Genomic DNA, 72,089 nt, shown 5'->3' with positions numbered 1-72,089 from the left:
GGGTCCTTGCGGATGTGCATTGACTACAGGCAACTAAATAAAGTCACTATCAAGAATAAGTATCCTCTTCCACGGATTGATGACTTGTTCGACCAGTTACAAGGTGCCAAATGCTTTTCGAAGATCGACTTGCGATCCGGTTATCATCAGCTACGAGTCAGGGATATTGATATCCCAAAAACAGCATTTAGGACGAGGTATGGCCATTTTGAATTCCTTGTCATGTCTTTCGGGCTTACAAATGCCCCAGCAGCCTTTATGGATCTAATGAACCGGGTATTCAAACCATTATTGGATGAATTTATGATTGTGTTTATTGACGACATCCTTATATATTCATGATCGAAAGCCGAGCATGCGGACCACTTGCGAGCTGTATTCCAGACTCTCCGGGACTACAGGTTATATGCTAAATTCTCTAAATGTAAATTTTGGCTAATTTCTGTAGCTTTTCTTGGTCATGTTATTACCGGCGATGGTATCAAGGTTGATGGACAAAAGATTGAAGCTGTGATAACTTGGCCGAGGCCCTTGAATCCGACAGAGGTTCGTAGCTTTTTAGGCTTGGCAGGGTATTACCGAAGGTTTGTGGAGGGATTTTCCTCTATCTCTGCACCATTGACGAAACTGACACATAAGGGAGCTAAGTTTCAGTGGACTGAGGCATGTGAACAAAGTTTTCAAGAAATAAAGAAAAGGCTTACTACGGTACCTGTCTTGACTCTTCCGGATGGCACTGAGGGTTATGTTGTATATTGTGATGCCACGAGAATTGGCCTAGGTTGTGTTCTTATGCAGCATGGTAAGGTTATCGCGTACGCCTCCAGACAGTTGCGAAAACATGAATAGAACTATCCTACGCACGATCTTGAGTTAGCCGCAGTTGTATTTGCCCTAAAGATTTGGCAGCATTATCTATATGGGGTTCATATTAATGTTTTCACCGACCACCAGAGCCTTCAGTATTTATTTAAACAGAGGGAGATGAACCTACGACAAAGAAGATGGCTAGAATTACTAAAGGACTATGATGTTGATATTTTATATCATCCCGGCAAAGCTAATGTTGTTGTTGATGCCCTTAGCCGGAAGTCCATGGGCAGTCTAAGCCATGTTGAAGCTGATAAGGTCAAGATGACCAAATATCTATGCCAGCTAGCTAGTTTGCATGTGCGTTTGGTAGATGCAGAGGGTGGACGCATTCTCGTTCAGAATACGGCAAAATCTTCTTTTGTTACTGAAGTGAAAGAGCGACAACACGAGGATCCTGAGCTTATAAAACTGAGGGAAAGTATTCCACAGCAGCGACAACCTTTATTTGAGCTAACTGGAGATGGAGTCCTTAGATACCAGTGCCGCTTATGTGTACCGTCAGTAGGAGAGCTCCTTGCCAAGATTCTTTTGGAGGCCCATTATTCTAGATATGTAGTTCATCCCGGAGCGACAAAGATGTATCGGGACCTTTGACAGATCTATTGGTGGAATGGAATGAAAAATGATATCGTGAAGATGGTAGCCCAATATCCCAACTGCCAGTAAGTTAAAGCCGAACATCAGAGGCCTGGAGGCCTAACTCAGTGTATTGAGCTTCCATTATGGAAATGGGACATGATAAATATGGACTTCATCATTGGTTTGCCTCGCACTCCACGGAGGTATGATTCTATTTGGGTAATTATTGATAGGCTTACAAAATCTGCTCATTTCCTGCCAGTCAGGACGACATATTCAGCCGAGGATTATGCCAAGCTTTACATTCGAGAGATTATTCGCCTTCACGGAGTGCCATTATCTATTATCTCTGATCGAGGGGCTCAATTTAAAGCATATTTTTGGAAATCTTTCCAGAAGTGTCTAGGCACGCAGATAAATCTTAGCACCGCTTTTCATCCGCAAACTGATGGACAGGCAGAGCGTACAATTCAGACAGTTGAGGATATGTTACGTGCTTGCGTGCTAGATTTTAAAGGAAGTTGGGATGATCATCTACCTCTTATTGAGTTTGCTTATAATAACAACTTCCAAGCTAGTATTCAGATGGCTCCCTACGAAGCACTATACGGGCGGAAGTGTAGGTCGCCGATCGGTTGGTTGGAGGTCGGGGAAGCAGAGTTGCTAGGTCCTAACTTAGTCCAGCAAGCAAAGGAAAAGGTAAAACTTATTAGAGACCGGCTGCGTACAACACAAAATCGGCAAAAGTCTTATGCAGATGTTCGACGATGAGACTTAGAGTTTGATGTAGAAGATTGGGTTTTCCTGAAAGTATCGTCTATGAAGGGCGTCATGCGATTTGGAAAGAAGGGGAAGCTCATCCCCAGGTATGTTGGACTGTGTAAGATTATTCGGAGGATTGGTAGGGTGGCGTACGAGCTTGATTTGCCTTTAGAATTGGACGCAGTCCATCCTGTGTTTCATGTATCTATGTTGCGGAAGTGCATTGAAGATCCTTCACGTATTACGCCCATTGAGGATATTCACATTCCTGAAGACTTATCTTATGCAGAGGTACCAGTAGTTATTTTAGATCGGCAGGTAAGGAAGCTTCGAACTAAAGAAGTGGCTTCCGTGAAAGTGTTATGGCGAAATAACAACATCGAGGAAATGACCTGGGAAGCTGAGGAGGAAGTGAGGAAGAAGTACCCCCACCTATTTACGACTCAAGGTGAGTCTCATTTAAATAATTGCCAATTATTTCTTTATAGCAACTTAATTGGATTTTAAATGACTTGAAAGTGCAATTTAAATTTCTTATTGCGAGATAGCTATACGAAGCCTAGTAGTTGGAATCTTCAGAATTTGATTTATGCTTTGCAAATGTAACAAATATAGCCTCGCAAATAACGTATTAGCGGACAAGAAATGAAACCAAAGAATTGACTTGACCCATTCGCGGACGAATGTTCTTAAGGGGGGGAGACTGTGAGACCCCAGGTGTTTCTCTCTTCTCTTACGTAATATACGTAACGTGGCGTGGTTATATTAGGTATATATGATTGGGTATAGCACATTGGGAGAATAAGACTGAAAATGTGTTGTAATATCAAGGAACTAAACTAAAGCTTTAAGTCAAAGGAATCCCTTAAACAAAGGTTCATGGTTAAAGAAATGACTCGGGTAGCACCCCGCGCGTTCGGAAGGTTTAAGTTAACTTGCACCTGTGGGATAAGACTAAGAGTGTATAATATGCTAAGAATAATATGTTATGAGGTATTATAATATCACACTGGTCACATGTTAAGTTTTGGAGTCAAGCAAGTTGCGAAATAAAGGTCGGCAAAAGTTATCGTAAATTTCTCTAATAAATTTTCTAAACTTTGGGTCAAATATATCAGATCATTTCTCCCAATATATAAAGAGTTATGGGACCCACAACCTACCAAATCGAAGGTCTACGAGTCTAGTTTGCAACCAAAGTAATTTCACATGAAACCGACATTGGAGTAAACCGTTATGACTGTTTTACCGCGGACTGTCCAGGATGAAATCTGGTCGCGAACCGGGTCGGGTCAAACAAGTGTTATAAGTCGGAAAATCCGACTTTTAAGACCCCAAAACATTTCATCTTCGTCCCAAAACAATGAGAAAGCTTACGAGAGGGTTTCATGGTGTTCTTGAGTGATTAAGGTGCATTTTTAACAATTTCTATCGTTAAAGTTTGCCCCCGTGCCTAGAAGCGCAATCTCTACGCTTTGCAATCGTTTTCCCCTTCTATTAGCTGTGTTTGGAGCTATTTTTGGAAGATAGAAAATTGTTGTTCTTGCTGGTTCTTCAGGATTTATACTTGGTTTGCCAAGGTAATCATCTTGGGACTCTTTTATGATCGTTTTTACAAAGTTCTACGGGCGTTTCGTCAAGTTAGGGTCATATGGCAAATCTGCCGATTTAAACTCATTTATGAACTGTTTATAGGTGCGTATAAGCTGCATATATATAGTGGTTTCGAAGCTTAGGATATAAGGAACAACCTTTGTGAAGGAACTACAGGCATTCGGACTTTCGTTGGAGAGGTATGTTAAGGCTAAGTTTCGTCCTTCCTTTTAGCACGAATTTTGGGAAATTTCTAAGACGCCAAATGTGATATTTTACTATTCTGTTGCCAGAAAGACCTTTTGTGAAAGGCATTGGTATAGTAGCTGAAGTATTTTTATGATGCTATTAGGTTGATATTCCACTCGTTCGGTTAAAAAGGGTATTCGACATCTATATATGTCATTTTGTCGGCTTTCTTAAATATATGTCCATATATATGAATTCTTATTCGTCTTTGGGTTGTGTGACATAAAAATAAAGGCATTTAGTATTTGCGATCAGTCCTTCTTCCTTGTTAAAGTATATTTTAAATTCTCTAAAGTGACACGCGATTTCAAAATTCTCAAATATAATTTTTATGTTTAAACTACTAAAACATTTGATTTTTTTTGAAATACTTTCTTTTACTAATTATCAAAAAATCAGGTATAAGGACTAAGTGAAGCACCTTAAGCTTTTTATGAACATATTCAGAGTTAAGTTATCTTTCTAAAAGTCGAGTTAAGTTTTCAAACTTATTCAAAAAAGAGATATGAGGTTCCACGAGACATTTGTATGCGATACAAAGGTGCTTATGAGATTATGAGAATAAGATTACCAATGAGACAAGGTTGGCTAAGTTCTTGTTATGGCCTATTATGTGCATTCAAAGTTTATATCATACATGACATATTATGCATGGACTTCGAGCTATAATCGGAGGTAAGGGGCCTATTTGCCCGAAAGACTATATATATTGTATAGATGGCCACGGGTTGGCAATATGATACCGGTTAGCTACCGGGAGAGACTGCCACTGCTAGCATTTGGTTGGGTATGTAATGCATTTACATCAATATATATGTATTCACGACATACGATTACACGAGCATACCATGCATATTTTATTACTATGAGGTCGGATGTCGGCCATGGAGGCTATCAGAGTTTCAGTGTCAGGTGGTATCTTTATTACCTTTTTACATCAGCTATGTATGATTCTACTTTCTGCCTTACATACCAGTATATTTTTATTCGTACTGATGTCCCGTTGCCTAGGGACACTGCATTTTTGTTTTGTGCGTGCAGGTCTAGGTAGGGACTCTGATCGACCCCTCCGCTAGGATTTTAGGGTTCAGCTGTGAGTTGGTAAGCTCCACCTCTTCCTGGAGCTTTCATAGGATGGTTACTTTTGTTGTACAGTTTGGGTATAGTTGGGGCCCTATCCCGACAGTGCTTATGACACTCTTAGAGGCTATTGTGGACACAATATTCTGGGTTTCTTTTTGCTGCTTTCAGTCTCCAGCCCATAGGCTTGGCATGTATATATAGGTGTGTAGGCATGTATGTCTTCAGTCGCGGCCTCGTCAGCCAGCTAGTATTTTATTATTTTGGCTTGTCTACCTATGTTTATATGGATTATTATTATTCATGTCATAACCATACGGTCCAGGCTTAGTATTTCAGATGTTGTGCTGCCCGATCTGTTGGGCCCCCAGTCTAGTTAGCTAGTATGTTTAGTGGCTAACTCGATCGAATACAATATCGAGTGCCAGTCGTGCCTCCCCTATTTTGGGGCGTGACAAAAAACCGTTCCACGGAAAGAAGTCGTTTCCTCGTCTCGGCTGGCCGGCGAGAAAACAATGGCGGAACCACGTCCTGAGGAGTTCGTTTCGGGGGGGAGGGGGGAGGGTGTGTGTGTTATTAGATCCTATTTCAATGTCGAGAAAACATCATCGGACCCTGGTCGATATGAACCGGTATCGATATGCATATGCTCGATATCCAAAAGCTTCCTTGATCAAGTGAAGAAGGACTGCAACTAAGGAAACAAAGAAGTCATGATACCGGCCCCAAAAGAAGCGATCATGACCCACGTGGAAGAGTTCTTGAGTGTTTACACTTACCTTTTCACGTTGTGTCCCCTCGATCCGGTCATCATAGACTTCTGCAAGAAGTATCAGGTGACCCCCGGCCAAATTCACCCTTCTTTTTGGAGGATTGTGATACTACTTCGATTCTTTGTGAGCAAAATCGACGGGCTTCCTTTCACCCTCGCTCATCTGATAAGATTGTATAGACCTCGACTTTATCGAGGTGGGCTAATAAAACTCCAACGCCGGGCTACCAAGGCACTCGTCTCGAGCATAGACGGAGATAAAGACCGGGGTTGGATGGGTCGGTTCGTCCGACTGAGGACCACAGACCTGATTCCGGTTGAAAGCATGCCATTTTTTGAGAGATGGAATATGAAACGTAAGTATGACTCTGTTTTTAATTTTGTTTGTTATATTTACTTCTTCGTCTTCACTTATCAGTGTTTTTTCCCGGTGTAGCGCGCATGGCGTGATTAATGTCTTATTCATTAATAATAAGAATGTTTTAATAATTTCCCTTATATTTACTTCTTCGGAAGAGCCTGGTCTCGACGTCAACACATGTTGAGCGCGCATGACGCGATTAATCAAAGGGCCGGTGGGAGGCCAAGAATCATGGTAAGCCTTATTCATGTCTTTAACGATTTGGTCATTATTAAAACACTCTTCCGAGCTTACTCGGTTTCCTTTTTTGCAGGTCTCGGAAAAGATGCGACGATGAGGCCCACGCCTGGTGATGAAGAAGCCTCACTCCCTATCTCAAAGCAGGCAAAGGATAGAAAGAGGAAGAGGACCTCGACCTCCGAGGGGCAAGATTCCAAAAAGAGAGCGGCTCATAAACCTAAGAAGAGTGTTATCTCCCTGTATATGGAGTCAGCCCAACTTCTAAGAGGGGAAGAAAAAGAAGAAGAAGAAGAAGAAGAAGAAGAAGATGATGATGATGATTCCAGGCTGGTGGCTCGAGCACGAGCTAATATCGAGGCTCAAAAGGCCACTGGACCGGTACAAGTTGAAAATATTCTACCCCAACCTGATAGAGTCAAAGAGGGGGATTTAGTCGATGTCACCCGAGCCGACTGAAACCGAAGGTGCCTCACCTCACAGTGAGAAGGCGACGTAAGTAGCTCTGGAGGCCGGGCTCGAGGCTCCTCGAGACAGAGAGAATGTCCCAAAAGATCCACTTGGGGCAATAGAAATCGGAGACTCCCCATCGTTTCCTTCATTCTCCGAGGAAATGATTGTCACGACCCCAAATTCCCTCTGTAGGATGTCGTGATGGCACCTAGTCTCTAAGACGAGGTAAGCCTATCAATGCGAAAAAATAATAAATATCTGGAATAAATAAAATACAATTATAATAATTTCAACTCCCAAAACCTGGTAGAAATAAGTCACAAGCTTCTAAGAATTTTATCCTCAATGTCTCTATATATAAAGGTCTATAGAAAAATAAGGAAGAAACATAATAATGATAGAAGGGGACTACGGAGTCAGCGGACAGTGGTAGATATACCTCGAAGTCTCCGTGCACAGGTAACTTACTGAAGACGGGGCTGGTAAAGAGTACCTGGATCTGCACAAAAAGATGTGCAGAAGCGTAGTATGAGTACACCACAATGGTACCCAGTAAGTGCCAAGCCTAACCTCGGTAGAGTAGTGACGAGGTCAGGTCAGGCCCTACTGGAGAATAAATAATGACATGGTAAAATATTTAAATAATATAATAAGATAAGATGACAATGGAAATGAATCAAGTAGTATGTCATATTTAATTACACCAAATAATTGCAAATAAATACCTCGTGGAAACAAAACAGAATTTATTTTCAACTTTAAGAAAAAAATCACAACAAAAATCAAAGGCAACTACGGCCATAAATCAATATCAACAAGGGCACTACCGAGGTACCGCCTAGTAGTCCCAAATCATAATATAAATTCTCAATATCTCATTTTCTTATCTCACCGCGGGAGCCTTCACAATTTATTTTAAAGAAAATATTTTTCCCGAAATAGCATCCCGTGTTTTAGCCATCCTTATCACACCGCATGACTTCTAGTAGTTCCCCATACTAGCCACGCATATCAAGCCACCCTTATCTCACCTCATGCGTTTCAATACCCAGACCTTATACCACCGCATGCTTATTAATATCACAATATATCACAAATTGTACCTCAAGTGCTCAAATAATTTAACTTGCCCAAATAATTCAACAACAATATTTTTCCACAATAAAGAGCTCACGGCTCATGCCAAAATAAATCATCAATAATAATTTTCGACAATAAAGAGCTCACGGCTCATGCCAAAATAAATCATCAATAATATTCAGGAATATATAATTCAGCAAAATAATATTTTAAAATCTTTAATACTACTTCAATAGTCATTTTAAAAATGTCAAATACTTCATATTAATAATATTTAATTTTAAAAAACCAACCAACAAATAATGCAGAGAATAAAAAAAAACAAGTTCCATCTAAATAAGTAAAACAATTAGCAGGAAAAAGGTCAAACAAATTTAAAGTATAAAAATTAAATCAATGATGGAGAATATAACAAGATTTAATAATTTAATTAATATGCAACAGTGATCTACAAGATTTAAAACATAATCCTTCATATTTAGCCCATGCACACGCTCGTCACCTAGTGTACATGACTTTCATCACATTACAGTTAATACCAATCCTAGGAAAAATTTTCCTCACACAAGGTTAGACAAGTCACTTACCTAGACTTGCTCTAATTTAACCAAGTAGTACACCTTTTCCTTAATTTTTCGATTCCGGTCGACTCGTATCTAGTCATAATTAATTCGATAGAGTCAACAAAAATTATAGAATCAATTCCATAAGAAAATACTATATTTTTCAATAAAATTCGAAATTAACTCAAAAATGGCCCATGAGGCCCACGTCTTGGAATCCGAAAAATGTTACGAAATATGAACGCCCATTCAACAACGAGTCTACCCATACAAAGTTTATCAAAATCCGACCTCAACTTGACCTCCATATCTCAATTTCTCATTTTGAATTCCCTAGGCCTAAATCCTCTAATTTCACCTCAAAAACATGTAATCTATTCGAAATATTCAATGATAACCCAATATTATGGAGTAGGAAGACTCATAAGGGACTTACCTCAAAATTTCCCGTATGTTCGCACTCAAAATATCGCCTTACCCGATTTTGGAATTGTCAAATATGACAAAATCTATGACTTCTCTGTTTTTAACATTCTGCCCAGGAGTCTCGCACCTGCGGGACATGGTCCGCTTCTACGCAACCGCAGGTGCGACCATGCCTTTCGCTTCTGTGCATCCTTCGCTGTTGCGGTGGGTTCAATCGCAGAAGCGGCTTCACTTCTGCGGAGCTCTTTCTGCTTCTGCAGCTCCAACTGGGCAGCCCTTTGTCCGCTTCTGCGAGCCACAACTCGCTTGTGCGAGTCCACACCTGCGGTCAGTCCCTCCGCTGGTGCGAAGACACCAGAAGGTGCAAATTTTAGAATTTGCCTAAGTCTAAAATTGATCCAATTTTGATCCGGATCACACTCGGGGTACTCGGGACCCCGTCCAAATATACAAACAAGTTCTAAAATATCATATGAACTTAGTCGAAACTTTAAATCACATCAAACAACGCTAAAATCATCAATCATACCCCAATTAAAGCTTAATGAAACTTAAGAATTTCCAACTTCTACATTCGATGTCGAAACCTAACAAATTAAGTCCGATTGACCTCAAATTTTGCACACAAGTCATAAATGACAGAAGCTGTGAAAAGTTTTAGAACTGTATTCCGACCCCAATATCAAAAATTCAACTCCCCGGTCAAACTTCCAAACATAAATTCCTATTTTAGCCATTTCAAACCTAATTTCACTATGGACTTCAAATAAAAATTCCGATCACACTCCTAAGTCCAAAATCACCATACAGAGCTGTTGGAATCGTCAAAATTCTATTCCGGGGTCATTTTTACGTAATTCGACATCCGATCACATAAAAACTTTCTAAAAAATTTTACGGATTACGCACGCAAGTCGAGAAATGATAAATAGTGCTTTTCTAGGTCTTAGAACCCAGAATTAATTATAAAATTAAAAGATGACATTTTAGGTCACCACATTCTCCACCTCTAAAACAAACATTCATCCTCGAACGGAGTTAGAAAAAGTACATGAGTTGGTGAATAAGCGTGGATAACTACTGCGCATATCATGCTCGGTCTCCCAAGTCGCCTCTTCGACGGATGACCCCTCCACTGAACCTTCACGGAAGCAATGTACTTTGACCTCAGCTTTCGAACCTGTCTATCCAAAATAGCCACTAGTTCCTCAACTTAAGATAGATCCTTGTCCAATTGAATCAAACTGAAGTCTAATAGATGAGATGGAATGCCGTGATATTTCCGAAGCATAGAAACATGGAATACCGGTTGAACCGCAAAAAGACTAGGTGGTAGTACAAGTCTGTAAGCTATCTCTCCAACTCTTTCAAGAATCTCAAAAGGCCCAATATACCTAGGGCTCAACTTTCCCTTCTTCCCGAACCTCATCACACCCTTCATAGGCGAAACCTGGAGCAAGACCCGCTCACCAACTATGAATGCAAGTTGATCCTAAATCAATTTAACCTTTTACAAGGCATCCTGACCAAAGTCTGTACCCAATAGCCTAGTCTCGCCCGGTCCGAACCAACCCACTGGAGACCGGCACTGCCTACCATACAAAGCGTCATACAGAGCCATCTGAATGCTTGACTGGTAACTGTTGTTGTAAGAAAACTCCGCAAGTGGTAAGAACTGATCCCAAGAACCCCCAAAATCTATCACACACACACGAAGCATATCTTCCAGTATCTGAATAGTGCGTTCAGACTGCCCGTCTGTCTGAGGGTGAAATGTTGTACTCAACTCCACATGAGTACCCAACTCTCGCTGTACAGTCCTCCAGAATGGTGATGTAAACTGCGTACCCCGGTCAAAGATGATAGATACTGGTACGCCGTGAAGTCTGACAATCTTGCGAATATAGATTCGAGCCAACTGCTCGAAAGAGTAGGTAGTCATCACCGGAATGAAATGAGCTAACTTGGTCAATCTATCCACAATCACCCAAGCTGCATCGAACTTCCTCTGAGTCCATAGGAGCCCAACAACGAAATCCATAGTGATCCTCTCCCATTTCCATTCTGGAATCTCTAACTTCTGAAGCAATCCACTCGGTTACTGATGCTCATATTTCACCCGTTGACAATTTAGACACCGAGCTACATACTCCACTATGTCTTTCTTCATCTGCCTCCACCAAAAATGCTATCTCAAGTCCTGATACATCTTTGTAGCACCCGGATGAATGGAGTACCGTGAACTGTGAGCCTCATGGAGAATCAACTCACGCAAGCCATCTACATTGGGTACACATAGTCTGCCCTGTATCCGTAGTACACCATCATCTCCAATAGTGACTTCCTTGGCATCACCATGTTGAATTGTATCCTTAAGGACAAGCAAATGGGGATCATCATAGTGACGCTCCCTGATACGATCATAAATAAAGGACTAAGAAACCACACAAGACAAAACTCGACTCGTCTCGGAAACATCCAATCTAACAAACTGGTTGGCCAAGGCCTGAACATCCAAGGCTCAAGGCATCTCTGCTACCAGTAAATACGCTAAGCTGCCCGAACTCTCCGCCTTACGACTCAAAGCACCGGCCACTACATTGGCCTTCCCATGATGATAGAGAATTATGATATCATAATCCTTAAGCAACTCCAACCATCTCCGCTGCCGCAAATTAAGATCCTTCTGTTTAAACAGATGTTGTATACTTCGGTGATCGGTGTAGACCTTACAATGGATACCGTATAAGTAATGCCGTCAAATCTTCAAGGCAAGAACAATAGCTACTAACTCAAGGCCGTGGACCAGATAATTCTTCTCAAGTACCTTTAACTGACTGGACGTGTAGGCAATCACCCTACCGTCTTGCATCAATACTACGCTGAGACCAATACGCGATGCATCATAATACACAGTATAAGACCCTGAACCTTTAGGTAATACCAATATTGGGGATGTAGTCAAAGCTGTCTTGAGCTTTTGAAAGCTCTCCTCACATTCCTCGGTCCACCTGAACGGAGCACCCTTCTGGGTTAATTTGATCATAGATGCAGCAATAGAAGAGAAACCCTTTACAAATCGACGATAATACCCTGCCAAACCAAGGAAACTCCGGATTTCCGTAACTTAGGACCGTCTGGACCAACTCTGCACTGCTTCAATTTTCTTTGGCTCTACCTTGATCCCCTCGTATGGAACTATATGACCCAAAAATCCCACTAAATCAAGCCAGAATTCACATCTTGAAAATTTTGCATATAACTTTTTTTTTTCTCAAAGTCTGAAGCACAATCCTCAGGTGATGTTCATAATCTTCCCGACTCCGAGAATACACCAGAATGTAGTCAATAAACACAATTATGAAAGAATCAAGATAGGGTTGAAATACACTATTCATTATGTGTATAAATGTTGTTGGGGGCATTGGTCAGCCCAAAAGACATCACATGGAACTTGGTACCGAGTCCTGAAAGCAATCTTCGGGATATATGGCTCCTGAATCTTCAACTGATGATAGCTTGAACACAAGCCGATCTTAGAAAATACTCTGGCACCCTGAAGCTGATCAAATAGGTCGTCAATACATGGCAATGGATACCTGTTCTTCACTGTAACCTTGTTCTTCACATAGAACCATCTTTCTTCTTTACAAATAAGACAGGAGCACCTCAAGGCGATACACTGGGCCGAATGAAGCCCTTATCAAGAAATTCCTGTAACTGTTCTTCTAATTATTTCAACTCTGCCGGGTCCATACGATATGGTGGAATAGAAATGGGCTGAGTGCCCGATAACAAATCAATGCCAAAGTCAATATCGATATCGGGTGGCATACCCGGAAGATCCGCTGGAAATACATCAGGAAAATCCCTTACTACAAGAACTGACTCCACAGTAGGAGTATCAAAACTAACATCTCTCACATAGGCCAGATACGCATCACACCCCTTCTTAACCATTCGTTGAGCTTTAAGAAATAAAACAACCCTACTAGGAACATGATCCGAGGTACCTCTCCACTCTAGCCGCGGTATACCTGGCATAGCCAACATCACCATCTTGGCATAACAATCAAGAATAACGTGATAGTGCGACAATCAGTCCATGCCTAAAATAATATCAGAATCCATCATACTGACCAATAATAAATCAGCTCTAGTTTCAAAACTACGGATAACAATTACACATGATCGATACACGTGGTCCACAATAATAGATGCACCCATGGGTGTAGATACATAAATAGAAGAACTCAAGGAATCGCGTGATACGCCCAAATACGGGGAAAATAAGATGACACATAAGAATAAGTGGAGCCTGGATCAAATAAGACTGATGCATCTTTATGACAGCCTGAAATAACATCTGTGATAACAGAATCGGATGCAATGGCATCTGTCATAGCAGGAAGGGCATAATATCTGTCCTGGACTCCCCCTCTAGGGTGACCTATACCTGTCCGACCTCTACCTCTAGCTGGCTGTGCAGGTGGAGTGGCAACTGGTGTAGTAATCATGGCCTGAGAAGCCTGAGGGTCCTATGGAATAGGTGGGGCCTGAGAAATCCGTGGAGGTGTACCCCTCCTAAGTTTGGGGCAATCCCTTATGATATGACGAGTGTCACCACACTCAAAACAAGCCCTCAAAGTATGTGGCTGCTGGGGCTAGCTCGGGCCAAATTGACTAGATTGCGCACCCCGTAAAGGAGATACAGAAGACACTGGCGGTGCATAATATGGAACCTGGGGTCTGAGAGTAGCCGGAATACCACTGGAAGTTGAAAATGCTGAATGAATAGGACGACTCACATAACCTCTACCATGACGGGTTGCAATTAGGGCATGAGAATTATTATATATGCCAAAATCTCGGGGTCACTTAGCTTCCCTCTCTTCCCTCTCCCGAGTTCGCATACCTTCCAATATCCTAGCAATTGACACCGCATATTGGTATGTGATGTCCATCTCTAGCTCTCGGGCCATACTGTATCTGATACTAGGGGGAGACCCTCAATAAATCTGCGAACCTGCTCTCGAACAGTAAAAACTAAGGCTGGTGCATGCCTAGCCAAATCACTGAATCGGACCGCATATTCTAACACGGTCATAGAACCCTGGCACAACTGCTCAAACTCTGTGCGCCATGTATCTCTAAGACTCTGAGGAACATACTCCCTTAAGAACATATCTGAAAATTGAGTCCAAGTAAGTGAAGATGCCTCAACCGGACTATCCAACTCATCTGCCCACCACCACTGGTAGGCTACTCCTCTAAACTGGAATTCCGTGAAAGAAACCCTTACTGGAATCCACAATACCCATAGTATGAAGGATACAGTGACATTCCTCCAGAAAACCTTGAGCATCCTCTGAAGCTAAACCGCTGAAAGTGGGAGGTGGTACTTCTTATATCTCTCGAGCCTGAGCTGCTCCCCCTCTGAAACTGTTGTCCCAATCTCAGGTCGAACTGGGACAACTGGCTGCACTGGTATAACCTCTGGGCCATGGTCAACTTGGGCCCGTGGCTCTGGAGTACGGGCGGCGGGAGTCTGTGCTCCTCCCCCAGCCTGAGATGTGGCAGGAGCAACTAGAATTAACCCTGCTCTCCAATTGGAGCTACTGGTGGATCTGGTGCAGCAGCTCGTGCAGGTGCTCTAGCTGCATCACGTGGTCTTCCTCGACCTCTGCCCTGACCCCGACCTATTGCAACTCCAACAGGGGGTGCGGGTGTCTGATCATCGAATCCAGTTATGCGTGTCCTCACCATCTGTGAGAGAATAGAAAGATAATGGTTTAGAATTTTGAATTCAACAATTGCTCACGATAAGGAATCAAAGAAGTGAATATTTTCCTAATAGTTCCACAACCTCCTGAAGATAAGTACAGACGTCTACGTACCGATCCGCAAGACTCTATTAAACCTGCTTGTGACTCATGACACCTATGAACCTAAAGCTCTGATACCAACTTGTCAACACCCCAAATTCCCTCTGTAGGATGTCGTGATGGCACCTAGTCTCTAGGACTAGGTAAGCCTATCAATGCGGAATAATAATAAATATCTGAAATAAATAAACTACAATTCAAATAATTTCAACTCCCAAAATCCGGTAGAAATAAGTCACAAACTTCTAAGAATTTATCTTCAATGTCTCTATATAACAGAGTCTAAAGAAATTAAGGAAGCAACATAACAAGAATAGAAGGGGACTACGGAGTCTGCGGACGCTAGCAGATATATCTCAACGTCTCCATGCACAGGTAGCTCACTGAAGACGAGGCTGGTAAAAGGTACTTGAATCTACACAAAAAGATGTGCAGAAGCGTAGTATGAGTACACCACAGCGGTACCCAGTACGTGCCAAGCCTAACCTCGGTAGAGTAGTGACGAGATCAGGTCAGGCCCTACTGGAGAATAAATAATGGCATGGTAAAATATTTAAATAATATTAATAAGATAAAATAATAATGAAAATGAATCAAGTAGTATGTCACATTTAATTACACCAAAAATGGAAAATAAATACCTCATGGAAACAAAACAGAATTTCTTTCCAACTTTAAGAAACAAATCACAACAAAAATCGAAGGCAACTACGACCATAAATCAATATCAACAAGGGCACTACCGAAGTACCGCCTCGTAGTCCCAAATCATAATATAAATTCAGAATATCTCATTTTCTTATCTCACCTCAGGAGCCTTCACAATTTATTTTAAAGAAAATATTTTTTCCGAAATAGCATCCCGCGTTTTAGCCATCCATATAACACCGCATGACTTCTAGTAGTTTCCCCTACTAGCCACGCGTATCAAGCCACCCTTACCTCACCGTATGCATTTCAATACCCAGACCTTATACCACCGCATGCGTATCAATATCACAATATATCACAATTTGTACCTCAAGTGCTCAAATAATTTAACTTGCCCAAATAATTCAACAATACTTTTCCACAATAAAGAGCTCACGGCTTATGCCAAAATAAATCATCAATAATATTTTTCGACAATAAAGAGCTCACGGCTCATGCAAAAATAAATCATCAATAATATTCAGGAATATATAATTCAGCAAAATAATATTTCAAAATCTTTAATACTACTTCAATATTAATTTTAAAAATGTCAAATACTTCATATTAATAATTTTTAATTTAAAAAAAAACCAACCTGCAAATAATAAAAGAAACCAAGTTCTAACTAAACAGGTAAAACAATTAGCAGGAAAAAGGTCAAGCAAATTTAAAGTATATAAATCAAATCAATGATGGAGAATATAACAAGATTTAATAATTTAATTAATATGCAACAGTGATCTACACAATTTAAAAACATAATCCTTCACATTTAGCCCGTGTACACACTCGTCACCTCGTGTACACGACTTTCATCACATTACAGTTAATACCAATCCTAGAGGAAATTTCCCCCACACAAGGTTAGACAAGTCACTTACCTCGACTTGCTCCAATTTAACCAAGTAGTACGCCTTTTCCTCAATTTTCTGATTCCGGTCGACTCGTATCTAGTCATAATTAATTCGATACAGTCAACAAAAATTATAGAATCAATTCCATAAGAAAATATTACATTTTTCAATAAAATCCGAAATTAACTAAAAAATGGCCTGTGGGGCCCACGTCTCGGAATCCAGCAAAAGTTATAAAAATATGAACTCCCATTCAACCACGAGTCTACCCATATCAATTTTACCAAAATCCGACCTCAACTTGACCTCCAAATCTCAATTTCTTATTTTGAAATCCCTAGGCTCTAAATCCTCTAATTGCACCTCAAAAACATGTAATCTATTCGAAATATTCAATGATAATCCAATATTATGGAGTAGGAAGGCTCACAAGGGACTTACCTCAAAATTTCCCGCGAGTTCTCGCTCAAACAATCGCCTTACCCGCTTTTGGAAATGTCAAAAATGACAAAATCTCTGACTCCTCTGTTTTTAACATTCTACCCAGGAGTCTCGCACCCGCGGGACATGGCCCGCTTCTGCGCAACCGCAGGTGCGACCATGCCTTTCACTTCTGCGCATCCTTCGCTTCTGCGGTGGGTTCAATCGCAGAAGCGGCTTCACTTCTGCGGAGCTCTTTCTTCTTCTGCAGCTCCAACTGGGCAGCCCTTTGTCCGCTTCTGCGAGCCACAACTCGCTTGTGCGAGTCCGCACCTGCGGTCAGTCCCTCCGCAGGTGGGAAGACACCAGAAGCTGCAAATTTCAGAATTTGCCTAAGTCCAAAAATTGATCCGATTTCGATCCGGATCGCACTCGGGGTACTCGGGACCCGTCCAAAAATACCATCAAGTTCTAAAACATCATATGAACTTAGTCAAAACTTTAAATCATATCAAACAATTCTAAAATCACAAATCACAAATCATACCCCTATTCAAGTTTAATGAAACTTAAAATTTTCCAACTTCTAGATTCGATGTCGAAACCTATCAAATCAAGTCTGATTGACCTCAAATTTTGCACACAAGTCATATATGACATAACAGAGCTGTGAATATTTTCAGAATTGGATTCCGACCATGATATCAAAAAGTCAACTCCCCGGTCAAACTTCCAAACTTAAATTCTTATTTTAGCCATTTCAAGCCTAATTTTACTACGGACTTCCAATAAAAATTCTGATCACACTTCTAAGTCCAAAATCACCATACGGAGCTGTTGGAGTCGTCAAAATTCTATTCCGGGGTTATTTGTATGTAATTCGATATTTGGTCACTATTTGTACTTAAACTTTTGATTTTGTTTCATAAAAATTCTATATCTCGGGCTAAGGACCTCAGAATTTGATTCTGGGCATACTCTCAAGTCCCAAATCACGATTCAGAACTACCGGAACTATTAAAGTACTGATCCAAATCCGTTTGCTCAAAATATTGACCAAAGTCAACTCAGTTGAGTTTTAAAGCTCTAATTCATACTTTAATTTATTTTTCACATAAAAACTTTCCGGAAAATTTTACGGACTGCGCACGCAAGTCGAGGAATGATAAATAGTTCTTTTCAAGGTCTTAGAACACAAAATTAATTATAAAATTTAAATATGACATTTTGGGTCATCACAATGATTTAGTATGCTCGGGCCGTAAAGACTTCTCACGTAGAAGGAATCCATGGAGAGGAGGACCCTTTCCGTGGATTTTGCTGGGGTTGACGATGTTGCTTGTCTGAGCTACTTAGAGGTACCGAGGAATAGTTCGGGCGAAGCTTCCTCTAGTTTTAGAGTGACTAACCAATTTTTGGCCCCTAGTGACGATCCCGAGTGCAAACGAACGATCATCATCACGTTCTTTGAGGATTCACGATTTCTTGCATCCCCCGTAGGGGTGGTTAGTTACCTTCGGATTTTGGTTAAGGAGGAAGACCTAGCTCTGATGGACTAGGTGGGAGCGCCTTGTCTTTTTAATGAGGCCCAACAGGATCTGAACCGGGTAACCCCCTACTCCATTTGTCAATATCCCTTTTTATACTTATATTTTTATCTTCTTGTCTAATTCTTTCTTTTCTATTTTTGTAAGCCTCGGTGCTTCATCACAAAGCTTTCTTTCGATCTCGAGGGGAGCTAAGCCGATATTAGGCCGAAATCTGAGAGCTTACTGAGGAGAAAGATGCCCTCAAGCTTCTCAGTGAGCAAAGAGAAGAGGAAGCAAAGGGCCTTCGAGCTGAGCAAGTTGTGGCTCATAAAGAACAAACGGATCTGGTCGAGCAGGTAAGAAGAATCTCAGAAGTTAATGACACTGATTCTGGCGTGATGACTAACAGTTCGATCCCACAGGTCCAGCAAAAGCTCGATATAATCGGGCAACTTCATGAGAAAGTGGATGCGGTGAAGGCGGAGACCATAACATGGAAGAAAAACATGGACCGACTTGCCTCAGAAAATGAGGCTGCCCGAGCTCAACTATCCTCGGCTGAAAGCCAGCTCCAAAGCACGAAAGAGAAGAACTTAGTGCAAGCCAAGAAAATTGAGGAGTTCCAGTTTCGGTTGGGTTCAGCAACTTCCGATCAAGAGAAGCTGGTCACAGAACTTGCAGCGGCCAAATATGAGGCTGAAACGGCCAAGGCTGACGTTGAGGTAATTATGGTCATCTACCGATCCGACATCAAAGCCTCTTAATATCTAGAAACGGAGGTTGCAAAAGTTGCTCAGGTTCGAGCACATTGGGTTGCCGAGCATGCCAAATGCCAGTCTCAAAGAGAGACTCTCGAGGAGATCCACACTCATGGCTTCGATCTTACTGCCAAGATCGAGAATGCAAAAGAGCTTGAAGTTGAAGCCAAAGTGTTGACCTCTCCCGATGATGACGATTCCGGGAGCACGAGCGGTTCCGAGAGTGGAAAAGACCCCGATGGTGAAGATGTTGCTCCTGGAGGAGACTAGGCCTTTAGGATCTGTACCTTTCCTTTATGCTTCTTTTTGGACTTTTGTATAGAATTCTTATTGGGCCATGATGCCCTTGTAAATAACTGTTTGACATATATATAAAATATTTCTTCCTTTCTGCCTTGTGAAATTCTGCCTTATGAATTTTATTCTAAGGTCCGGGGTTTAGGAAATTCGATTGAAACCAAACTAGCGTATCTTTTTCCAATCGAGTGAGAGCTTGCTCGAACTTGAGGTGAGGTAACCCTTAGGTTTTTGTTTGAGCGAGGACGGTCTCTCGAACTTAAAGCAAAAAATAGCCTTAGGCTTTTGTAATAGGCCTATATGGATTTTGTAAAAAGAAATATTTATGGATTTCTCCCCCTTTTCGGCTTGGAAAAGTTTTTCATCATTTCTACTTGTAAAATTTGTAATTCTTTAGCATGAAATAAGGAATTTTTCGAGAGTTCGAACAATTTCATACTCATTAGAGTTTTCAAGGCTTGATATTATTGAAGCCCTTTATGACTCTGCCGAGGGTAGCCTTTTTAACCGGTTTATGAAAAAATTTGAAGGCCTGTTTTATTATGGAATTCAGAAGTCTCTGAACCATGTTAATTTGGCCATAGCCTCTTTAATTTGGGATTTGCCTCTTGCGCTTATTTTTCTATTTTACTTCGAGCTTGTCTGAAGTGTCAGTCCCCGAGTGGGGTGGCCGCGGCCAATAAAAATCGAGGGTTGCCTTTAAGGTCTTATGATCTCGAAGTTTTAATAATTCTATCTCGTCTATTTTTCGGACGGCATTCCCCGAGCATGGAGGTAATTATCCGAACTCCAGTTATGATCGGCCCTTAGACCTTTTTACATAACATATCGAGAATAAAAAATTATAAAGTAGAAAATCTTTCTAAGGCATGAGATATCGGCAAGGAAAAATACTTCTCTTTATAAATGATCATACATGCATAAATGTTTGGTGTCAGGGCTTGAGCAACCTATACGGGCACGGTTCACTTGACCGTTTGGCCCTTACAAAATTTACCTATCGAGACCCTGCTGCCATAAAGTAATTTTCTCTCAACGAAGTTGACATTCGAGGGAAATGCCCCCCAATATTCAAGGTCGATTGTAAAGAAGCCTCGGATACTGTTGAATTGTTCTAAGTTAGCATGATCAATGAATTCCTCGTTAAAAACCTCGCCGTAAAAACCATTTGGGAAAAAAACGATCTAAGGTAAAAAGAGTGAAACACGTGCTTTCAAACCTAACAACTTCATTAAGATTCCATCACCATTCCCGATCGAATACCTGTAATGGTTAGTTTGAAATATAAATGAAAATGAAAGGGTAGTACCTTAGCAATACTATCATTTTAGGAGCGATACGTTCCAATTGCTCGGAAATTATTCGTCGTTCATCGTGCCGAGCTAGTAGGATCCTTTTTTGATGATTCAGAGGACCTGATACGGTCCCTCCCAGTTTGAAGCCAGTTTTCCTTCATTCAGATTTCGGATGTTGTGGGTGACTTTTCTTAGAAACAAGTCCCTTTATGTTAAAATGTCGAATACTGACTCTTCGATTATAGTACCTTTCGATCCGGTGTTTTGGTGCGGCCAATCGAACAAGGTCGGCTTCGCGTATTTCGTCCAATAATTCTAGACTAATATTCATGGCCTCGTGATTCGATTCATCTGTTGCATATCGAAATCTCAGGCTAGGCTCTCCAACCTCGACCAGGATAAGAGCTTTGATGCCATAGACTAATGAGAACAGGGTTGCTCCCATACTAGACTTCGACGTTGTGCGGTATGCCCAAAGAACCTCGGAGGGTATCTCTCTCCACTTTACTTTGGCGTCGAACAACCTCTTCTTATGATTTTAAATAATGATTTTGTTGGTCGATTCGGCTTGTCTGTTCCAGCTAGGATGATAAGGTGTCAATAAAAATTTTTTGATCTTGTGATCCTCGAGAAATTTAGTTACATTGTTGCTGATGAATTGCTTTCAATTGTCGCATATGATCTCGGCAGGCATCCCGAATCGACATATAATGTGGTCCTAAATAAAGACTATGACATCCTTTTCTCTGACTTTCTCGAAAGCATGTGCTTCATCCCACTTAGAAAATAATCAGTCATAAATAAAAAAAACTGAGCTTTAACTAGGGCAGATGGGAGAGGGCCGACGATGTCCATCCCCCGTTTCATGAACGGCCATAGGGATAAGACCGAGTGGAGCTGCTCTCCGGGCTGGTGAATCATTGGTTCATACCTTTGACATTTGTCACACTTTCGAACGAACTTCTTTGCATCCTTCTCCATATCGATCCAGTAGTACCCTGCTCTGATAACTGTGTGGACCAATGATTCGGCAGCGGAATGATTTCCACAAGTGCCTTCATGACCTTCCCGTAGGACGTAGTCGGTATCTCCCGGTCCCAAACATATTGTCAATGGTCCTCGAACATTATTCTAAACAACGTTATGTCTTCGGACAAAGTGAACTGCGCTGCCTTTGTACGTAGAGCTTTCAACTCCTTTGGATCTGATGGAAGCTTCCCGTTCTTTAGGTATTATATGTAATTATTTCTCCAATCCCAGGTCAGACTTGTAGAGTTTATTTCGGTGTGACCTTCTTCGATCACTGATCTCGTGAGTTGTGTGACAGTCCCTGAGTTAAGTTCGTCGTCTTCGACTGATGACCCTAAGTTTGCAGAGTGTCGGCCTCGTTGTTCTGTTCTCAAGGTACATATTGTAAGGTCCACTCTTTAAATCGATGTAGAGTTACCTGTAGCTTATCCAGGTACCTCTGTATTCAGGCTTCTCGGACTTCGAAAGTCCTGTTGACTTGGTTTACCACGAGGAGGGAATCACATTTGGCCTCAATGACCTCTGCTCCCAAGCTTTTAGCCAACTTGAGACCTGCAATCATGGCCTCATACTCTGCCTCATTGTTAGTTAATTTCAAAGTCCTGATAGATTGTCTAATACTATTACCCATGGGTGGTTTCAGAACGATACCCAGCTCGGACCCCTTCGCGCTCGAAGCACCGTCTGTGAAGAAGATCCACACCCCCGAAGATGTACCCAATTTTATTAACAACTCCCTTTCAAACTCGGGTACGAGGCTGGCGTGAAGTCGGCCACAAAGTCTGCCAAGATTTGAGACTTGATGGCCGTTCGAGGTCGATACTCGATATCATACCCACTGATCTCAACGGTCCATTTAGGCAATCGACCCGAAAGCTTGGGTTTGCGCAAAATATTACGAAGAGGATATAATTACAACACATATTGGATGACATTGGAAATACAGTTTTAATTTCCTAGAGGCGCTTATTAAAGGAAGCGCTAATTTTTCTAAGTGTGGATATCTGGTTTTGGCCTCACCTAAGGTTCGACTAACATAATAAACAGGGAATTGCGTACCTTGTTACTCTTAGACTAGGACTCTACTTACCGCTATTTCCGAGACTGCCAAGTATAAGTAGAGTTGCTTGTCCGCTTTTGGGGTGTGAAGCAGTGGCGGGCTCAATAAAAATCATTTTAGTTCCTCCAAGGCATGTTGGCATTCTGGAGTCCATGTAAAGCTATTCTTCTTATTAAGCACCGAGAAGAATCGGTGGCTCCTATCCGAGGACCTCAAAATGAAATGCCCTAGGACGGATATGTGCCCCATTAGCCTTTGCACGGCCTTGACATTATCTACGTCCGTAATATCCTCGATACCTTTGATTTTATCGGGATTGATCTCGATCCCCCGATAAGATACCATGAAGCTAAGGAACTTGCCCGAGCCGTCCCCGAACGCACACTTTTACGGGTTGATCTTCATATTGTACTTTCTCAATATATCGAAAGTCTCCGGAAAATGTTTCAAATGGTCCTCTGCTCGCAGGGACTTAACTAACATGTCATCAATATAAACTTCCATTGATTTTCCTATTTGTTCTTCGAACATTCTGTTGACTAGGCGTTGATAAGTTGCACCAGCATTGTTTAGTCCAAACGGCATTACTTTATAACAGTAGGTGTCATATTTAGTGATACACGAAGTCATTTCATGATCCTCCGGGTTCATCTATATCTGGTTATACCCAGAGTAGGCATCGAGAAAGCTGAGAATCTCATGGCCGGACGTGGCATCGATCATATGATCGATATTCGGCTAAGGAAAAGAATCCTTAGGGCACGCCTTGTTCAAGTCTTTATAATCTACGCACATTCTTAAGTTTGTTTCCCTTCTTAGGGACTACAACTATGTTTGCTAACCAATCGGGATATTTTACTTCCCGAATGGATCCTATTTTGGCTAGTTTGGTTTTCTCATCCTTGATGAATGCATTCTTAACCTCGGACTGGGGCCTTCTTTTTTGCTTTACTAGACGAAACTTCGGGCCCAGGCTTAATCGATGGGTAGTGATGTCCGGTGGGATCCATGTCATATCGAGATGGGACCAAGCAAAACAATCCATGTTATCTAAAAGGAATTGAATAAGTTTTTTCCTGAGCTCGGGAGTTAACCCTGTGCCTAGGTATACCTTTCATTCGGGGAGATACTCAATCAGTATGACTTGTTCCAGCTCTTTGATAGTTGATTTTATGGCGCTGGAATCATCGGTAATTATGAAAGACCGGGCTATCCAATAGTCTCCATCCTCGTCTATCCCCCGCTCTTCCAATTGGGTCGAGGTTGGTACCTGTGGTTGCTATTTGGCCTCTTGTTTTTCCTTCGAATCCGATCCCTTTGTGATGAGAGTTCCGAGACTGGTATCACTTCGTCGACTGCAAACATCTCCTTGGAGGCAGGTTGTTCTCTGTACACCATTCTGACTCCCTCTGGTGTCGGGAACTTCAGGACTTGGTGAAGGGTCGAGGGTACTGCCCTCATATTATGGATCCAAGGACTTCCGAGCAGGGCGTTGTACCTCATGTCACTCTCGATCAAATGGAACTTTTTTTCTTGGATGGTTCCGACCACGTTCACTGGCAAGATAATTTCACCTTTGGTGGTTTCACTCACCATGTTGAAACCATTAAGAACCCGGGTTGCGGGCATAATTTGATCATGTAGGCCAAGCTGCTCTACAACCCTTGATCGAATGATGTTGGCCGAGCTACCTGGACTAATCAAAACACATTTAACTTGAATTTTATTCATAAGAACAGATATTACCAGTGCATCATTGTGGGGTTGTGAGATCCCCTCTGCATCCTCATTATTGAAAGACAAGATCCCTTCCGGTACATAATACCGAGTTCATTTTTCCCTCGTGATCGACACCTTGGTTAACTTGAATACGGGTCCCTATGGAATGTCGACCCCACCAACGATCATGTGAATCACGTATTGTGGTTCTTCCTGTTCATTCTTCCTGTTTGCATCATTGTCTCTGAATTGGTTCTTAGCTCGGTCGCTCAAGAATTCTCGAAGATGACCATCGTTAAACAAACGGGCTACCTCATCCCTCAGTTGACTGCAGTCCTCTGTTCTATGACCACGAGTACCATGATATTTGTATATTTGATTAGGATTTCTCTGGGCCAGATCGGTCTGTAGGGGTCGGGGCCACCTGGTGTCTTTTATCCGATCGATGGCCGATACAATAGTTGATGCATCAACATTGAAGTTGTATTCCGATAGTCATGGTGCTTCTATGGGATCAACATTTCTATCGAAACCACCCTTACTCATGAGCCCTCGGGAGCTCTGTCCTCGATCATTTCTTCGATCAGTTCGAACAGGGTTGTGTCCAGGACCGCTGTTTCTCCGATCTCCACCGTATAGTTGATACCGATCTCTATTTGATCGTGGTTCTCTGTCGATATCCCTTTGAATTCTACCGATGGGCCTGTTTGGATAAACGGACACGGAAGGAGTTCCTAACTGATCATACTTGACCCTGATTTTTGATCGGTATCGATTGTGCACGTCGGCCCAGGTTACAGCTGGTTATTCGATCAAATTCTATATTAACTGTCATGAGGCCACCAAACTTTGTATGTTCAGCCCTTGAGTAAAAGCCTGGACGGCCTAGTCATCTACGACTGGGGTAGGATCATACGTTCCATCTGGAACCTAGATACAAAATCTCTGAGCATCTCGTTGTCTTTCTGCTTCAATTTGAAGAGGTCTGACTTCCTAGTCTCAACCTTTATGGCTCTGGAGTGTTCTTTGACGAAGGAATCTGCGAGAATGGCAAAGGAATCAATGGAGTTAGGCGGCAAATTATGGTACCATATCATTGCCCCCTTCGATAAAGTTTCTCTGAATTTCTTCAGCAGAACGGATTCAATCTCATCATCTTCTAAATCGTTCCCTTTTATTGCGCATGTGTAAGAAGTGACATGCTCATTGGGGTCAGTAGTTCCATTATACTTGGGAATTTCTCGCATGCGAAATTTCTTTGGGATGGGCTTAGGAGCCGCGCTCTGGGTGAAAGGCTTTTATACAAACTTCTTTGAATCCAAACCCTTCAGAATCGGTGGTGCCCCCAGAATTTGATCAACTCGGGAGTTATACGTTTCTACTTTTTTGTCATTTGCTTCAATCTTCTTCTCCCCTGATTCAATTTGCCTCGTGAGCTCCTCTAGCATTTTTATAATAGCGGGGTCAGTCCCCGATTCATTCACGTTTGGCCTCTTCGATACTGGTCCGACCCTGGGAACAACATCCAGTGAGGGCTCGGGCTCAGCCCTACTCGGTGCGGGATTCTGATTTTGGAGTTGCACTATGGCAGCTTGTTAAGCCTGCAACATTTCAAATATTAATTGAAGGCTGACTCCATCATCTTCGCCGCCCTGTGTATTCTGACCGGCTAATCAAACGTCTCTACAGACTCTATTTTTGGGGTCGACGCCCAGATTCACATTCAGGGCAACATGAGAACTGATGTAGATGGGGTCTGCAGCCGGTACTCCCTCGAGGTCAGTCTGAGGTACTTCGATCCCTAGGATGGCTATGTTGTCGTTTTGCCCATGAAAACCAAGGCCATTGCCGGCGTGTGTGGGTACTGTTTGAGAGTTCGACATGCTAATCCTGAAATCAAAAACACTTACGAGAACAAGCGTAAAGCAATGTATGTTATAAGAATTAGTACTAGACAATCACTATTATCCTCAACCCAACGGTGGGCGCCAAACTGTTTACCCTTAAAATCGAATAAAAATTAAATTTATAAGTATTTTTAAGGATACGTGATTTCACTTGGCAACAATTGAGAAATATGATAATTAATGTTAGAAATCGACTGGAAAATAAAGCAAACCAGTACAAAGTAAAACTTGACCCTCGAGCTAGATTGCACTCGGACTGGCTGAGTGTATAATTAAGAAATATGAAACGAACATAATAACAAGAGATCGTAAGAGAAAAAAATATATTATATTGCTTTGTTATGCGAGAATTAGATGATTACAAATGATTAGAACCCCCCCTTTATATAGTAGAGGAATTCTACTTATGGTACAATTCTAAATACAGAAGAAAATCTCATGGTTGGCTAAATAACCGTTCTTGATTTGATTCGTGCCAAGATTTCTGCCATGATCCATGCCCGGTCACGGATATCTCGGCTTTATGTAGTAGGCTTTCTTCGGTCTCGCTCAATGTCTTTCCCGTTTGGTCTCGTTCCCGGCTGGTCTCGATCTCGATTGGTACTTCGAATCCCGAGCTTGATACCGCACATTCATGTCCCGGTCTGATATAACACGGGACCGATCCTCGGCCTACCATCATGATCTTGATTAATAAACCAAAATCGGGTTAGCCCGATTTCGACCGCATACAATTACGCAGGGTTAGTTTTTAATGCAGTTTTGTTGTATTCCTTTTTAATGATTGTTAACTCAAAATTGATAGTGTTTGAATTGGAGCATTATTTATCCTTCAATCCATTGTGTATTTCCCATTTTCTCTTTGTGCCTTTATATAATTAGTTAATGCAAAAATATGTTCCAACCAAACTAATTTTGCTACTCCATTTTCTTTTCAATTTTATGCAATCAAACTTAGCATCTTCACTCGGATTTCATAAGTTTTCATTTACGCAAAAATCTGAGTCGTGCCACGTAACCAGATAAATTTTTCGAAGAATCCAAATAAATTGCGAGTATTGTGGTGTGAGGAGTAAATAGCACGAGTTAGCCAGTTTTTGGACTGATAATTGAAAAATAGCTAGTGTTTGCAAAGTCATTGAAAAATAACCACTATTTTGCTGCAACACGAAAAGTTTTAGCATAGTATACTGGAGATTGGTACACATGTGTATGAACTTCCAGCATATTATGCTGGAACTCCAACACATGGAAAGTTTCAGTATAATATACTCGAGATTGGAGCACCTGTGTATGAACTTCCAGCATATTATGCTGGAAGTCCAGTATATTATGCTGGAATATTTTTCGGATTTTGAACGGTGCTTTCGTTCAGATTTATCTTTACATGAAAAGTGGCTAAATTTCGATTACTTTAGAAATTGTGGCTATTTTTCAATTACCACTTGTAAATCTGGCTATTGTTTTAATTTTACCACGTTAGAGTCTAGGGGTGGCATGTGGGCCGGGCCCGGTCCTAAGTGGTCCGGTCCTAAGTAGGCCGGTCCTAGGCGGGCCAGTCCTAAGCGGACACGGGCTTCGCGGGCTTCTTGTTAGAACCGGTCCGGGACCGGGATCACGAACTAGCAGTCCCGTATTAAGTGGGCCGGTCCCGAGCCTAAGCGGGCCCAACGGAAACTTTCTATTTTTTAATTTTTTTTTATACAAGTTAGAGAAAAAAAAATAGTAATAAAAATATCTAAGGCAATTCCTAATAAATTATATTATAGAATTGTCAATTAAATTTTTTAATTCAAATTTAAAGACAAAAATATTGTAAAAGGATATTCAAAGCAATGTGTTATATATATATATATATATATATATATATATATATATATATATATATATATATATATATATATATATATATATATATATATATATATTATATATTATATATATTTATATACTATCGAATATGGCTTAAGATCTCTCTCTCTCTCTCTCTCTCTCTCTCTCTCTCTATATATATATATATATATATATATATCTTTCTCGCATCTAAATCTTACGATATACTATATATACATCTTAATATAGTAAGATGTATATATATATATATATATATATATATATATATATATATATATATATAGAGAGAGAGAGAGAGAGAGAGAGAGAGTATAGTATATACTATATGTATAGCTTAAGGTATATAAAAAGACAAAAATATTGTAAAGAGATATTCAAAGTAATGCATTATATTTTTATTATAGCATTAAAAAATCACGGCAATATCTTTCTTAGTCTTCCTCCCCCTATGAAATGAGCACAACAAGGTGCTAATATCACCATTGAGAAGAAAATGAAATTAATCAACATGTGCCAAAATACAAGTTACATATTAATTTACATGGTATCTCTTATAAATTTCATAAATCCTTCAAGGTCCGGAGGAATTTTCGTTGGTGGTGGCGGAAATGAAGCTTGGTCATCACCGCTTCCAGGCGAAGCATCATCCTCCGCAAGTTCAGCTAGCATTTCTTCATAAGCTTCGTCTACATCTGGTTGTGATTCAGCAAGTCTAAAATTTCTTCTTTCCAAACGGATCCAATCTCTGAAAAGTACTAATTTTTCCAAGCTCTCCCTCATAGACGCTCTATAATCACCGAGTTGAAGTCTTGCTTGACTGAAAGCACTCTCTGATGCCACTGTTGAAGCTTGAATAGTTAAAATGTCTCGGGCCATCCTTGAAAGAATCAAAAAGTATTTTTCTTTGTCCTTCCACCATTCCAAAATATTAAAGGAGCCGTCGGGATTCACTTCCTCAATTCCCTGTGACAAATAAACTTCAAGCTCATTTAGTTGTGAAAAATCACTAGTACTAGAACCTTGAGAACCCCTGAACCCTGCCCAAGCACTAAGTGCTCTTACTCCCGTAGTTCTTTTAGATGATTGAGAACTAGAAGTAGAAGGAGTTGGAACATTTGGTCTAGCATGATCTAATGCAACTAGATAAGCATTATAAATAGTTTGAATATTTATTTTAATTGAGGCTATTGCATCCGCAAGTGTAGACAACTCTTCATTTTCAAGTTCTAAACCATTATAAACAGTTCATACCAAAATTGAGAACCTCCTAATTTCATAGTAGGATTTAACAATGCAGCAACACCATAAATAGGGGGAATAGGGAAAAAATATTTTTAAATTTTTTTTCTCATGGAATCAATAGCAAGTTGATAAATTTCCCCACCATCTGAAAAATGATCAAACAAATTTGCAAGTTCTGCAATATAAACTAAACAGTTAGAAATAGTAGGATAATATTGCCCAGAAAATTCATTTGTAAAAATATGAATTTTTAAAAAAAAGATCTACAAGCATTTTAACATTAGCCCAATCCGCATTTGTAAGGTGCTCATCATCATCACTTACATGAGCATTAAACGTTGAGTTTATGGGGTTTCTATATTCATATGCAACAACTAAACTTTCATACATGTAATTCCATCTAGTTGGACAAGGTTTAGGAACCTTTCTTTCTCTTAGGCCAAATTCATCGCATCTTTTAAAATATTCTCTAAGTCTACTTCTACGGTTTGAATAAAAAAGCCAATTAAGAGCCATTTTAACCTTTTCAATTTCAACATTTAAAATTCGCATACCATCACCCACAATTAAATGATAAATATGACAAATACATCTAACATGAAAAATATTACTAAATGCAGGACTTAGTGGAGTGGTAAGTAAGGCTACAATATTTGTGTTACTAGTAGCATTATCCATTAACACTGACATTATTTTATCACTAATGTAAAAATATCTACAAATATCCGTAATCGTGTTAGAAAAAAACTGCCCTGTGTGACGTAAATTAATTATTCTATAAGCAATAATGCACTTTTGCATTATCCAATCCTCATCAATCCAATGACTGGTAACAGTAAGGTAATCACAGTCATTACCACTTCTACCAATATCAGTTGTAATAGCAACATGACAATTTATATGAGTAAATAAATAGCGCAAATATTGTTCATATTCATGTTTATATTTATAAATATCACTCTTTACGGTTGTGCGAGGAAAACCTTTATAAGTAGGATTATAAATTTTTCTAATATAATGCACAAAGTGAGGGTTAGAAGAAAAACTATAGGGTAAGCACATAACAGTAACCATTTTTGCCAATCCTTCCCAATCCTTTTTTGGATCATAATATAAAATACCACCGGTAACAGTGTTGGACAAGGTTTAGGAACCTTTCTTTCTCTTAGGCCAAATTCATCGCATCTTTTAAAATATTCTCTAAGTCTACTTCTACGGTTTGAATAAAAAAGCCAATTAAGAGCCATTTTAACCTTTTCAATTTCAACATTTAAAATTCGCATACCATCACCCACAATTAAATGGTAAATATGACAAATACATCTAACATGAAAAATATTACTAAATGCAGGACTTAGTGGAGTGGTAAGTAAGGCTACAGCATTTGTGTTACTAGTAGCATTATCCATTAAAACTGACATTATTTTATCACTAATGCAAAAATATCTACAAATATCCGTAATCGTGCTAGAAAAACACTGCCCTGTGTGACGTAAATTAATTATTCTATAAGCAATAATGCACTTTTGCATTATCCAATGCTCATCAATCCAATGACTGGTAACAGTAAGGTAATCACAGTCATTACCACTTCTACCAATATCAGTTGTAATAGCAAGACGATAATTTATATGAGTAAATAAATAGCGCAAATATTGTTCATATTCATGTTTATATTTATAAATATCACTCTTTACGGTTGTGCGAGGAAAACCTTTATAAGTAGGATTATAAATTTTTCTAATATAATGCACAAAGTGAGGGTTAGAAGGAAAACTATAGGGTAAGCACATAACAGTAACCATTTTTGCCAATTCTTCCCAATCCTTTTTTGGATCATAATATAAAATACCACCGGTAACAGTGTTAATTCCCGGTTAAAATTGATTTACCCCGGTACTAATGTCAGCCTGACTAGGTGCACTTGTCCCCTCGGCCAAAGCTTTTATACGATAATATCTAGGTTTATCTTGAGGATGTAGCAATATGTGTCTAGTCAAACTTCCCCCCTCCCCCCGACTTCCAACATATTTAAAAACTAACTCTTTGCACAAGTTTTACACTTAGCCCTATTTTTTTCTCTTAGTTGAGTAAAAAATGGCCAAACATGTCACGACCCAATTTCACCTGTAGGTCGTGATGGCGCCCAACACTACAGCTAGGCAAGCCAACTAATAAATTAAGCATACATCGATAAAATTTAAAACAAAGAAAATATAAACCCAAGCTCTACCAATGTGTGTGCCAAGACTTGGTGTCACAAGTGAATGAGCATCTAGTAGATTATACAATACTCCAAATATTGTCTGAAATGAAATAGACAGAATGTATATATAAGAAGAGACACTGGTAGCTGCAGAACGGCTCAGAAAGGCAGCTCACCGTTATGTCTCGGGATGACGTGGGTATGCGATGATAGGTCCTCCACTAGAACCTGCCTCAGGTCCTGCACAAAAAGTGCAGCAAGTGTAGTATGAGTACGTAAACAACGTGTACCCAATAAGTATCAAGCCTAATCTCGAAGTGGTAGAGACGAGATGACCGACTTTGACACTCACTATGGGTCAATAATAATAACTTAAATAAAACTAGGATATTTAAATCAGTATAAATAATCAAATTCCTTCAAATGTAACAATTCTCAATATATCGATTAATTTCCTTCAATTCAAATAATTTTCAATTTATCAATTAATTCCTTAACAAGCAAGAATAATAATTCATTAAATTTCAAGGATTTTCCAAATATACTTATTAACTTCACGAGTTGAAATAAATTATTAAAGTATCGTGTAATTATTATTATTAAGCACGATTTCTACCGAGGACGTACGTCCCGATCCAGAAAGTCGTGTACACTGCCGAGGGACGTGCGGCGCGATCCATAGATGCATCTATCATGCCGAGGCGTTCGGCCCGCTCCACAAGAAAGGAAGACATTTTCTTATGTGCCTCCGGAAGGACAGTATGTTTATTATAAGATAAATTTTGGAGGAGAATAATTTCTTTTAACAATTAATTAATTTAAATAGAAAATCAAGCCTATGAGATTTCCATCCTATAATATCTTTATCAAACAATTCACAATATATTCATATATATATATATATATATATCAATTAATATTAATTAATCAAAGAATACAATTTACACAAGGCATGCTTTGAGTTCTAAACTACCCGGACTTTAGCATTAATAGTAGCTATGCACGGACTCTCGTCACCACGTGCGTACGTAGCCCCCCACAATTAGCAACAATTATTTAATTTTAATCACCTATGAGGTAATTTCCCCTCACAAGATTAGACAAGAGACTTACCTCGTCTTGCTCCAATTTAATCCACAAATTTTCCTTTTCCATGATTATCCAACTCTATCTGGCTCGAATCTAGCCAAAATAATTCGATACAATCACTAAAAATTATAGGAAATAAATTCTATAAGGAAATACTACATTATTAATAAAAATCCCGAAATTAATTAAAACTTCGCCCACAGGGCCCACATCTCAGAATCCGACAAAAGTTATGAAATCCGACAACCCATTCAATTACGAGTCCAACCATACCAGTTTCACTCAATTCCGACTCCGAATCAATACCGAAATCTCAAAATTTCATTTCTATGAGATTTTTAAACTTTTCCAAATCTCAAATCTCAAAACACTAATTAAATTGTGAAAAAAATGATACACTTGTATATGTAGACCAAATCCGAGTTAGAATCACTTACCCCAATATTTTTTCCTTGAAAATCTGCCAAAAGTCGTCTCTGCTCATGCTCAAGTTCGTAAAAAATGGCAAATGGGACGAATGCCCTCTTTTTATAAAACTGCCCAGCAGCCTTCGGAACTGGTCCCCGAATTGGGCCTCGATCGCGGCATCTAACATGTGCCCACGATCAAGGCATCGAGGTTGTACCTTCGATCAGGGCATCGAGCTTGGGTCTCGATCCTAGCCCTCGAGCCATACCTTCGATCGCGGCTTCGATCACAGGCTTGAGCCTGGACCTCGGTCATGGCCTCGATCAGGGTATCGAGGTTGGGCATTCGATCATAGCCTCAATCATGGCATCGATCTTTAGCCTTCGATTGTGACCCCTCGATCTTGGGTCTCGATCTTGGCCCTCGAGCCTTGCCTTCGATCATGGCCCTCGAGCTGGACCTTCGATCATGGCCCTCGAGTTGGACCTTCGATCATGGCTTCGATACACTAGCTCGAGCATGTACCTTGTAAACCCTGGGCTCGATATCTGGGCTCGATCACAACCCAGAATGTCCAACAGAAGAGGAAAATTTGTAGCAGCTTTTTAACTCCAATCTTTGATCTGTTAACTATCCGAAACTCACCCGAGGCCTTCAGAACCTCAACCAAATATACCAACAAGTCCTAAAACATCATACGAACTTAGTCGAACCTCTAAATCACATCAAACAACGCTAAAAACATGAATCATACCCCAATTCAAGCTTAATGAAACTAAGAGTTTTCAACTTCTACATTCAATGCCGGAACCTATCAAATCAACTCCGATTGACCTCAAATTTTATACACAAGTCATAAATTACATAACGGAGCTATGAAAATTTTCGGAACTGGATTCCGACTCCGGTATCAAAAAGTCAACTCCCCAGTCAAACTTTCAAACGTTAAATTCCTATTTTAGCCATTTCAAGCCTAATTTCACTACGGACTTCCAAATAAACTTCCGATCACGCTCCTAAGTCCAAAATCACCATAAAGAACTGTTGGAATTATCAAAATTCTATTTCGGGGTCATTTTCTCAAAATGTTGACAGAAGTCAAACTTAGCACTTTAAGGCCAACTTAAGGAACCAAGTGTTCCGATTTCACCTCAAACACTTCCAGATCCCGAACCAACCATCCCCGCAAGTCATAAATCATTACAAGTACATACGGAAAGTTTTATTTTAGGGAACGGGGTTTTAAAAGTTAAAATGACCGGTTGGTTCATTACATTCTCCACCTCTTAAACAAATGTTCATCCTCGAACGGGTTTAGAATTATACCTGAAGCGCTGAATAAGTCTGGATATCTGCTCCGCATATTTTCCTCGGTCTCCCAAGTCGCTTCCTCGACTGGTTGGCCCCTCCACTGGACTTTTACTGCAGAAATCCTCTTGGATCTCAACTGGCGAACCTGTTTATCAACAATGGCAATTGGCTCCTCTTCATAACCCAAGCTATTATCTAGCTGAACTGTGCTGAAGTCTAACACATGTGATAGGTCGGCATGATACTTCCGGAGCATAGATACGTGAAAAACCGGATGAACTCCCGATAGGCTGGGAGGCAAGGCAAGCTCATAAGCAACCTCCCCAACTCGTTTCAACACCTCAAATGGGCCTATAAACCTTGGGTTCAACTTGCCCTTCTTCCCGAATCTCATAATTCCCTTCATCGGCGAAACCTTCAAGAGAACTTTTTCACCTACCATAAATGATATATCACGCGCTTTCTGATCCGCGTAACTCTTTTGTCGGGACTGTGCTATACGAAGTCGCTCCTGAATCAACTTTACCTTTTCCAAGGCATCCCTTACCAAATCAGTACCATATAACTTAGCCTCACCTGGCTCAAACCATCCGATAGGTGAACGACATCGCCGATCATATAAAGCCTCAAATGGAGCCATCTCGATGCTGGATTGGTAACTGTTATTATAAGCAAACTCGTCCAAAGGCAGGAAACGATCCCACTGACCTCCAAAGTCAATCACACATGCCCAGAGCATATCCTCCAAAATCTGAATTGTCTTCTCTGACTGTCCATCGATCTGCGGATGAAAGGCTGTGCTGAGCTCTACACGGGTCCCCAACTCACTCTGTACTGCTATCCAGAAATGTGAAGTAAACTGAGGGCCTCTATCTGATATGATAGAAATTGGCACACCGTGCAACCGAACTATCTCCTGATATAAATCTGGGCCAACCTCAATGAAGAATACGTAGTCACAATAGGAATAAAATGTGTCGACTTGGTCAACCTGTCAACAATCACCCAAACTGCATCAAACTTCCTCAAGGTCCGCAGCAACCCAACTACAAAATCCATAGTAATTCGTTCCTATTTCCACTCTGGTATAGTCATCTGCTGGAGTACGCCACCTGACCTCTGGTGCTCATATTTAACTTGCTGGCAATTTAGACACCGAGCTACATACTCAACTATGTCCTTTTTCATTCGTCGCCACCAATAATGTTGCCTCAAGTCACGATACATCTTATTAGCACCTGGATGAATAGAATATCGAGAATTGTGTCCCTCTTCCAGGATCTTTTTCCTCAGCCCATCTACATTAGGAACACATAGACGATCCTGGAGTCGCAGAACACCATCCGCTCTAATAGTAACTTCCTTGGTATCACCTCGTAGTAACATTTCACGCAGAACCACCAGGTGTGGGTCATCATACTAGCGAGCCTTGATCTGCTCCAATAGTGAATATTGGGCCACAACACATGCAAGAACTCGACTGGGCTCTGAAATGTCCAGCCTCACAAGTCTGTTAGCCAAGGACTTAATATCTGAGGCTAATGGCCTTTCCTCTGCTGAAATGAAAGCCAAACTACCCATACTCTCCGCCTTTCTGCTCAAGGCATCTGCAACCACATTTGCTTTTCCCGGATGATACAAGATAGTAATATCATAATCTTTTAGTAACTCCAGTCATTTGCGCTGTCTCAAATTTAGGTCCCTCTGCTTGAACAAATGCTGCAAACTAGGATGATCAGTGTAAACTTCACAAAATACCCCATAAAGATAATGCCTCCAAATCTTAAGAGCCTCCCCAACTCGTTTCAACACCTCAAATGGGCCTATAAACCTTGGGCTCAACTTGCCCTTCTTCCCGAATCTCATAATTCCCTTCATTGGCGAAACCATCAAGAGAACTTTTTTGCACCTACCATAAATGATATATCACGCGCTTTCTGATCCGCGTAACTCTTTTGTCTGGACTGTGCTGTACGAAGTCGCTCCTGAATCAACTTTACCATCGGAATGGGGTACCCTTCTGGGTTAATTTGGTCAAAGGTGCTGCAATAGATGAAAAACCTTCCACGAACCGACGATAATAACCTGCCAAACCCAGAAAACTCCTGATCTCAGTCGCCGAAGTGGGACGATGCCAATTCTGAACTGCCTCAATCTTTTTGGGATCAACTTTAATACCTTCGCCCGATACAATATGTCTCAAAAATGCTACAGACTCAAGCCAAAACTCACATTTAGAGAACTTAGCATATAGCTTTTGTTCCCGTAATGTCTGAAGCACTACTCTCATGTGCTGCTCATGCTCCTCCTTACTACGTGAGTAGATCAAAATGTCATCAATGAAGACAATAACAAATGAGTCAATATATGGCCTGAATACCCTGTTCATCAAATCTATAAACGCTGCCGGGGCATTAGTTAAACCAAAAGACATTACCAGAAACTCATAATGACCATATCTAGTACGGAAAGCAGTCTTCGGAATATCCGAATCCCGAATCTTCAACTGATGGTACCCCGACCTCAAGTCGATCTTAGAGAATACCCTAGCACCCTGCAACTGGTCAAATAGGTCATCAATACGCGACAACGGGTACTTGTTCTTAATAGTGACTTTATTCAATTAGCGATAATAAATACACATCCGCATTGTTCCATCCTTCTTTTTTACAAATAATACTGGTGCACCCCAAGGCGATACACTCGATCTGACAAACCCTTTGGCTAGTAACTCTTCAAGTTGTTCTTTCAATTCTTTCGGAGCCATGCGATACGGTGGGATAGATATAGGCTGGGTATCTGAAGCCAAGTCAATACAGAAATCAATATCACGATCAGGTGGCATACCTGGAAGATCTGACGGAAATACATCGGGGAACTCCCAAACTACAGGCACTGAATCAATAGCCGGAGTCTCTGCAGTAGTATCCCAAACATAGGAAAGATAGGCCAAACAACCCTTCTCAACCATGTGTTGAGCCTTTATAAAATAAATAACTCGATTAAATGAACAAATAGGCGAACCTTTCCACTCCAGCTTAGGCAATGCTGGAATAGCCAAGGCAACAGTCTTGGCATGACAATCTAGAATAGCATGATATGGAGATAACTAGTCCATGCCCAGAATAATTTCAAAATCGGTCATCTCAAGCAATAGGATATCTGCTCTAGTTTCATAACCACAGAATGTAATAATACAGGACCGGTAGATCCGGTTCAAAACAACAGAATCGCCCACAGGAATGGACACATATACAGGAGCACTCAAGGACTCACGAGAAACATCCAGCAATGGAGCAAATAGAGATGACACATATGAATACGTAGATCCTGGATCAAATAATACCGAGGCATCTTTGCCACAAACAGAAATAATACCTGTAATCACAGCATCTGAGGCCTCTGCATCTGGTCTAGCCGGAAAAGCATAGAACCGAGCTGGAGCGCCAACTGTCTGGCCTCCGCCTGGCTGACCTCCACTTCTAGGACGGCCTCTACCCACCTGTCCTTCACCTCTGGGTGGTCGGACTACTGGTGGAGCAACTGGTCCGGTAAGCATAGGCTACTGACCCTGCTGTACTGGTCTACCTCGAAGCCTGGGGCAAAATCTCCGCATGTGACTGGGATCCCCGCACTCGTAACAACTCTTCGGTGCGATGGGCTGCTGACTAAGTGACTGGCCCTGGGGACCTGAATACCCACTAAGAGGAACCTGAATAGCTGGTGGGCGGTAAGAACTCTCTGGGATAGCACTGAGATAAGGTCTCACTGGAGCACCTCGAGGAGGTGGTGGTGCTGGATATGGGGGTCTGCTGGACTGTGCCCCTCACGATCTGACCTCTGCCTCCGGACGGTGCACCTCTGAACTCTCCAGAGTACCTGAACCGCTTATCTCTCATAATCTGCTCTCGGCTTCGCTGACGTACACCCTCAATCCTCCGGGCTATCTACACAACTCGCTCATAAGAAGTACCCATCTCAACCTCTCGAGCCATAGTGGCCTGAATACCAGTATGTAAACCGGCTACAAACCTTCACACTCTCTCCGCCTCAGTAGGGAGTATCATTAGTGCATGGCAAGATAATTTAGAAAACCTCGCCTCATAATCAGTCACTGACATCTGACCCTGCTGGAGCTGCTCAAACGGAAACCGCAACTCTTCCCTCTGGGAGGGTGGAATATACCTGTCCAAGAATATACGGGTGAACCTGTCCCAAGTCATGAGAGGAGAATCTGCTGGTCTGCCAAGAGCATAAGACTGCCACCATCTACGGGCTCTACCCTCTAGCTGAAAAGTAGCAAAATCAACCCCATGGGATTCTAATATCCTCATGTTGTACAGTCTATCTTTGCAACGATCAATGAAATCCTGTGGATCCTCATGTCGCTCACCCCCGAAGACAGGAGGATGTAGTCTAGTCCATCTTTCCAATAGTTTCTGAGGATCGGCGGCTACAGCGGGCCTGGGCTCAGGTGTAGCTGCTGCCACTGGCTGGACTCCATCCACGGGTAGTGCACCCTGTGTATGATATACAGCAGCTGCTTGTCCATGAGCCTACGCGGTAGGGGTCTGTGCTCCCCCGCCCGCCTGAGATGTGGATGGGTCTGCCAGAAATAAACCGGCCTGAGTCATATTATCCATGAATCGCAGTATACGACCCATGACATCCTGAAATCCCGGTGCAAATGCGAAGTCCACTGGAGCTGACTCTGCCACAGGCAGCTCACCCTGCTCTTCATTAATGGGATTCTCTGTTGGATCCACTGGCGGCATAACCGGAATAGTCCTGGGACGTCCTCGCCCTCTACCACGGGCTGGAGCCCTCCCTCGGCCTCTAGCAACTGGGGGAGTAGCGCTTCCCTGGTCTGGAATCTCATTAGAGCGTGTTCTCACCATCTGTGAGAGAATAAGAGAAGGATATTTAGTACTACATCAATTGCACGATAGAATATGAAGAAAGGTAGTTTCCTAACACCATATAGCCTCTCGAAGATAAGTACAGACGTCTCTGTACCGATCTGCATTACTCTATTAGGTCTGCTCATAACTTGTGAGACCTACGTGAACCTAGTGCTATGATACCATGTTGTCACGACCCAATTTCACCTATAGGTCGTGATGTCTCCCAACACTACAGCTAGGCAAGCCAACTTATAAATTAAGCATACATTGATAAAATTTAAAACAAAGAAAATATAAAACCCAAGCTCTACCAATTTATGTGCCAAGACCTGGTGTCACAAGTGAATGAGCATCTAGTAGATTATACAATACTCCAAATACTGTCTGAAATGAAATAGACAGAATGTATATATAAGAAGAGACACTGGTAGCTGCAGAACGGCTCAGAAAGGCAAATCACCGCTTTGCCTCGGGATGACGTAGGTATGCGATGATAGGTCCTCCACTAGAACCTGCCTCAGGTCCTGCACAAAAAGTGCAGCAAGTGTAGTATGAGTATGTAAACAACGTGTACCCAGTAAGTATCAAGCCTAATCTCGAAGTGGTAGAGACGAGATGGCCGACTTTGACACTCACTATGGGTCAATAATAATAACTTAAATAAAACTAGGATATTTAAATCAGCATAAATAATCAAATTCCTTCAAATGTAACAATTCTCAATATATCGATTAATTTCCTTCAATTCAAATAATTTTTAATTTATCAATTAATTCCTTAACAAGCAAGAATAATAATTCATTAAATTCCAAGGATTTTCCAAATATACTTATTAACTTCACGAGTTGAAATAAATTATTAAAGTATCGTGTAATTATTATTATTAAGCACGATTTATACCGAGGACGTACGGCCCGATCCAGAGTATCGTGTACACTGCCGAGGGACGTGCGGCGCGATCCATAGATACATCAATCCTGCCGAGGCATTCGGCCCGCTCCACAAGAAAGGAAGACATTTTCTTATGTCCCTCCGGAAGGACAATATGTTTATTATAAGATAAATTTGGGAGGAGAACAATTTCTTTTAACAATTAATTGATTTAAATAGAAAATCAAGCCTATGAGAGTTCCATCCTATAATATCTTTTTCGACATGCTTATATATGCATATATATATATATATATATATATATATATATATATATATATCAATTAATATTAATTAATCAAAGAATACAATTTACACAAGGCATGCTTTGAGTTCTAAACTACCCGGACTTTAGCATTAATAGTAGCTATGCACGGACTCTCGTCACCTCGTGTGTACATAGCCCCCCACAATTAGCAATAATTATTTAATTTTAATCACCTATGAGGTAATTTCCCCCTCACAAGATTAGACAAGAGACTTACCTCGTCTTGCTCCAATTTAATCCACAAATTTGCCTTTTCCACGATTATCCAACTCTGTCTGGCTCGAATCTAGCCGAAATAATTCGATACAATCACTAAATATTATAGGAAATAAATTCTATAAGAAAATACTACATTTTTAATAAAAATCCCGAAATTAATTAAAACTTCGCTCGCAGGGCTCACATCTCGGAATACGACAAAAGTTATGAAATCCGACAACCCATTCAATTACGAGTCCAACCATAACAGTTTCACTCAATTCTGACTCCGAATCGATACCGAAATCTCAAAATTTCATTTCTATGAGATTTCTAAACTTTTCCAAATCTCAAATCTCAAAACACTAATTAAATTGTGAAAAACAATGATACACTTGTATATGTAGACCAAATCCGAGTTAGAATCACTTACCCCAATGTTTTTCCCTTGAAAATCTGCCAAAAGTCGTCTCTGCTCAAGCTCAAGTTCGTCAAAATGGCAAATGGGACGAATGCCCTCTTTTTATAAAACTGCCCAGCAGCCTTCGGAACTGGTCCTCGAATTGGGCCTCGATCGCGGCATCGAACATGTGCCCTCGATCAGGGCATCGAGGTTGTACCTTCGATCAGGGCATCGAGCTTGGGTCTCGATCCTAGCCCTCGAGCCATACCTTCGATCATAGGCTTGAGCCTGAACCTCGGTCATGGCCTCAATCAGGGTATCGAGGTTGGACCTTCGATCATAGCCTCAATCATGGCATCGATCTTGAGCCTTCGATTGCGACCCCTCGATCTTGGGTCTCGATCATGGCCCTCGAGTTGGACCTTCGATCATGGCCCTCGAGTTGGACCTTCGATCATGGCTTCGATACACTAGCTCGAGCCTGTACCTCATCAACCCTGGGCTCGATATCTGGCTAGATATCTGGGCTCGATCACAGCCCAGAATGTCCAACAGAAGAGAAACATTTGCAGCAGCTTTTTAACTCCAATCTTTGATCCGTTAACCATCCGAAACTCACCCGAGGCCCTGGGGACCTCAACCAAATATACCAACAAGTCCTAAAACATCATACGAACTTAGTCAAACCTCTAAATCACATCAAACAACGCTAAAACCATGAATCATATCCCAATTCAAGCTTAATGAAACTAAGAGTTATCAACTTCTACATTCAATGCCGGAACCTAGCAAATCAACTCCGATTGACCTCAAATTTTACACACAAGTCATAAATTACATAACGGAGCTATGAAAACTTTTGGAACTGGATTCCGACTCCGGTATCAAAAAGTCAACTCCCCGGTCAAACTTTCAAACTTTAAATTCCTATTTTAGCCATTTCAAACCTAATTTCACTACGGACTTCCAAATAAAATTCTGATCACGCTCCTAAGTCCAAAATCACCATACGGAGCTGTTGGAATCATCAAAATTCTATTCCGGGGTCATTTTCTCAAAATGTTGACAGAAGTCAAACTTAGCACTTTAAGGCTAACTTAAGGAACAAAGTATTCCGGTTTCACCTCAAACACTTCCAAATCCCGAACCAACCATCCCCGCAAGTCATAAATCATTACAAGCATCTACGAAAAGTTTTATTTTAGGGAACGGGGTTCTAAAAGTTAAAATGACCGGTTGGGTCATTACAAAACAAGAGATGTTTCTGCCCGTTTATAAGGTTGTCTACAAAAAGTAGGAGCAGTAACAGGAGGGTCAGACGGGAGATCATTTGGATTATTATTAGTTGGGTTAACTTCTGGAGCAGGACTAGTGGGTGTATCGTCATCCGGTTGCATTTCATCAAAATCTATTTCTTCATCATCATTTTCATCAATAGTTGGATTACCATAAAGAGCATTTATATATTCATGGTTTAATTGTTCACCGGGTGCAATATTATGGCAAAATTGACTCTCGGTAAATTGTAATAAACTATTATCGCTATCAAGAATAGCAGGTTAGGATGGGTAACAGGTTTCGGCTGGTGAGCCGGGGGAAGTGGAGGATGAACAGATTGGCCACTAGATTCACCACTCTTGGATTTTCTCTTATTTTTACTTAACATTTTTTAGGGAATAAGCCATCTTAATTAATCAAGCAAAGTAAATAAAACAAACAAAACTATAATATTAAAACTTAAGAGTTGGAACGAGTTTACCGAATTGACGAACAACTTGTTGAAAAATAATTATCGTTGAAGATTTGAAGACTTCAATTCACCAACTTCGCAATTTTGCACAAATTGTAACAATTAAGTAAGCAATTATAGAGGAATATTAGAGAGATATTGAGAGAGATTGATGGTTTTGCGAGAAAAATGAAAGAATGAGGGGGTATTTATAGTTAAAAATAGGGAAAAAGTATAATTATAAAAAGTTTGGGGTTAAAACAAAATTTGAGGGGTTAAATGACAGCCAACGACTATTTTGGCATACCAAACGGCTAATTTTTAAATGGCCAAACAGTCAAATTTCTTTTTTTAAAAAAATTATCTGCTGGGCCCGTTTAGGACTGCTTGAACCGGCCCACTTCTGAGCCGGTCCCGGTCCTAAACGGTCCCGCTCTCACGGGCCTCCCCTATGAGACCGACCCACTACCCGGCCCACCACCCCACGGTCCCGGTCCTATCCAGTTAGGACCGTTTAGGCCCACCGCCCATGTGGGCTTGCGGTCCTGGGCCGGTCTCGGTCCTAACCGGCCCATATGCCACCCCTATTTGAGCCCTTTTTCTACAACCCAAATATAAATAAGTCTTTAAAGGGTTGTATTCTATGTAAATTTCTCAATAATATTTAATTGAAGAGGCCCAAGACATGTACTTCTTGGCCCATTCGTATGGTCTCAGGCCCCCATTAGGTCGTTCACAGCAGCGGCCCAAACCAAGGAATGGTTTTTATCTTAAAATTGTAAATTTTCGACAAACTTGTCCTGAGTTCGATTCCTCTAACCTTTTTCTTTCTGTTTTTTCTACCCCTTTAAATAATGAACTCGGAACACAAGGTAGTTGACCTTGAAAAGAGTGAACTTCTTACTTAAATAATAGATCGCCAGGAAAATAGTCACAATTTCAAAAGTAATCGAAATATACCTACTTTTCATGTAAAGATAAAATCTTAACAAAAAAACTTCCAGCATAACGTGCTGGAATTTCATAATGTGATAGTGTTCCAACATCATATGCGAGAAGTTTATATTCAGGAGCTGCATAATCCCGCATATTATGCTGGAACTTTTATTGTGTTGGAGTTCCAACAAAATATGCTGGAAGTTTATACGCATGAGCTCTATAATCCAGCCTATTAAGGGTGAACTTTCCGTGCTTTAACAAAACGCCGGCTATTATTCGATTACCAATCCGAAAACTGGCTAGCCCATTGTATTTTGATTAGATTGCACTGCTCTTTCTTGCCCGTGAAGTCGCGTTGACCCAATATATTCATAACCAAAAGAATTATCCAAGACTGTTAAGTACAAGATTAAAGGTCTCCCAAGCTCGGGAGGGACAACACAAGTGGGTTTGACAGGTACTTCTTGATCTTATCAAATGATTCTTGACACTCGTTAGTCTATTTAACCGCGACAGTCTTCTTCAGCAACTTAAAAATGGTCTAACATGTTGATTGATAGTACATCACTCAGATTCGTACCGTGAAGCATTTTGACCTACAACTTGAGAAAGTTGCTAAAAATTAGAAAGCTCCAAAGTCTATCGGAAACCACCGCTCTATCTTCACAAGGTAGGAATAAGGTATGCGTACACACTAACCTTGTAATGACCCAACTTGTCATTTTAAGAATTTACGCCCCGTTCAGCGACTTAAGGTTTCAAGCAGCTTCGTAATATGTATTATGACCCGCATGTGTTGTCGATTTTGGTTTTTAGAAGATTCGAAATTTAATTTAAAGAACAATTCTCATTTTTGAAGCTTAAATGGAAAGAGTTGACCTGAGAGTTGACTCTTTAGAAAACAACCTCGGAATAGAATTTTGATGATGTCAATAGCTTCGTATGGTGATTTCGGACTTAGGCGTATGTCCGGATTTGGATTTGGAAGTCTATAGGACAATTCAACAAATTTTGGCTAAAGTTGAAAAATAGAAGATTTTTGGAAAGTTCGACCGAAGATTAAATTTTTGATAACGAGGTCGGATATTGATTCCGAAAATTAGAACAACTCCATTACGTCATTTATGACTCGTGTGCGAAATTTGAAGTCATTCCATATTGATTTGATACGTTTCGGTGCAAAATATAGAAGTTGGAAGATTTGAAAACTCATAATTCGATTCGATGAGCAATTCATAATTTCGGCGTTATTTGGCGTGATTTGAAGCCTCGACTAAGTTCGTATTGTATTTTGGGACATGTCTGTGTATTTGGTTAAGGTCCCGAGGGCTTCGGGTAGATTTCGGAAGGTTAACGTATTTAGGTTGTTTGAGAAGTAAGCGTAAGTGCTTTGGTCCAAACTTGTGAATATTTATGTAATTATTTTTATTTTCTTTGTTTATCCTCTTGTTTGTTTCTTGTTTATTATCTTAGTTTTAAAAAAATGGCATCATATAATAAAAATTGATCGGATGGTAGTTGTTCATACTTTGATGACAAAATTATGAACACTCGTGGCAAAACCGTTTAAATTATCCCAGAGGCGGATTCTGCGCACAATCTCAAACCCATGAGTGGAGTATTTGTGATAAGTGTGGTCGTCAAAATGGTCATTGGGATTATTGTGCTTATTTGTCCTTCCCTTCCCCAATCCCCCGCTATGACGATTTTACTTTTTGTGATGACAAGTATAGGGACATGGAAGTGGAAGAAGTTGAGCATAGTCAAAATGGAGAGTTCAAGCTCATGTTAGAATGCCTACTTGAAGGAGGAAACAAAGAGCAAAGTGCCTTGGAGGAGCTTTTGGAAAATAGTCTCCAAAATGACTTGACGCTTGAAAGGTTGAACTCACAAATGGAAGAAATGCTTGACGCTTTAGAGGTCCAAAAACCCTCAGAAGTGAATGATAGCCAAGAACCTTCCTTAGATGTGGGAGCTGAAAATCCTTCCTTGGCACTTGATCAAAACCAAGAAAAACTCTCAAATGCTAAAAATGAGAGGATGATGCTCATATTGGAGGCCATTCTTGAAAATGAGGAGAAGCACAACTTGGCACTCGAGGACTTAAAACAAGCACTTGCTCAAAATGATGATGATATCCGCACCTTGGAAAAGCAAATAAAAATACTGGTTGAGGCTCACTATGACCACCAACTTGAGAATGTGGAAAGAGATCAAGAAGAGTCCGACATCGAGGAAGAAAGTGAGCTTTATTTTGAGGAATAACGAATTGAACATCCACCAACCGACTCCATGGTTGTTAGTGATGCCAAGAAAAATATGGAATTAGAGTCAGCCGGTGTAATTGAAAATATGGTTGAAATTGACTCTAGTCCGGGGGAAAAATAGGAGGTCAAAATCCTGGAAGAATTGCAATTTGGAGGTTTGATGTCACATTCCAAGCATTTTCAACATTAGAATTGTGTGGTGATATGGGAATTGAACTACATGAGTTAATGAGGGATTGCGAGGAGGAAAGGCAAAGGCCATACATCTTACAATTTGAGGGAACAAGAAGTCAACATGATATTCCTCACATGAAAGCCAAGAAATGCAAAATGAAGAAATTAAAGTTTGGCTTGATCATCTACTTACCACCCCCCACCGCTCTTGTTCAAAAATGTTATTCCAAGTTAGGTTCCCAATTCATATCGTCCAAGTGGTGAGAAAAGTGGTAAAGTTGATCTGCGTCGTGCCATGACGTTAAATGCGGTGCTTGGTGGGAGGCAACCCATAGTTTTTAAAATTTGTAGTCGTTTTTTAAATTTTCTTTTTTGAGAATAGCTTAGTATATTATTTTTGACTAATCTTCCAAGTTTCAGATTTTTTGGAGTTGGATTGAGGAGTTTGAGGTGTTGGAGTGCACAGAAACAGTGGCTGAAAAATCTATGCACCAATCATCTGGTATAACCGCATCTGCGGATCATTCACCGCAGATGCAGCCTCACAGAAGAACCCACTGAAGCGCAGATGCGAAAAATAACACAGAGGCTTTTGGCAACAGTAAAAGCGCTCCCGCAGAAGCGCTAAAATTTCCACAGAAGCGGTCGAACGGGTAAATTTCAAAACCCTTTATCAGTTAGGTGAGAATCTAATTTTTTCCCAAATCTCAAAACTCCCTCTCCTCTCCCACGCTAAAGCTCTTCACCACTGCTCACACTTGAGTTTCTCACGCACAAGACCAGATAGGTATCATGCTCAGTTCTATTTTCTACTCCTCTCTTCTACTTTTATCTTTTTCTTCTTCTTCATCTCCACTGCTATTGTTTTCCCACAATCCCGTTTTTCCCATATTTTATTTTATTATCAATTTTAGTTTTAGGAGTGTGGGATATTGGTTGAGAGTATACTTGTCTGTGATGTTGATGATTTAAAAATGATTTCGGTGGAATTCTGAGTACCCTATTTGTTTCAAGAAGCATACCTTCTTGTTACTTATCATGTGTTCGACGAATTGTCCGACCGAAAGTTTGTCGCTAAGTACCATAAAATTAGATTTAATAGAGTCGTAGGCTCATGTATTGCACTAATTCAGAATTCTTGAGTATAAATTATGTGCTAAAAGCATGTATAAGAAGTGAAAAGAGTCGAAAATTCTGGGTTTGTGAAAATCCTGATGTGCATCGCAGAAGCGAAAAAGGTGACGCAGATGCGGCCTCGCACCTGTGTTGAAAGTTCCGCAGGTGCGATTTCTAGTCAGCTGGGAAAAACCGTAGAAGCGGGATCGCACCTGCGATGGTTTTTCCGCAGGTGCAAAAAATGGCAGTTTTCCCAAAACCAGTAGCTTTGCAACTAGAGCTTCCGGGGCCCGTTTGACTTGATTCTTTGAACTAATTGCATTATTTTGAATTGCTTAACATGATTTGACTGCCCGACTAACATTGTTTTAATTTTTTGAAGTTACTTTGAGCTAAAATGGACCCGAACATGAACAAAAATGATCCGCTTGATCATGAAATTGAGGAGGAGGCTGTGGAGGAACAATTTGATAATTCACGCTTCATGTTAGCTGACTATCATCAACGGTATTATGAAAACCTTCTCACAAAAATGATCATGCTTGAAAAGGGGATCGCCGAGGAGAAATTGGTCGAGCTACACCCAGAATTCTATGGCCGTCTACAAACCTCCGGCTGGTCGTGCTTCATTTCTACTCCATGCAAAGCCAATGAGTAGTGGATTAGGGTTCTTGCACACACACTTGGGTCTTGAAGATTTGAAGCTTTTGGTTGAGAATTTCTTACTCATTTATGCTCATTTCTTTATTTGCTTGCTTTGTATTGAATATTTAAGTATGTAGTATTTTTTCCAACACTTGAATCTTGTTTATGGAAATATTCATATTTAAAATATGGATTAAATATCTTGTTGTGCTTATGTATTGAACGATTTTTATTTATTTTGCAGTGAGTTATTGTTTCTTTAATTATTCTTGTTCTTTAATATTTTCAAAGGGATTAACTAACTCTAGGACTCGCCCATTAACTTTGAATTGATTTTGGAAAAGATAATTTGGGCTTGGGAAAGATTAATTAACAAGAACTTGAGGCTTTAACCCTCACTTTATAGATTACATAGGAATAGGATGGAACTACTTGTATCCATATTCGGGTGTGCTTAATCTCTTAATTGGTTTAGGGATAATTCAATTAGGAAGTCTTGTTAGTCTTTGGAAGAAGTTAATATAGAATTATTATCCGAGGCTAATTAACATAAACTCGCTCATATTCATAAAATCATGAAATACATTGGATCATTACTTGAGTGTAATTCCTGGTGCATCCATACTTATAGCCATTTATCATTTTACTTGCTTTCTAGGTTAGTTTACATTTTCACAATTAGATATAAATATTTTCTCAAAACATTTCTAAGTGTTTGTCTTAGTATAATAAGTGATAATTCTCTTACACGCCTAATTATCTACATATTGTTCACTGTGGGATTCGACCCCGACTCATAGTTGGGTAAATTATATTGCATGCGACCGTGTCCATTTACTTTTTAGTAGTGAATTTTGACGCCATCACTCAACCAACAGTTCTGTTTTGTTATGACTCTAGGGGAATGTAGCAGGTGCTTGATTTGATGAGGTAGTTGATAGTGCTCGACGGCTAGAGATAGTCCGTACTCAGGAGCGTGAGGAGAGGGAGTCCAAGAGGTCTCGTGGTCCGAGTAATTCCAGTGGTGTTCTTTTGGGGGGATAGCCTTATCACAGTAGGGGTTGTCCTTTTAGGCTCGCTCTGATGGCTCGTTCAGCCCATCGAGGCGCATCAGCTAGCATGGTTCATATAGTGCTCGATAGAGTCAGTCTTCTCTTAGTTCACTTCCATCTCAGAGTTCATCTCGTGCACCATCAGTTTAGGGTTCTTCTGTACCAGGTTCTTTTGGTAGTTATTCTAGTTCTCGAGGTCCACGTATAACTCGCCACCATTTTTCGAGAGGGATTGCTATGAGTTTGGAGAGCTGGGTCATGTGAGGAAATATTATCCCCACCTTACGCGACGTCCAGTTCAGTAGAGGAGTCAGGCTACGAATCCTGCACCAGTTGCTCCACCACCCGCCCAGCCAGCTCGGGGTTGGGTTTAGTCAGCTAGGGGTCGCCCAAGAGGGGGAGGCCGATCAGGTGGCGGTCAGGCCCGATTCTATGCTTTTTCTACCAGGCCAGATGTTGTTGCTTCAGATGCAGTGATCACAAGTATTGTCTCAGTGTGCCACATGGAAGCTTCTATAGTATTTGACACTAGTTCCACATATTCGTACGTTTCATCATATTTTGTTCATTATCTGGATATGCCCCGTGAGTCCTTAGTTTCCCCTATTCGTGTATCTATGCCGGTGGGCAATACTATTATTGTGGACTGTGTATATCGATTGTGCGTGGTAACTATTAGGGGACTGGAGACCAGAGTTGATCTCTTATTGCTTAGTATGGTTGATTTCAATGTAATCCTGGGTATGGATTGGTTGTGTCCATGTCATGTTATTCTGGACTGTCATTCAAAATTGCTGACGTTGGCGATATCGGGATTGCCGAAGGTTGAGTGGAAATGTTCTCCAGATTATGTTCCCAGCAGAGTAATTTCTTACTTGAAGGCTCAACATATGGTTGGTAAGGGTTGTTTGTCATATTTGGCTTTTGTGAGAGATGTTGAGGCAGATACTCCTACTATTGATTTAGTACTAGTAGTGCGAGATTTTTCGGATGTATTTCCTGTAGACCTGCCTGGTATGCCACCCGACAGAGATATTGACTTTGGTATTGACTTGGTGTTGGGCACTCAGCCCATTTCTATTCCCTTGTATCGTATGTCACCAGCTGAATTGAGAGAATTGAAAGAGCAACTTCAGGAACTTCTTGATAAGGGGTTTATTAGGTCTAGTGTGTCACCTTGGGGTGCACCGGTTCTTTTGTGAAAAAGAAAGATAGTATTATGCGGATGCGCATCAACTACAGACAGTTGAACAAGGTTACAATCAAGAATAAGTATACTTTGCCGTGTATTGACGATTTATTTGACTAACTTCAGGGAGCGAGGGTATTCTCTGAAATTGATTTGCGGTCTGGGTATCACCAGTTGAAAATTATGATTCGGATATTCTAAAGACAGAATTCAGGACTCGTTATGGTCACTATGAATTTCTCGTGATGTCTTTTGGGCTAACCAATGCCTTAGCAGCATTTATGCACTTGATGAATAGTGTTTTCCATCCATATCTTGACTCATTTGTCGTAGTATTTATTGATGAAATCCTGATGTATTTACGTATCCTGGAGGAGCATGCACGACACTTGAGTATTGTACTACAGAGGCTAAGAGAGGAGAAACTTTATGCCATACTCTCTAAGTATGAGTTTTGGCTTAGCTCGGTGGCCTTCTTGGGACACATAGTGTCAAGTGAAGGAATTAAGGTGGATCCGAAGAAATAGAGGCAATTCAGAGTTGGCTCAGGCCATCTTCGACTACTAAGATTCAGAGTTTTCTTGGCTTGGCTGGTTATTATCGTCGCTTTGTAGAAGGATTTTTGTCTATTGCATTGTCTTTGACTAAATTAACCCAGAAAAGTACTCCATTCAGGTGGTTAGATGAGTGTGAAGAGAGCTTTCAGAAGCTCAAAACTGCCTTGACCACAGCTCCAGTTCTAGTTTTGCCTTCAGCTTCAGGCTCGTATATAGTGTATTGTGATGCTTCTCGAATTGGTATTGGGTGTGTCTTAATGCAGAAGGGTAGAGTAATTGCTTCTACTTCGCACCAGTTGAAGCCACATGAAAATAACTACCCTGTCCATGATTTAGAATAGGCATCCATTATTCATGCATTGAAAATTTGGAGGCACTATCTCTATGGTGTGTCTTGTGAGGTATTTACAGATCATCGGAGTCTACAACACTTATTCAAATAGAAGGATCTAAATTTAAGGAAGTGGAGATAGTTGGAGCTGCTAAAGGACTATAATATCACTATTCTGTATCATCCCGGGAAGGCCAATGTAGTGGTCGATGCCTTGAGTAGGAAGGAGGTGAGTATGTATAGCGTTGCATTCATTCCTGTTGGTGAAAGGTGTCTTGCAGTTAATGTTCAGGCCTTAGCAAGCCATTTAGTGAGATTAGAAGTTTTGAAGCCCAGTTGGGTTCTAGCTTGTGTGGTTTCTCGGTCTTCCTTATACGACCGCATCAAAGAGCGCCAATATGATGATCCCCATTTGCTTGTCCTGAAGGACACAGTTCAGCACTGTGATGTCAAAGATGTTACTATTGGAAATGATGGGATGTCAAGGATGCAGGGTCGTATTTGTGTGCCGAATGTGGATGGGCTGCGTGAATTGATTATTAAGGAAGCCCACAGTTTGTGGTATTCCATTCATCCGGGTGCCGCTAAGATGCACCAAGACTTTAGGCAGCACTATTGATGGAGAAAAATGAAGAAAGATATAGTTGGATTTGTAGCTCAGTGTGTAAATTGTCAACATGTGAAATACGAGCATTAGAGAATGGGCGTATTGCTTCAGAAACTTGAAATTCCAGAGTGGAAGTGGGAGCGTATTACCATGGACTTCGTAGTTGGACTCCCACGTACTTTGAGAATGTTTGATGCTATTTGGGAAATTGTGGATCGGTTGACTAAGTCCGCGTATTTTATTCCATATGGTACTACTTATTCTTCAGAGCGTTGGGTGAGATTTATATCCGCGAGATTGTTCACCTACATGGTGTACCAGTGTCTATCATTTCATATCAAGACACGCAGTTTACATCACAGTTTTGGAGAGCAGTGCAATGAGAATTAGGCACACAGGTTCAATTGAGTACAACATTTCACCCTCATACGGACGGACAGTCTGAGCGCACTATTCAGATATTGGAAGATATGCTACGCGCTTGTGTTATAGATTTTGGAGGTTCTTGGGATCAGTTTCTGCCACTTGTAGAGTTTGCTTACAATAACATCTACCAATCGATAATTCAGATGGTTCCGTATGAGGCTTTATGTGGGAGACGGTGTCGGTCTCTGGTGGGTTGGTTTGAGCCGGGTGAGGCTAGGTTATTGGGTACTGATTTAGTTCAGGATGCTTTGGAAAAGGTTAAATTGATTCAGGAGCGACATCGCACGATGCAGTCTAGACAGAAGAGTTATGCCGACCGGAAGGTTCGCGATGTTGCTTACATAGTAGGAGAGAAGGTATTACTCCGAGTTTCGCTTACGAAGGGCGTTATGAGTTTTGGGAAGAAGGGCAAGTTGAGTCCTAGGTATATTGGACCTTTTGAAATACTTAAGAAGATTGGAGCGGTGGCTTATGAACTTGCATTGCCACCTAATCTATCGGGTGTTCATCCAGTGTTTCATGTATCTATGCTCCGGAAGTATGTCGGGGATCCGTCTCATGTTTTGGATTTCAGCACAGTGCAATTGGATGGTAATTTGACTTATGATGTGGAGCCGGTGGCCATTTTAGACTGGCAGGTTCGATAATTGAGATTAAAGAACATAGCTTCATTGAAAGTGCAGTGGAGAGTCCAGCCAGTTGGAAAAGATACATGGGAGACTGAGTAGGAGATACGGAGCATATATCGATACCTATTTGAGGCTCCACGTATGATTATAAACCCATTCAAGGACGAACATTTGTTTAAGAGGGGATGATTGTAACGACCCGGCCGGTCGTTTTAAGTATTACAGACCTGTTCCCCTATTCACTGCTCACTTAGTGCTTTACAGTTGTTATATGATATGTCGGGGTAATTGGTTCGAGTCGGGTGAGGGCTTGGAATGAATGGGAACACTTAGTTCCAAAGTTTAAAACTTAAGTTGAAAATGTTGATTGGATGTCGACCTATGTGTAAACTACCCCGAAATAAAGTTTTGATGATTCCAATAACTCTGTGTGGTGATTTTGGACTTAGGAAACTTAGGAGTGTGTCCGAATTTTTTTTTGAAGTCCATTGTTAAATTAGGCTTGAAATGGCTAAAATAGAAATAAGTTTGGATGTTTGACCGGGGAGTTGACTTTTTGATATCGGAGTCGGAATCCAGTTCTGAATTGGAATTCATTGACTTTAGAAGTTGGAATTCGTTAGTTTCATTAAGCTTGAATTAGGGTGTGATTTTGTGATCTTAGCGTTATTTGATGTGATTTGAGGTTTCGACTAAGTTCGTATGATATTTTAGGACTTATTGGTGTATTTGGTTGAGGTCTCGGGGGCCTCGGGTGAGTTTCAGATGGTTAACGGATCTAAATTTGGACTTAAACATCTACTGGAATTTTTCTGATGCATGTATCTGGTTTCCTTCATCGCGTTCGCGAGGGGAGTCTCGCGTTCGCGAAGAAGAAATTTGGACTGGCCCATTTTGTGCTTCCGTTCACGACCGAGGGCATGCGTTCACGAAGGGTCGAGGGACAAAGCTACGCGTTTGCGATCGAGGCCTCGCGTTCGTGAAAAGGAAAGCCTGTTACACCCCATGTTTTTGTACGTGAAAGTCTGTTGTAACTCAATTGATGTAAGCTCGAAAATAAGATCCTCTTTGAAAGTATATAAAGTGATTTAATGATGTTACGTCCCATTTTTGCAAGCCTTTAAGAGTTATTATTTGGGGACAAATATTTCTAAGGGGACATGCTGTTATACCCCGTACTTCAGACGTTACTGTTATTATAGGATTATCTAATGTACGCTCAAAAACGACGAAATCCTTCTACAAGGATAAGAAAGGCTTACCCAAGTCTTAAGTAAGTTAAGATGAATATGAGACTTGTTATTCATGATTTAAATGAGTTTAAAGTCATAATATGACTATATATGATGTTTGGATAAGAAATATAAAGTTTGCGAAAAATCAGATTTAAGTTGCGGAAACTCGAGCTAAGATTTGCCTTGTAATTAGCCGTTTTGAAAAATTAATTCGTAAGCTTTATGATGTCATTTTGGGACATATATCATACCAAAATAAAGGTATTTGAACCTAGTTTCCAATGATTCAAACCATTTATTCATACGATAACAGGGTGGAGAAATATGGATTTTTAAAGTAGGGTCGCCAAGTCATGTGGCCGCAGTTCGGAGAACCTGGCAGGTTTTTAGGCCAAGTTGCGAGGCAGTTTTTTCCCAATATATTGAGAGTTACAAGGAGATCTCATTTTTGGAATGAGCTTTGCTAATTTTTCGTCCTCCTTCAAACCTCACACTCTCCAAACCTTCCAAACAGTTCCCCAAAGGCTCCAAAAAATTCCAAAGAAATACAACTTGAACAAAACAAGTTGATTCAAGAAGAGTATACAACTCCTATAGTGTTGTAGTGTGATTGAGGGTTGTTGTGAGCTACACCAGCTGGGGATTTCAAGTTGTATCTACTGCCTAAGGTATGTAAATCATGTTCTTGGTTGTGCTTTAGGTTAATCATATGTTTGAGTTAAAATATTTAAGATAGTAATTGACATGGCATAAGGAATCGTTATTTTTTTTGTGGTCTGTGTTGAGGCTATACATATGGTTTGTTGTGGCTGGAAATTATTATAAATAGTTTGATTATGTTGTGGCTGTTGTTGTTAAGCTTATCTATGTGCTAATTCAGTGGATTGAAGAAGATAACATGAAAAATAAGAGGTTGACGATAAAGGTTAAGGTGCTAGGCGTGTGGACTATTTTTGAAGATTATTCTTATGATGTTTTGGGATGAAAATGATATGGTAAGCATAAGTATGATGTTATATAAGTTGTAGGTAGATTCATGGAAAAGGAATTGGATTAAATTATATTTTGTTAGTTGTAAATCGAGCTTGCCGCTCAAAATGGTTGTTGAAGTAATCAGAGAGCTTATTATGAATTATATTATTTGTATTTGGGCTGTTTGGTGACTTTTAGTAACTTATGGGATGTAGTAAAAATAGGGGACGTGCTGTCTGTTTTCTTGTAAAATATTGGTTTTGAAATATGAGAGTTACAATGCTTATACCATGACGACGAAGTCGTGTTACTCATTGTAAAAGTAAGAAGAACATATTGAGTTTGGTTGACGATTGGAGAGAAGATTGAAAAGTTATGTTAAAGTTATCCCTTCTTTCCTTTTGGCATGATCCATATGATACAACGAAACGAGCAAGAACGCAACTTTCACAAATAATTCTATTCTTAGAAGTATTAGGGGTGCCTATGTTATTGATTCCTCATGTGTCCTATTATTCAATCGTCTGTTCATGGGTCTCAGAAAATACGTAAGTTGATAAAGTTTATTTCATGATATTAATCGAAGGCATATTGATCTTATGACATTCTGAGAGATCTTACTGACTTACTTCATTATGCATTGCATTCATTTATAGATGTACGCTGACCCATGACCAGATGGAGTTATATACGCGTATATTATATGTATATGGGATATGGGAAAAGGTTATGGCGTTATATATACACCACCACCTAATCAGCTCATATACGTTAATGAATTCGCCCACTATGGTTGAGATAATATAATGGGATGCCCTCAGAGGCTTGATAAGGTTATGTACGGATATACCTATGTATGGTATGCCATTTATACGCACATGCATGACATTATAAATTTTTCATGATTCACAGAGTTATTCAAAATTACAGGTTGAGTTCTTTACTCCATGTTTCTTTCATGTCTTTTATATACTATTGTTATGCCTTACATACTCGGTACTTTATTTGTACTAACGTCCTTTTTTCCCGGGGACATTGTGTTTCATGCCCGCAGGTCCCGATAGACATGTTGAGAGTCCTCATAGTAGGCTATCAGCTCAGCGGAAGGTGTTGGTGCACTCCACTTGCTCCGGAGTTACCTATTTGGTCAGTATGATTTGGAGATGTATTAATTAGTATGGTGGGATCATGTCCCGACCTTTATGATGTTTATATACTCTTAGAGGTTCGTAGATAGATGTCATGTATATGGATACTTGTATTGCCTTGGTGGCCTATATTTTAAGTATATAAATGATCATGTCGGCCTTACAGGCCCGTATGTTGTATGTATAAGCTTCTATCTCATGTTGGGTCATCCCATGTCGAGTATTCTCTTATGTTTAATTCTAGTTATCTCATGATGGCCTCTCCAGTTCATTTACCCATGATAGTATGATAAGAAGGACATGTTACATTGGTACTCAGTTGAGTTAGGCACCGGGTACCCATCGCGGCCCTACGGTTTTGGTCGTGACAAAGCCGACCTGGAGGAAATTGGTCTTCGCATTTGCGAAGGAGGAAATCCGGGCAGCAAAATTTTGTGCTTTGCGAACGCGAGGAAGTTTCCGCATTCGCGAAGAAGAAATGCATGGACAGAAACTTTAAGTTCTGAAAATGGAACTTCGTCCCATTTTCCATTTTTGACAAAGTGGAGCTCGGGAAGAGGCGATTTTTGGAAGATTTTCAAGGAAAACAATGGGGTAAGTGTTCTTAACTCAATAGTGGTTAAATTACCCAAATCTATGATTGTTTTTAACAGTTAATTGGTGAATTAAGTTGAAAATTTTAGAAAATCCTCTTGGTTTAATTTGAAGATTTGAGTGTTGAGTTGATGTCCGAATTAGGTAAAATTTGTATGGTTGGATTCGTTGGTTAAATGGGCGTTCATATTTTGTAACTTTTTCGGGTTCTGAGAAGTGGCAAATTTTGAGTTAAATTTCGGATTTTGTTGAAAAAATTAGTATTTTCATATGGAATTAATACCAATAATTTGTATTGACTTAATTGAATTAATTGGGACTAGATTCGAGGCGTTCAGAGGCCGATTCACGAGGCAAGGGTATAGCGGAGTAAGAAATCACATGATTTGAGGTAAGTAACACTTCTAAACTTGGTTCTGAGGGTATGAATCCCTTAATTTTATGTTATATCAATTGTTGGAGGTGACACACATGCTAGGTGACGAGCGTGTGGGCGTGTACCATAGAAATCGTGATTTGAATAAATTCTATGGAGTTGTAAAAATTAAGGAATCATGTTATTATCCGTTTGTTCTCTAATTGTTATAGATATTGAGCAGAGACTCGTATTAAAGATCATGTTTAGGCTACATGCTGATATTTTGGAACCCATAGGGTCGTGTTGCTATTGAATTTAATTGTTTTAAAATATACATTTCATACTCAGCCATGTTCATCCATTGTGAGGATATTTTTGGGATCGGTGCTACCCGCCTGCAGTAGGACATATCAGCTTTATATATATTATTATTCTATGGATCGGGGTTGCCCGCCCGCAGCAGGCCTTATAGGCTTTATTATTATATCGATCGGGCTGCCCACTTGCAGCAAGATATCAAATGATTAGTGATCGTGAGTACGCGAGGTTTTCCACTGAGATGTCATATTCCTCATATCATGCAGTATGGATCTATTTTTCTGTACCATTATTTATATACTGGACTGTACTTGTGGAGCTCATCACTACTTTCAGCCCGAAGGTTAGTCTTGTTACTTATTGAGTTGGTTGTACTCATACTACACTCTGCACCTCGTTTGCAGATCCAGGTGCTTCCGGACACGGTGTTTGTTAGGTCTCAGAGTGTTATCAGTTGGAGACTATCAAAGTAGCTGTCTTGCGTCAGCTGACCTTGACTCCCTTCCTTTCAGTTATTATACTGTTCTATATTTTCAAACAGTGTTTTCATTAGTGAGACTTTGTTATCATTTAGATACTCATGCACTCAGTGACATCGGATTTTGGGAGTGTATTTATATCCGATATTTGTGAGATTTTCTCTTAAATTTTATTATTATGTTTTCAGTATTTAAAAGAAATTGTGGGTTATTGATGTTGTCGTCTTGCCTAGTATTGAAATAGGCATCATCACAACAAGTGTAATTCTTGGGCAATGACAGTCAACCTAGAGAAATTTAGAAAATACAAGTCTAAAAATAGTTCCAAGTTCTAACAGATGATCTAGCACAACACATGAAGGCTATCTCTTTTGCAATGAAACTCCAATCTATGCTCTTTTGCTCGAATATCCTATGATTCCTATTTACCCAAATAGCTTGCACTGTTTCAGTATATAACAATTTGAAGACCTGGGAAGCTATTGATTTCCCCTTGGCATTCTCAATTATCCAGTGTTGATATTGATCTCATGCATTTGGAAATAGTGCATTCTTCTTTCCCCATAACAGAACCTTGTTCCATATCTTCCTTGAGATTTTACATTGAACAAAGAGGTGTTCATTTGTCTCATTGTGTTCTTGACAGAGGCTACACTTTAGTTCCACATTGAGCCCCCGTTTTGCTAATCTATCAACAGTAAGTAGCCTTCCATGCAAGTGAAGCCACATTGTAAATCTTGCTCTAGGTCTTCATTGGAGAACATTAGGCATTTCCATGGTATTCTAAGGAGATCACCTAGAAATTGCAAGTAGGTCTGTTTAATCAAGTATTTCCCTGAACAAGATTGATCAATTTGCAACATGATATCTCTTGCATAAAAAATCTTCTGAATCATCCAACATGCACTTTGTGGCTGTCACGACCTAAAATCCCACCCCAGGCGTCGTGATTGCACCTAATCTCTAAGAATAGGTAAGCCGATTTCAATTTCATTTCAAGCCTTTTTTTTAAACATATAATTTAATACAAGTGTTGAAATCAAAAACGAAAACAAATATAACAACCTCCCAAGACTAGTAATACTGAGTCATGAACTCTTACTGGATACATGTAATGATCTCAAGGATCGAATATACAATATTGTTCGAATAAGAGTTGACAGTACAATAAAATAGAAAGACTCCAAAGGACTGTGACGACCAAGCAGCTCTACCTTAAATCCTTGCGATCAACACACTAACTCTGCCCCGAGTCCGATATCTCCAATACCTAGCTCTGCACAAAAATGTGTAGAGGTGTAGTATGAGTACACCACGGTCGGTACCCAGTGAGTATTAAGACTAACCTCGGTGGAGTAGTGACGAGGTACAGTCAAGATACTCACTAGTCAAATAACCTGTGCAATATAGCAGTATATAATTGTACAGAAAAACAAATAACAATAATAGCAACAAAATCAACCAGTGATATAAACAGCAAGGCAACAAGAACACCATAATTATTTCTCAAACGAATAAGGAATACAAGTACAACCAATTAAATAAGTCCTTCATATATAAATCTTTCACATATAATTCTTTCAAATAAATACCTTCCGAATATATTTCTTTCAGATAAATATCTTTCAGATATACTTCTTTCAAATAAATGTCTTTTGAATATAATTCTTTCAAATAAAAGTCTCTCTATAACACCTCATTTTATAATCATAAAATACGGGTCTCAGTCCACTTTTATATTTTCGTCACGGGTCTCAGCCCACTTTCACATTTCTATGGCACTTCGTGCCCATATTTCTATCATAACTGCACGGACAACTCACGTGCCAATAATACAATTATCATTTACTCATGACACCTCGTGCCCACATCTCATATCAGAACTGCAGAGACAATTCACGTGCCAAAATCATAATCATCATATTTCCCCGGCACCTCGTGCCCATATTTTATATCACATCTGCACAGACAAATCACGTGTTAATAACATAATCTGCCCGGCAATAGCCACAGGCTCACAATTTCAATATGGATCAGACTATTATCAAGTTTACTGAAATAACAAGACAAGTTGCACAAGATATAATAATAAACACAAGGAGAATAACAACATTACAAAAAAATCATAAACACCATAATCATTCATCATCATATACAACTCATCAACATAAACATCATCACATATCATCCCTGAAAATGGCCATTCTTATCTCTCCTATAACCACCCTTATCACTCCTATAATTAGCCTTGGTTATCCCTCCGCCCTGACAATATCAATAGCCACCCTTATCACTCCTATAATAGCCTCCCTTATCGCTCTGTTTAATAGCCGCCCTTATCACTCCGCCCAGACAATATTCCAACACACATAACAATAGTGCAATGCCACCCTTATGCCTACATAATGTCAACAATGGAATGCCACCCTTATACGCCGCTTAACAGTAACCCAAATAATATTACAATTTACACATAATATTATTACAACAGCACAACATCATCAACTCGTATTTGCAAATTTCCCGTAGGCCACAACCATTACAATGGCACAATAAAGTCAATTAATCTCACAACAGATAGTCCACGGCTCAACACAATGTATATAAAATATTAAAAATAACCACAAGGATGGGAAAATAACTCATCATAGGACAACGCCTTTTTAATCCAAATTTTAGATAAATATATAAAATCCTCAATTTAAAATTATTTAATTAATTAATTGCAGATGAAAAATCCATAATGTGATTATTTCTAAGAAATATTAAATCAACAAACACATGGAATTCACATAAAATTACAATTGGAAATCACACCAAATTATCATATAAAATTCAAACTCGACAAACAAGGAATGAGGCATGACAAATCAAGGATTTACTAAGTTTCATAGATTTTTCAATTTAATACATAAGGGCATCTACGAATTTCAACCGATATAATTTGCACATCTAAACCAAGTACGTACTCGTCACCTAGCGTATATGGTTTTCAATTACACAATTTCCACATAAGACTCAATGCCTAAGGGATAATGCCCCCACTCAAAGTTAGGCAAGATACTTACTTAGACGAAACTAAACCAATACTTTAAATGATCTTCGCGAGTGAAACCGCCTCGTAGTCTCAAAAGTAAATGTGCAGAGAGAACTCTCGAGAACTGACTCGTAGTCTCAAAAGTAAATATGCAGGGAGAACTGTAACGACCCGACCGGTTGTTTGGAGAATTTACGCTCCTTTCAACTATTTGAAGTCTTGAATAACTTCCTACAAGGTATTATGACTTGTGTGAATTATCGATTTTGGTTTTAAGGTATTTCGGAGTTAGCTTGGAAGGATAAATTTTCATGTTGGAAGCTTAAGTTGAAATAGTGACCGAATGTCAACTTATGTGTAAACGACCCCGGAATAGAGTTTTGATAATTCCAATAGCTCCGTATGATGATTTTGGACTTAGGAGCGTATCTGGATAATTATTTGGAGGTCCGTATTGGAATTAGGCTTGAAATGCCGAAAGTTGAATTCTTGGGAAGTTTGACCGGGGGGTTGACTTTTTGATATTGTAGTCGGAATCCAATTCTAGAAATTTGAATGGCTTCGTTATGTAATTTATGACTTGTGTGCAAAATTTGAAGTTATTTCGGATTTGATTTAAAAGTTCAAAGTTCATAGATTTTGATTTGAGGTGTGATTCGACGTTTGATGTTATTTGATGTGATTTGAGGCCTCGAGTAGGTCCGTGTTATGTTATGGAACATGTTGGTATATTTGGTTGAGGTCCCGAGGGGCTTGGGTGTATTTTTGGATCATTGGTTGAGAGATTAAAAAATAGTTTGGCCATGGTCAATATCGGGTCAAGAAGACCTCTTTTCAGTGTTTTGACTACGCGAGCAGGTCCGTAGCGTATTTTATGATTGAAATTCCTATATGGTTTGTGTCCGGAAGGTTCCGGATAAGTTTTGGGGTGAGTTTTGAGTGAGTCCGGGCATTTCGGCACTCTAATATTATTCAAGCACTTTTGGGGATGCGGACCGCACATTTTTGGGTACTGAGGCGAAGGAGGGGCGCGGACCGCACATAAGAGTGTGGACCGCAGCAGAATTTCACGGTCGCGCTTGGTATTTCGTGGACCGCACAATTCTGTCCGCAGCCGCGCTCCAGGGAGTTCTGCAGATTCACCGGTCCGACTTCGAAAGCCTATATCTCTTTATCTACAAGGGATTTGGAGATGATTCAAAAACGAAAGTTGTAGCCCATTGTATCTAGTTTTCGAAAAAGTAAAGATGTCAATATTTGGACATATGTAGAGAAAGTTATGGCCAAAAACAAACGCCTGACAGTGCAGCCACCAAGAATTTCGCGGACCGCAGCAGAATTTGGTGGCCGCGCTTGGAATTTCGCGGACCGCGTAGTGGGAGTTCAGGGGGTGCACTATATAAACGGGGTTTAGGGAATTATTTCACATTTTGGACCTTGGGAGATCGGTTTGAGACGATGTTTCATGGGCTTTTCAAGAAATTCACCGGGGTAAGTGATTCTAACTCAGATTTGGTTAACATACATAAAAATATCATTGTTTTCATCATGTAATCAGTATCTTGAGATGGAAATTTGGCAAAATTTGTAGAAATTTCATAAAACGAATTTGTGGGAGTTGAACACCGATTCGAAGTCGGATTTGAGTGAAATTACTATGGTTGAACTCGTAATTGAATGGGTTGATGGATTTTGTAACTTTTGTCGGGTTCCGAGACGTATGCCCCATGGGCGATTTTTGAGATAAATTTTCGGATTTTTATGGAAAATTAGCATTTTCTTATGGAATTAATTCCAATGAATATTATTGACCGAAACGAATTAATTATGACTAGATTCGAGGCATTCGGGAGCCGATTTGCGAGGCAAGGGCATAGCAGAGTAAATAATTTTATACTCTGAGGTAAGTAACACTTCTAAACTTGGTTCTGAGCGTATGAATCTCCGAATTTGGTATGATATGAATTGTTGAAGGTGACACATATGATAGGTGACGAACATGTAGACGTGCACCACAGAAATTGTGTCTTGAATAAGTCCTCTGAAGTTGTAAAATTAAAGAATCATGTTATTATCTGAACATGTGGCACGTGTTAGAGGAATTGAGCTGAGGCTTGTGATAAATATCGTGTTTAGGCTACGTTTCGATATTTTAGGACCCATGGGGTCGTGCTGTCGTTGAATTAATTGTTCAAAAATATGCATTTCACACTTAGTAATAATTGTCCATTGTGGGGATATTTATGGGATTGAGTTGTGCAACGCAGCAGGCCATAATGGCTTTATACATCATAATTATATGGATCGGGGTTGTCCGCCTGCAGCAGGCCTTATAGGCTTACTATTATATAGATCAGGGTTGCCCGCCTGCAGCAGACCTTATTGGCTTTACTATTTTATCGGGGCTGCCCGCCTACAGCAGGACTTATAGGCTTTGTTATTATGCGGATCGGGACTGCCCGCCTGCAGTAGGCCATATTGGCTTTGTATTACGCTTGGGCTAAAGGAGACCCTCTGGAGTCTGTACACACCCCCAGTGAGCGTAGATGATCATTGATATTCGGGATGGACTTCCCAGGACATGGCCTTGCCTTACTTACTGCTTATACATATATTTGGGATGGATTTTCCCAGGGCATGGACTTGCCTTACTTATTTGTATTGTAATGATTTATGTGGACATGGATCTTGTCAGTATCATTTATATTTAGGGATAAATTATCCCAGGACTGGATTGTCCTTATATGGTACTAGGTGACTGACTGTCAGTCGATGTACATATATATACGGGTTGGAGCACCCCTGGGCTGGATTAGCCATAAATAATACCAAATGACTGGATAATTTATGACCAGTATTTACATAAGGTCTTTTTACTGAGATGTCATATGCCCCATATCATGCAGTATTGATCTATTTCACTTGTATTGAGTCTAACTGTTGAACTTGAAAGCATGCCTATATTTCTGTACCATTATTTTTACTGGACTGTACTTGCGGAGCTCATCATTTCTTTCAGCCGAGAGGTTAGTCTTGTTACTTATTGAGTTAGTTGTACTCATACTACACTCTGCACCTCGTGTGCAGATCCAGGTGCTCCCGGATACAACTACTGCTAGAATTCGGAATTATTTCTGTTGGAGAGTATCAAACATATAATATAACTTATCTCTTCTTTCGCACGTCTCAATCCACCAAATTTTACTAACTCCCAAATTTTTCAGAAATTTCGGCAAAGTCTCCCCCTGTAATTGGGCCTATCCACCTGCCAGAGTAACACCAAAATAACTCCTAACAACACATCCACAACCCAACAAAATACCACAAGGTATATATCAATAAAGCACCACAATGAATATATCAATAACACTAATCTCAGCATTACAAGCACTGTATTATCATAATGATATCTGGACATGAAGCACATCATATGTATGCCCATAACCACATCTCTGGTCTTAATAGTTGTTCATAATCAATTACAACATTGCCAATTAACCTCATGTTGACAAAATCTCATTTCAAACCTCCAATTTACTAACAACGAGACACGAGGCATGGAGATCTCATAATTATTTACCCAAATTAACGAGTCATATTTATCGCCACTTGGGCACTCAGCTCGTAGGCTAAAACTCAATAATTTCAACACGAATATGAGAAATTATGCATAGAGAAATTCATACAAGAAATTTCAAATAAGCCTAACAGGCATGACTCCCTATAAATACTATAGTATAAATTTAATTTCACAAAGGGAGAATTTAAATTCCACTGCGGCTTGTAGCCCAGTTTAAATATTCCGCACCATATAAAAATGTGAGGATTTCGTCCTCGACTCCGAATTACAATTATTTTGCACATTGTGCCAACAAAAATTTTCCATTTCCTTTCTTTCTTCTTTTCAATAAATTCCTTAAATAATTTTCACAACACATAATGAACCCCCATACCAATAGGGCATATAATTAATAAAATTGAAATCAATTATTCTGAAATCACATCAAAACCCACCGTAGAGAGTAATAGAAAGTCACTTTTGGACTTATAGTCCTCAATAGTGTACAAACAAAAATGATAGACACGGGCTAACATAATCAAATCTCCCAACAGGGATAAACACGTGAGTGGAGTACGAATTCACAAACTTAACGTATAGGGATCATGATAGCAGATCTCACCTCGATAATCGGGATTAAATCAAAACAAGAATAGTGCTCCTCTATTACGAATTAAATCGTACCTTTAACGACACCATCTGGTGTAACGGCCTCAGCCATACCATAACAATTATATCAATGGGTCGGGCCTCCCCCTTTAGGTGGCCCTCTACCCGCCTGTCCTCTACCCCTAATTGGAGGTGCATGTGGAGTATTAACTGGAATAGAGCTTGTAGCCTGAGTGTTCTGATGAAATCCACCTCTCCCAAGTCTGGGATAATCTCTCATGATGTGCCTAATATTATCACAATTATAACAACCCCTCTGCGCGTACGACTGCTCATATTGAATCTGTGCCGGATAACTAAAATAACTACTATAAGAACCCAGTGTCGGTGGTGCACTAAAAGTATTAAGTGGAGAACTAAAAGTATTAAGTGGAGCACTACGAGTACTCTGAATTGCAGACTGGCCTGGCCGACTGCCCGAGCCTCCTCCATGATGAGTGTAAGTTGCTACTAAATCCTCCGTAATTGCGAGACCTCTTGTCCTCCTTAAACTCTCTTTCCTCACTTCGAACACGTTCAAATATCTTGGCAATCTCCACTACTTTCTGAAATGGAATATCAGTCTCCAACTCTCGGGCCATGTATATTATAAGATAATAATCAAGCCCCTCAATAAATTTGCGGACTCGCTCTCTAATTATAGGAACCAAAACATGTGCATGAAGGGCTAACTCACAGAACCTGATGTCATATTCTAACACCGTCATGGTACACTAACGTAGCCGTTCAAACTCTGTGCGCCACGGATCTCGGAGAGTCTGGGAACAAATTCTTTCAGATATATTTTCGAAAATTGAGCCCAAGTTGGTGGTATTGCATCAGCTGGTCTACCTTCTTCATAGACTTGCCACCACTGATACGCTGCTCCTAATCACTGAAAACATAGCAAAAGCAACTCCGCTCACTTTCACAATACCCATGGTGCGGAGAATACGGTGACACTTTTCTAGAAATCCCTGAGCATCTTCTGTAGTTGTGCCACTGAAAGTAGGTGGGATATACTTCTTAAACCTATAAAGTCTCTTTTGTTCTTCTTCTGATGCCTTTGGGCTGACCTCAGGTTGAACCGGAATGATAGGTTGTACCGGCACTACACCCGGAACCTGACCTATATGAAGTTGCTGCTCTGGAGTACGGGCTGTAGGAGTCTGAGCTACTCGCCCAATCTAGGAAATATATGTTGCAACAGAGATCAATCCCGCCTGAGTTAATGTACCAAACATGTTCAGGAGTTGTGCTAAAGTCTCCTGATGTCTGGGAGTAACAACAGGTGTCTATGGTACATGTCCCCCAACTGGAGCTACTGGCGGCTCCTCAACTGCTGCTCTGACAGGTGCTCTAGTCGCGGAACGTGCCCTTTCTCGGCCTCTACTTCTTGCGGCCCTAGCAGTATGCGCGGGTGTTTGCTCAACTGACCCGGTAGCACGTGTCCTTACCATCTGTGAGGGAATAGAGATACAAAGGCTCAAAGTCCAAGATCAACAAATTCTGCATGACAAGAATGGAAGAAGTGGGACTTTCCTAACAGTTCTGTAGCCTCTCGAAGATAAGTACAGACATCTCCATATCGATCCGCAAGACTCTACTAAATTCGTTCATGACTCGTAGAACCTATGAACCTAGAGCTCTGATACCAACTTGTCACGACCCAAAATCCCACCCTAGGTGACGTGATGGCACCTAGTCTCTAAGACTAGGTAAGTCGATTTCAATTTCATTTCAAGCAATTTTTTTCTTGAAACATAAAATTTAGTACAAGTGTCTAAACCAAAAGCGGAAACAAATATAACAACCTCCCAAGACTGGTAATACTGATTCACAAACTCTTATTGGATACATGTAATGATCTCAAGGATCAAATATACAATACTATTCGAATAAGAGTTGACACAACAATAAAATAGAAAGACTCCAAGGGACTAAGACGACCAAGCAGCTCTACCTTGAATCCTTGCGATCAACACACGAACTCTGCCCGAGTCCGATATCTCCAATACCTGACTCTGCACAAAAATGTGCAGAAGTATAGTATGAGTACACCACGCTCGGTACCCATTAAGTATCAAGACTAAGCTCTGTGGAGTAGTGACGAGGTACAGTCAAGATACTCACTAGTCAAATAACCTATGCATTATAGCAGTATAATAGTACTGGAAAACAACTAGCAATAATAGCAACAAAATCAACCAGTGATATAAACAGCAAGCCAACAAGAACACCATAATTGTTGCTCAAGCGAATAAGGAATACAAGTACAACCAATTAAACAAGTCCTTCGTATATAAATCTTTCTCATATAATTCTTTCGAATAAATACCTTCGGAATATATTTCTTTCAAATAAATATCTTTTGAATATACTTCTTTCAAATAAATGTCTTTCGACTATAATTCTTTCAAATAAAAGTCACTTTGTAACACCTCATTTCATAATCATAAAACACGGGTCTCAGCCCACTTTAATATTTTTGTAACACGGGTCTCAGCCCATTTTCACATTTCTACGGCACCTCGTGCCCATATTTCTATTATAACTGCACTGACAACTCACGTGTCAATAATACAATTATCATTTACTCATGACATCTCGTGCCTACATCTCATATCACAACTGCAAAGACAGTTCACGTGCCAATATCATATTCATCATATTTCCCTGGCACTTTGTGCCCACATTTCATATCACATCTGCACGGACAAATCATGTGCCAATAACATAATCCGCCTGGCAATAGCCACAGGCTCACAATTTCAATATGGATCAGACTATTATCAAGTTTACCGAAATAACCAGACAAGTTGCACAAGATATAATAATAAATACAAGGAAAATCACAACATTTCACAAAAATCATCAACACCATAATCCCACATCATCATATAAAAATCATCAACATCATAACCCCACGTCATCACATATCATCCCTAACAATAGCCACCCTTATCTCTCCTATAGCCACCCTTATCACTCCTATAATTAGCCTCTATTATCCTTCCGCCCTGATAATATCAATAGCCACCCTTATCACACCTATAATAGCCTCCATTATCGCTCCATTTAATAGACTCTCTTATCACTACGCCCAGATAATATCCCAACACATATAACAACAGTGAAATGCTATCCTTATGCCCACATAATGTCAACAATGGAATACCACCCTTTTACACCACCTAACAGTAACCCAAATCACATAACAATTCACATAGAATATTATCACAACATCATCAACTCGTATTTACAAATTTTCCACAGGCCACAACCATTACAAAAGTAAAATAAAGTCAATTAATTTCACAACAGATAGTCCACCTCTCAACACAGTGTATATAAGATCTCAAAAACAACCATAAGGATGGGAATATAACTCATCATAGGACAATGCCTTTTTTAATCCAAATTTTAGATAAATATATAAACGCCTCAATTTAAACTTATTTAATTAATTATTTACAGATGAAAAATCCATAATGTGATTATTTCCAAGAAATATTAAATCAACAAACACACGGAATTAACATAAAAATCCAAGTGAAAATCACACCAAATTATCATATAAAATACAAACTCGACAAACAAGGAATGAGGCATGACAAATCAAGGATTTACTAAGTTCCATATATTTTCCAATTTAATACATAAGAGCGTCTACGAATTTCAATCGATATAATTTGGACATCTAAACCAAGTACGTGCTCGTCACCTCACGTACATAGTTTTCAATTACATAATTTCCACATAAGACTCAATGCCTAAGGGGTAATTCCTCCACTCAAGGTTAGGCAAGATACTTACCTCGACGAAACTAAACCAATACTTTAAATGATCTTCGCGAGTGAAGCCACCTCCGGACGGCTCAATTCGAAAATTCTCCCCTTCATAATACTATAATGGTCCACCACACTAAACAAATTTTCAATCTATAACAATGCAACACAATTGCGCCAATATTAGCAAGATTTCTATACTTTAAGTCATTTAGATATTTTATCAAATATCTGATGTGCATATTTTTCTACAACCTCCTTCAATGGAATTTCTTCACCTAACAACCACCTTCCACACAAATGATTCACCTCACAATCGTCTATAGGCCATCCACAACTTCCATTAGCACATGCATGCCCAACAATTTAATCCCAAACTATCAATCTCAACAATTAGATCATTTTCCAATTTCTACAATACCAACACATCTAGGTTGGGCACTCATTGATTCCAATAACCATCCCATAAGTCCAAACACATATTCCGTACATAATAATCACCATGAATTAGTTAGAGATGATAGACATACATCTTGTAGACCAAATCTTGAAAGACAACTTTTGGGGTGTTCTTGATATTTTTGAAGAAATCCTATGGAATCCAATCAAAACCTTGTTGTAACTAGTGATTGAGAAGTGAAATCATCAAAACAATAGACTTGAAATCTCACCTTAGGTGTGTATTGGAAGCCTTGGCCGGATGGGTGATGGAGACAGAGCCCTAGTCTTGAAGAAATGACTTAGCCCCTCTCTCTGCCCGTCCTTGGGGTTATTAAATGGGCTCCCACGTGTTCAGCCGCGCACCTGGGCAAGTGGCCATGCATCTGGCCGCACACACAAGGCAGAAAATCTCAAATATGCGTGACCGCGCATCTGGGCGTGTATATGACACATATCCAGTAAAATGGCCATAAAGTTCTGTAGAAATATCTAAATGACGAACGGTTTGATGCGTTGGAAACTATACTCAAAGGAATTTAATGTGATAGGTTGACCACCATCTTAGTCTTTATATTTCGGTAGTTGCATGCATTTGAAGTCGTACCTTATGCGAATTTATTTGAAACTTTGGCCCATTGCATAGCTCTCAACTTGTCTTAATTCTAGGGATCTCCTTAGACCCTAACAAGATCCAATACACCTCCTACACTTTATATAATGATCAGCTAAGTTGTTCTAGTCCTTAACCTCTCGTGGAGAGGCAAGCCGACACTTAAGCAACTTGTGTGTGTGCTTATGGCCTCAGACTAACAGGAAATTCGAGGGGCCTCACATCCTCCAACAAAACTAGAACCATGAATCGCGCATCGATTCAAGCCCAAGAAACTTATGAAATTCCGAATTCCAACTAGACCTTGTACGCAAGTCATTGCACATATTGTGAAGCTACTCGATACTTTATGTCGTTGAACGGGAAGTAAATTCTCATAACGACAAGTCGGGTCGTTACAGTGGCACCTTCATACTAGAAAACTGATATCCCTTAATGTAGTAACTATGTATCTATCAAATCCATAACCTATAATTTTTATGTGCTAAGTCCCAATAGGTTTTTACTATTGCTGCCTTATTCCAAAGCCGTAGATTCATAAGGTTAAGTCCACCTGCTGATTTAGGAGAACAGACATTTTTCCATGCTATCAAAGCCTTCTTATTTATAGTATTGACACCTCACCATATATAGCTGCGACAATATGCATCAATTATGTCCAATACCTTGGCAGGGATCATGAAAAGCTGAGACCAATATGCTTGGTGACCAAAGATGATTGATTTAACCTGTTGGATCTTTCCCGCGTAGGATAGTTTCCTAGCAGACCATGATGAAATTCTTTTGACATTCTTCTGGATTAGAGGCTGCCATTGTGTCATGGTCAGTTTCTTAGTTGACAAAGGAACACCCATGTACTTGAAAGGTAGGTCCCCATAGACATAACCCAATAGCTGCAAGATTATATCCTTTTCTTCCTGTATCACTCCTCCACAATACAATGAACTTATCCCTAGATTAGCTTGTAAACCTGAGGCATTTTAAGAACTAGAATCATCATTTTATTATATCCTTAAAAGAAATCCCCACTATTCTAAATCATTAAGATTGAAAATTTTTGGTGTTCTACTATGTAGGTTAAGTGAGTGTTTGGACTTTGGACATAAGAATTGCAAAATTTCAAAAGAAAGTGAAATTGTTTTCTAAGTAAAAATGGTATTTGAAAATTAAACTTGTATTCGGATATGAATATAATTTTGGGTTGTTTTTGAAAAATTACTTTTTGAAGTTTTATAAATTTTCGAATAATTCTAAAAATCATCTTCAATTGAAAAAAATTCCAAAAAAAAAAAATATTCTTATGTCCAAACAGGCTCTAAAGGATAATTGCAAAGAAAGGGAAAATAAATTAGGAGGTCTGCTGGGGATAAAAATACAAAGAAAGAGAAAGTTAAAACTAGTGATAGAAGTGGGACTCACCAGTCCCCATGTCCACTTATGAAGAGTCTCACATATTATGACTTGACACGTGAGACTTAAGATAAAATTTCTCGGTTCCTACCTATTCTTAAGTTTACGACGATACCAATTTCATACCAATTTCACAAGGACAAGAAGTCTTATTTGCATCGCCTCTTTTTCCTACAAAAAGGAATACGGTTACTCATTTTTTTATTGCAATACACACGACATATCATTTTTCTATATGTAAATTAATTTCTGTTGTCTCAAGAATCGTAATATTTGTATTCTTTCCTTCTTGCTTCTTTTTTTCTATTGGCATTTGGATCAATGACGGTGTTTTGGGGTGATTGGGATAGGGTTTTGTTGGGGTCTTATGTAATATGCATGGGTGTTTCTGAGACCAAATCCATATTACACATCTTTTGCAGACGAAATTATCTTACACATTCAATTTTTTCGAAGAGTGTCTAATACACACAATTTTTTCCACGAGGATAGTGTGTGTTTTTCCAACAAGTGAAGCACGTGAACAGTAGAATTTTGTGTATAT

Source organism: Nicotiana tabacum, chromosome 2 (assembly GCF_000715075.1).
Source record: "Nicotiana tabacum cultivar K326 chromosome 2, ASM71507v2, whole genome shotgun sequence".
NCBI lineage: Eukaryota > Viridiplantae > Streptophyta > Magnoliopsida > Solanales > Solanaceae > Nicotiana > Nicotiana tabacum.
Note: the sequence above shows the minus strand (reverse complement) of the source record.